The following is a 72,089-nucleotide window of genomic DNA, read 5'->3' as shown; positions in this document are numbered from 1 at the left end:
AGGACATCATGGTGCCGCTAGTACCGCACGAAAGGTATTTGATTCAGGATTTTATTGGCCAACCATTTACAAGGATGCACAAAATCTTGTAAAGACATGTGACGCTTGCCAAAGATCAGGTAATATTTCTTCCAAAAACGAAATGCCTCAAAACGGCATTCTCGTTTGTGAAATTTTTGATGTGTAGGGACTCGACTTTATGGGACCTTTCCCACCGTCAAAAGGAAACAAATATATACTTGTGGCAGTCGATTACTTGTCTAAATGGGCGGAGACCGAAGCTCTTCCAATAAACGATGGAAGAGTAGTGGTAAAATTTCTGAAAAAATTATTCTCTCGTTTTGGAACACCAAAAGCTTTGATAAGTGATAGAGGTACCCATTTTTGCAATCATCAACTCGAAAAAATATTAACAAGGTATGGGGTCTATCACTGGGTCTCAACAGCGTATCACCCTCAAACAAATGGGCAAGCCGAAGTGACTAACCGAGGTTTAAAACGAATACTTGAAAAAAAACCGTAGGTTTAAATAAAAAGGAATGGGCTGACAAATTAGACGATGCTTTATGGGCCTTTCGAACTGCTTATAAAACCACTATAGGCACAACCCCATATAAGCTCGTCTATGGAAAAAGCTGTCACTTGTCGGTAGAAATAGCTCACAGAGCCTACTGGGCAATAAAAAATGTAAACTTAGACTTAGAAACTGCAGGTAAAAATCGATTCTGTCAAATGAATGAATTAGACGAATTAAGGAACTACGCATATTCTAACTCCGAAATTTATAAGGAAAGAATGAAAAATTTACATGATAAATATATTAAGTCTAATGAATTTCGGGTAGGAGATCAAGTTCTGTTTTTTAATTCACGACTTCAATTATTTCCGGGTAAACTAAAATCTAGGTGGTCAGGACCTTTTTCCAATACCCATGTTTTTCCTCACGGTGCAGTAGAAATAAAAGCTCGAAATGGTATACCATTTAAAGTCAATGGCCAACGGCTAAAACTCTATAGGGGATCTATTGAGGATGAAGAGGAGGAGATCTCACTTCAAACGGTTGACGAATGAAAAGCATCCACATCATACCCGACATGTTACAAACAAGCGAGTATACATCAAAAACCGGTAAGTCTTCTAACCATTTTTCGGAAAAAAGGGGCATGCACACGAGCACAAAAAAAAATTAAAAAACTTTTGCTCGGCACGAGGCCGTGTCCGCTGGACACGGGGCCATGTCGAGGCAACTGTCGGGATAAAACCCTCTTTTCATAACAGTTACCTCATTCCACACGCCCTGTTTTGCCGAAAACGCTCTGGTTCAAGGCGATTTTCCGCAGATTTTCGACGTCACCTCCACGTTTAACAACATCAAGGTATGATTCTATCATCATTAGTAGTTAGATTAGTTACTTGCATGTAGTTAAACATCAAAAATTTGGGGAAAAATCTAGGGTTCTTCAAGTTCATCCGGATCGAACTTCAAATTTTTGATGTAATCTGTTTGTATTAGTTTAGATTCGTGTTATGGAAAGTAAATACACTTGTATTGTTGATAGATTTGTCCGATTTCTCACTAAAACCTCAAATCCTTGTTTTTGAACCGAAAAAGATGAAATTGGAAGGGTAAACGGGGTGTTTTGGGAAAAACGACACTTAGGGTTTCATTTTCGGGGGAAACCGCAACTACTTGGCTAAAAATTTTCAGATTTTCGGGACCGGGGCGAAAAATGAAGTTTTTGGGTTACAGACGTCTGGACACGGGGCCGTGTCCAGCCCACTGTTTGCAGTTTCTTTAGAAATCTCATTGTTTCGTGCTAATTTTTGGTGTATTCTTTCAGATGGCAAAGTTCATAAGGTTCAATGCAAGTGAGCTCGATGCTAGGGCAAGATACGAAATACTTCAAACAAGACCCGAGGAGTACCCCAGGCGAGCATGCACGGACCTGTTAACCATGGTGAACCAGCTAGACCGATGCAACAACATCGTTACGGGACCACTAGCAGTTGCACTGAACACTCGGCTTCGTTCGGTGCATCAATGCACCATGGAGTTCTACAGTACTTTCACCTTCACTTCAAGGTGTGACCCATTCGACAATGAAGGGGTTGCATTTTGATGTGGCGGGACAAAGTACTCGATCTCTATGGCACAGTTTGGAGCTATAATAGGACTGTACGGGGAAGAGGAATCGGGAAACGAGGAAAATACCGGGGGATTACGAGACTTGGATGAAAATGAACGTCAAGCCGCATGGGCTCAAATCGGTGAAGGAATCTACAACCCTAGCAGCACCAAGAGTACTAAGTTGAGGGACCCGCTCTACCGCTACATTCACAGGCTCCTCACCTACTCCCTTAACCAACGTCACGACAGTAGTGGCGTTGTAGGGTTGAAAGATTTGGTTGTCCTTCACTGTATCCACAACCAGAAGCCTCTCGATGTTCCATATCTCCTGTTACGAAACATGCATCTCAACCGCCTTGCTCGGCTCCGACACCTATCTTCTTCGGAGGGTGGGTGTACCGTCTTTTCAAGCATTTCACGCGAATTCCGAGGTCCTTTGAAAGAAGCCCATGGTCGGGACGAGTTGACTACCACATTTGCCGAGCCATGAACTTACTTTATGAGGCGGAAGACGGGACGGTGAGCTTCCAAAGGACGCAAGGCTATGCATGGAACCCGCAGGAGGCCTTAGTTCTACATGCACCACCTCCCCACTACCAGTATCAACCCCATGGTGATCCGGGTCAATCCTCCTCACAAGGAGGCGGTTTTCCTAACTTTCAAAGCTTACATGATCTTTTGCAGGAAAACCTCATGTGTACCAGGAACACCTACAACCTCGCTAACAACACATACCACCGGGTTGGAGCTGTTGAACGCAACATCAATGATATACAAGACGATATCAGCAGCATTCGGGAGTATATGGCGGCGCATGGGGATGGAGGTGATGATAGCGATGAAGACATGGAGTAGGGGGTTTGAAGGAGCAAGAGCGGGTTGATGGCGAGCCCACAGGTTTAAGTCCCTTTATCTATCGAACAGTTTGTGGCCTGCGTGCCAAGTGTTGAACAATTTACTTTCCTTGACTACTTTTATTTCCCGTTTTATTTTTCTTTATGCTTGAGATAATTAACTATGGTAATGTAGGATGTTTGTGTTGCTTGGTGTGGTATTAAGTGATGAAACAGGTACAAACCAAGGCTTGGAGTGCTAAGCCTTAGCACTTAAAGGGCCAAGATGGAAAAAACCGGGAGAAGAAACCTGTTTTTCAGGCTTACAGACTGTCCACATGGGGACGTGTCCAGCCAACACGCCCCCGTGCTCACCTCCCAGACCTGCTGTTTGGTTACTGTCCTGCAGATTTTTTTTGTCAGACACGGGGTCGTGCCTAACCACCACGCCCCCATGTTCACCTTCTGTAAGTTTTCGTTACTGGCAGCTCACCACGGGGTCGTGTCCAGCGGACATGGGGCCGTGTCCAGACTGCCAGTAACATAAATTTTTGCTTTAAACACCATATTACACATTTGATCAACCTAAAAATTTATTTTTGGGACACATTGAGGACAATGTGTAAATTAAGTGTGGGGGGGATGCTAAAATCTTGAAATTTTGCAAGTCCTAATAACAAGCCTTACACAAAACTCTATTGGAACCGCTAAACACCCCAAATTTTTTTTCAAAAAAATTTTTCATATTTTTTTTTTACTTGTCTAAAGTTTAAGTTAGGAATCCTAAGATTAATAAGGTTATATTTTTACAAATTTACAACCGAGAGCGTCGTGATAATAATAACCGACATAAGAAAATTATGAAACGGCATGACAAGCTTAGTTAAAATTTGATTATATATACTTGATCACATAAAAACCCATTCCCACAAAAAGTAAGTTTTGAGCCTTTATTGAGCATACAAATTTACATCTTTAGACTAAATGCTCATTTTTCGTTTCTTGTGTGAATAGCCGCTTGGTTCTTACGACTCTAGAACTTGCCACGACGATTCATTCCCGGTCCTTACCAACTTAAACCCAAGTAAGTAAATGATGGAGGCATTAGGACTAACCATTTTTCTTTCTACACCATTATTTTTCATTTTTTTACCACCTACCCAAAAATCCCCCTAGTTAACCCCTTTGAGCCTAAACCTTTCATTTCTTTACCCTAAAACCTTTTTACCCACCAAAAACCCTTTTTATTTTTCACCCTTTATTTTAGTAACAAGCTCGGTTTTTCGTGTGACGAAAAAAAAATATGATGAAGTTAGAAATAAACAAACAAAGCTCTTAAAATAAAAAGCTTGTTTGGAAAAATACTTCAAAATAAAAAGTCACTAAAACAAAGTGTTTTATGAAAACCGACGCTTTTTATGTTTTTCGCCCTTTTCTACTAACCCATTCACCCACCTTTAGCCCAAGCCTATACCCAAAAAGTCCTCTTGATATTTACAAAGGTAACAAGTTAAAAAGGAGGATGATTGATTGTTTGGCAAGCTTATGGTAGGAATAAGTTCCATGCCGCTCTCGAGTGATTCACTAAAAATACACCTTCGGCCGAGTGTGAGTGATTTCTCCCGTGAGGTATGTGAACTTGTATATAAATGGAATTTTAAAAAGGCATGTTATGCCTAAATAAGTAATTTATCCTATGAAATGTTCTAAATAAATCATAACGAATAGGATTGTAAATAAATAAAAATAAAACCCAAAAAAATCTTGGATTCTCAACACTCTATGACAAGCCAAAACCTTCTCTTCTACCCATTCTATTTGGGAGTGTAAGCCACATATTAAAGAGTTTTGCTTGAGAACAAGCAAAAGTTCAAGTGTGGGGGTATTTGATGTGTGTAAAATGCAACATATAAATTACATCAAATGAGGCATAAAACTAACCCTTTTTACGTACTAATGTTGGAAAAAGAGTGTTTTTGTCTTCCTTTTGTATTTTCAGGATTAAATGAGCTCAAATTCACAAAAGAAGCAAAAAGACAGCTAAATCTAACATAAATACAAGAAAAGGAACACAAGTGGATTGCCCGACCCCTCAACGGCATCTTCCCAAGCAAAATAGAGAAGGCAGAAGACTGAACACGCCCCGTGCTCAGCCAGCACGGGGCCGTGCCCAAGAAGCAGCAGAAAAGACAAACCTATAGAAGCTTCTATTTCCCACCACGGGGCCGTGTCCAGTGAGCACGGGGGCGTGGCGAAAGTATAGCAGGCGCATTAATTGTAATTGCGAATTACAGTTAATGAAGAGAGAGAGTGTCAGACGGGCACGGGGGCGTGTCCAGCGGACACGGGGCCGTGCCCAGCCTTCTGTTCAGCCTATAAATAGGAGTGCTTGGCTTCATTTCAACTCATCCCTTGGCACACCACCTCTCTCACACTTCATCCACCACCCACCACCATCACAACACCATCATCCACCACCATCATCCATTGTCCATCATAGAGTGTGTGAGTCGTCTCGGGATCCAAGATTGATCGTAAGAGTTCTTGACAATCAAGGCCATGTTTGCCTAAGTCTCTTACATCACTTGGTGAAGACAAGTGTTTAGTATAATACTTTTTATTTTTAATCTTTTGCACTTTTTATTTGGTTTTGTATTAATGACTTTAATAACTAGTTACATATGTTGAAGGTGATCTTTCCTTATCGTTTGTCCGTGGTGTCTTGGCATTATTTTACTGTCTATATAAAATAAAAGATTTTCACCATTCATATCTCCACGGTCTATATGGAGGTATGTTGGCTACCTGGTCGGGGGTTAAGGGAACGGTTTGGTAAGGGTCTTGCCCTTGTTCAGCGTTTAGAGGTCCTGCAAGGGACCTGGGTCAAATTTAGTAGGATCTCCTTCAATACCTATAGGTATTGGATGGCGGGGATCCAAACTCTTTGACCCCCTCATAAGTTAACTACTATTAATACTATAACCCGGCTATTTAGGACTGTATCCCTGCTGACTCAGACTACTTAGTCGAGGGTAACGTCACCGCCAAAAGCGGGGCCTACCATAATTTGCATTAATAACTTAATTCATTATCTTCCAATAATCCAACCCTTTAGGATTGTATCCTTGCTGACTCAAACTACTGGATTGAGGGTAACGTCGCCTTCAAAAGAGAGGCCTACTACAATAACTAAGATAATCTCTTAAACAAGTGCAAAAGTGCGAAAATAATCAAAGGTTATACTAATACACGAGTCAGATCCAAGTGATTCATCTTGTCTATCTGTTTTTATTTTTATTTTATTTTTCAGCATTTAGTTAGTTTTTATTTTCTTAGTTTAAAAATCTTTTCTAACTTTTTGATTTGATTAGACGTTGAGGATAAACCGGTACTAAAAGCTCTTGTGTCCTTGGACGACCTCGGTATCTTACCAACACTATAATACGTCAACGATGGGTGCACTTGCCCATATGTGTGTTTAGTGTTAGTAAATATCGTGTTTTATAAATTTAAAACTTGGCTAAAAGTGTAAAAAGGGCTTAAAATATACATCTAAAATATACTACACTTCGCACGCATCACATCACATGCGAAAACAAACAGTATAACATGCGATATATTCAACACCACCTCTTCAATGTCTACACATGCGATATTACAAGTTCAGGAAGTCATATAACATGCGAAAATTAGTAAAAAACATGTTTGTCTTGAAACACTTACCTGTTTGTCTTGAAAGTTGCATCAAACGATATCACATCCCCAAACTCCATATAGTTAAGCTTGCATAAACCATCAGCCCAGAACAAACCAGTTAACCGTTTGTCATCATCAACAGAATATTCAAACGAATAATCAGCTAAATACTGTTTTTTGTCCGCCATCCTATTAATCACCATGTCAGCGTCATATTCTCCTATATAGCTGTTAATTCGCTTCCTAAAATTTTTGCAATCATCAACCATGGCACCAACGTTCTCGAAACCACCATAACGTTTCCTCATTATATGGAAAGCTTTGACAGGACCAAGGTTTAAAGTGCCTAATTCCCATACCATCTCCTCCTGGACATCTGACAATTTTCTGTAAGCTGGCAGCATGTGAATATCATCTTGACATTCAAACTTATGATTATGCCCATCAACAAATCTCTTTACTGTATATAATCTACCATCCACAGTGCAAATCATAAGTTGAGCTTTGCATCCAGTTCTAATAGTCCCCATGTTCCTTGTTTTGAATTGCTTTTTTGACTTCGAATAACGATCATCAATATACAGTGGCTTATGTCCCTCTTTAGAACAAACAAAATACTTAGTTTTGATTATACCACCACTGTGTACTTCACCACCTTTCCGAATAGAAAAACCAGCTAACTTAGCATATGATTGGTAAAACGCATATGCTTGTTCAGTAGAGATAAATTGCATTCCAACCACAGGTGTAGCTGATGCTTGAACCTCCGGAGTGTAAACCCTTTCATCTACATGAATCAAATTAGAAAAACAAAAAAAAACATGCGAATTATCGGACTAGTTGCATGCGATATATTAATAACAGCATAATTTCATCGTAAAGAACAACAACACATGCGAAATGTATGAACAAAAACATGCGAAATTGATGATTTTGATTAATCTGTTTTATATATGCGATTTATTATACCATAACATGCGAAAATACGTAAAGAAAATAAACATCAAATGCGAATTGAAAGACTCATAACATGCGAATTTGTACATGTTGCTTTTATGTCATAAATATACTCAACATTCAAACTTCAAAAACAGCTACAACAATGTAAAATCAGTGCTACGATTAAACAAAAAACAAGTATACGAACAATTTAGAGATCTGAATTAACATAATTACCATTAGAACACTCGTTTACAGTACTTGTACTTGCAATTGGATTTGGATTTGCAGGTCGCGGATTTAAAACATCCTCAATCGAAACTCTCTGATATGCAGATAATTGAGCATGATCACCAATCGGTCGACTTTCTTCAAAATCAACATCTGCTCGTCCAGTGCTACTCTGTGGATCCATTGAAAAAAAAACAATTGAATGAAACCCTAACACAGAAGACCGAAAACTGCAATTCGAGAATTATGAAAAATTTGAAACTGATTCGAATGATAATTACCAGGATATTAGTGTAACGAACTTCTCGCTCGCTGATTGAATGAAGAGACGAATTTGCCCTCAGATGATTGAATTAATTGTCTGATTTAACCTTATTTAAGAAAAAACGAATCAGGACACGTGTATGGCTAATATTATCGCGTATGTAATGTACAATTAGGTAATTTGTACCCTACACTTTACCTATATATATATATATATATATATATATATATATATATATATATATATATATATATATATATATATATTGAGTTAAATGCCATTTTAGTCCCTGTGGTTTGGATCATTTTGCCAGTTTAGTCCAAAGGTTTCATTTTTCGCATGTGGGTCCAAAAAGGTTTCACCGTTACCATTTTAGTCCACTGGGTTAATTTCATCAATTTTTTATGTTAACGAGAAGGGCAATTCGGTCATTTTATATGTAATTCTGTTAACTAGAAGGTCAATTCATCCATATACAATGACCGAATTACCCTTCTCGTTTACATAAAAAAATTGATGAAGTTAACCCAGTGGACTAAAATGGCAATGGTGAAACCTTTTTGGATCCACAGGCGAAAAATGAAACATTTGGACTAAACTGGTAGAATGACTCAAACCACATGGACTAAAATGGCATTTAACTCATATATTTTTTATAAATGTAATTTTAAACTTATCATTGTTTTATTTTTTATAATTATTTATTTTAGTATTTAGAGTAAAATGACCAAAATACCCTTATGGGGCGTGCACTTGGTTAGATTTAACCATGAAAAATAACTGAGTTACGGCTAAAGGACATAACGTGCAAGAGTTTGCAAACATCGAGTACGTTTTTTGTACTTTTTGAAGACAAGTACGCACTTTGCAATCTGGTGTTAACATAAAGGACGAGTTTTGTAATTTACTCATTAAACAAAAAAAAATATACACAAAAAAAAATATACACAAAAAAAATATAAATTATACTAAAAATATAGATTACACAAAATAAAATTACCTTCACGATCCCTATTTAAGCATTGATTATGTGTTCTACGTTCGGACATAGTTTCTTCTTCCTCTAAAATAATTTGTGCAGTTTCTATTACCGCATTATAAAAAGGCATTGATATCGTCGGAAGAAGTTGGTGACGTGACGCCATGGGTTGTGATATGTAATTTAGGAGTTGGAGATTTTATAGAGTTGAGAGATGTAGAGAGTTGAGAGAATAAGAGAGTGATTTTGTAAATAAAAAAAAAATAGTGGGTTTTGGTTGTTCAAATAGTTGTAAAACAGGAATTTTTTTAAATCGACCGTTTTTAAACGGTAAAATAATTCATGGAATTTTGGAATGGTGGAGCGTTGTCTGCGTGGGAATATTCACGCTCACCACACATGGATTTACAAGGGGGCAGTGTACCATACTCACCACGACACATGTGACCTTCCATAATCCCATCAATGCACTCACACCCCCTTGGCCTAATGCTTTACATGTATGACAGGTATGTATATAACAAGTTATATTTTCATTAGCAAAATAACTAAAGACTCGTAAATTTGTGAGTTGCTGACTTCAGTTGACGTTGACCAATAGTTGTTTTATGATAGGGTAATAAATAGTCAGCAATTGCTGACTTCATTAGTTTATTGGGTTCCACTATATAACCGTTTCCAAATATGATGATGGCTTTACAACATGGTAAATGTTCTTAACGTTTGATTATTCAAGAACCAAGATTATTCATTGAGACTATTTCAGCACATGAACATTAGAATAATATCTATCATTCATGAATGATATCTATATCTATATCTATATATATATATAAATGAGATGTGATTTGGGCTAGGTGGCATTGGATTTGGGACATTTTTGCTGATGTGGCAACTTATATTTTTGAGTTTAGGAGGGAATTCTCAAATGCCTTCATCATTCACGATTTTAACAAAAAAGTGGCGGGATCCGGCTGTGATTCGGGTCACCCAATATTAAAAAACGGATCCTATATATCATCTTTACCAGACCACCATATCTCATAACCTCACTTTTCACAAACCCTACATACCATTTCCTAAATCTGCTTCTTCGTTTTTCAGAGATTCATCGTCCTTAGGTATGTTATTATGCCATTCCTTCTTTGTTTTCGTATTGTTAATCTAATACATCTTTGATTTTTTTCGATTTCATCAACTATCTTACATATTCAGATGAGATTCATAAGGACGACAATGTTTTGATGCTTTCTTCATCTTCATGTAAATGCTATTTGTTTCATGTTTCCAGATTTGAAGAGATCGATTTGTTTGCTGTTTAATAATGATTTACGATGTGTTTTGTCATATCTAGGGTTTGCTTGTGGTCTTTCGTATCCGTCAAAACCCTAATCGACCGGAGAAATCGTCAAAAGTTCTTCACAATATGGTTAGTTTCTTCTCTCAGTTTTGTTATTCAATCATCTTTCATCCACATTCAATTTTACAAACCCTAAAGCTCATCTACGGTTTCATCTGTAATTAGATCTTATACTGTTTATTTATGTTATTAGATTTTATAGGAACTTTTTTTTTTTGTTCAAAACCCATTCGGCAGATCTTAATCATTTTCGTTGTTATTTGTTTGTAGATCGTTCCACATAATTTGCAGGTATGTAATTATATTAGATTGTTATTTATTGTAAATGTTTAATGTGAATTTTTGATGATTTTTATGTTTTTTTTTTTTGTTGATCGAACCTGTTATATGTAAGTTTAATCAACAATCTATAAAAAAATTGTTCTTCATCTCCTTCTCCGCAGATGCTTATTGTCTGATTTTTCTTTTTTTTTTTTTTTTCGTTGTTTGTTGATGATGATTTTGCATTATCCGATTCCAATCATATGAAATGATATTTTGTTGATGTTTTGATTTTGTTCTCATGTTACTCATATTTTTATTTACAGTCTTTTAGTTTGTTGTTGATGATGATATGTTTTGATTGTGTCCGATGTTTTTTGATTGTGTTGATGAAGATTTACAGTGGTCTGATATTTTTTTCATCCGGTATAATGTTTTTGTCTTCGGAATATTGATTTTGTTTCTAAAAAATAAATATTTTTTATTTTTTTTAAACCGTTTCTTTTTATTTTTGGATTTGGAAATTTCTCAATTTATTAAATTATCTTTAAAGCTTATTGATTGTTGATTTAGGAATATTGATTGTTTTTCTATAAATACTTTACCGTTTTATTTTTTTAAAAACCTTCATATATATTTTTCAGATATGCATCCCTTGCACAACAGTCCTTCATTTTTAAAGCTTATTGATGAAGATGACCCGATATTTTTGGTACGTTTATGTGTATTCTAATTACTAATCATATTTTAAGTAAACTGATATTTATCTTTTTTTTATTTTGTTTTAAACTTATAGCAAATAAATGGTGATTTATATTTAGTATGATAATTTATGGCATTGGATGTTAGTGATATAATTTTCAGAATTCAAATTTTAAATTTGAAATTTTGAGGTTTCTATTTTAAATTTTAAATTTAAAATTTTGAGCAATTTTAAATTTCGTTAGTGATTTATTTTTAGTATGATAATTTTGCGGAATTAAGGTTTCTGTTTCTATAAATAAATGGTGTTACGTTTTTTGAAACCTCAAATTTAAAATTTTAAGGTTTCTATTTATATTTCCGGAATTTAAATTTTAAATTTAAAATTTTGAGCAATTTTAAATTTCGTTAGTGATTTATTTTTAGTATGATGATTTTTCGGAATTAGGGTTTATATTTCTATTTCCGGAATTCAAATTTTAAATTTAAAATTTTGAGCAATTTTAAATTTCGTTAATGTTTTTTTTTTTTTTTTTTTGAAACCTCAAATTTAAATTTTAGTGATTTATTTTTAGTATGATAATTTTTCCGGAATTAAGGTTTCTATTTAAATTTTAAATTTAAAAGTTTTCCATTAATGTGTTTCATTTTAAATTTCGAATCTGTAAATTGAATTTAAATTTGAAAGGTTAGACTTTCCTAATAAGTTTTATTGATTTACGGGATTGGATTTTAGTGATTTGATTTTCAGATTTTAAATTTTAAATTTTGAAGTCAATCATTATTTTAAATTTAAATTTTGAAGTAAACCATTATTGTGTTTGATTTTAAATTTTGTATGCTTTGAAATCTTGATGTTTTTTTATGAGATGCTTTGACTATATTATTTGTAATTTTAGGGATGCTTCGAGTCTTTGACTATTGTTTTTGTACTCGAGTTGCATATCTCACAAACTTTTTGTGTTTTGTAATTTTAGGTGAAGAGCTTCTTTCAGACTCCTTCCCCTACAAGGAACTATTGAATGGGTTCCTATGAGAAGTTGAAGAAAAGGTATATCTTGCACTGTTTTGTGAGTTATAATTTTTTGTATTTTAGTTATAATTTTTGTATTAAATTAGTTTTTATTTCTTTAAAGATGTCTTTAATTTCTTTTTAAATATGTTTTTGTTTCTATAAATAGATTAGTGTTGTTAAAGATGATTTTTGTATTCGAAATTATGATTCGGTTTTTGTAAATAGACTTTGTTTCTATAAATAGATTACCGTTATATTTTTTTTTAAATAATGGTTACTTCCTTTGCAGTTATGGATAATGAAAACAACGCTCCTTCGTTATTAAAGTCGATTGAGGACTATGATCCTATATTTTTCGAATTGTTCGTCGACCAAAAACAGGTTAGTTCAGTTTTGTTGGTGTTGTTTGTTTTTTGATATGTATAGTCTTTCTTTTTATTTTTGTCTTTAGGTGTTAATTTGAAATTTTATGTGATTATCTTTTGAAGTTCTTATGGTTTGTTTTGTGAGTTATAATTTTTTGTATTTAGTTATGATTTTTGTACTTAGCTAATTGTTAATTCTTTAAAGATGTCTTTAATTTCTTTTTAAAGTTGTTTTTGTTTCTATAAATAGATTAGTGTTGTTAAAGATGATTTTTGTATTCGAAATTATGATTCGGTTTATGTAAATAGACTTTGTTTCTATAAATAGATTACCATTATATTTTTTTTTAAAAACAGTGGTTACTTCCATTGCAGTTATGGATCATGAAAACAACGCTCCTTCGTTGTTAAAGTTGATTGGGGACTATGATCCTATATTTTTGGTATGTTTCTTAAGTTTTCAGTTTTGTGCACACAATAAGTTATTGCAACTTATATGTTTTTTTTTGTTTCGATTGATAGGAAATACCATATGATTTTGCAACCTTAGTGTAGGGAGAACAACTTTCATATGTCAATGTCTTAAAATTATTGATGATGATTTATCCTGAGTCATTGAGTTATAATTTTTGTATTTAGTTAGTTGTTAATTCTTTAAAGATGCCTTTGATTTCAATTTTAAAGTTGTTTTTGTTTCTATAAACAGATTACTGTTGTTAAAGATTATTATTGTATTCGGAATTATGATTCGGTTTCTGTAAATAGACTTTGTTTCTATAGATATATTACCATTATATATTTTTTTAAAACAATGGTTACTTCCTTTGCAGTTATGGATCCTAAAAACAACTCTCATTCGTTGTTAAAGTTGATTGAGGAATATGATCCTATATTTTTGGTATGTTTCCTTAGTGATTTGATTTTTAAATTTTAAATTTTGAAATCAATCATTATTTTAAATTTAAATTTGAAAGTTTTCCATTAATGTGTTTGATTTTAAATTTCGAATCTGTAAATTGAATTTAAATTTGAAAGGTTAGACTTTCCTAATAAGTTTGCTTGATTTACGGGATTGGATATTAGTGATTTGATTTTCAGATTTCAAATTTAAATTTTGAAGTAAACCATTATTGTGTTTGATTTTAAATTTTGAATGCTTTGAAATCCTAATGTTTTTTATGAGATACTTTGACTATATTATTTGTAATTTTAGGGATGTGCTTTTATTTTGATTCATTAGGTGTTTATTTTGGATGGTCCAGAGTTTTTGGCTGCAACTATGTTGGACAGAGATATGTTTGCTATTGCTGTAAATTGGTACCATGTCGGTTGGTTTTGCTTGGTAAGGTTAGACTTTCCTAATAAGTTTGCTTGATTTACGGGATTAGATATTAGTGATTTGATTTTCAGATTTTAAATTTTAAATTTTGAAGTTAATCATTATTCTAAATTTAAATTTTGAAATAAACCATTATTGTGTTTGATTTTAAATTTTCAATTTCGAAGTCAATTATTATGTTAAATTTAAATTTGAAAGTTTGCCATTAATGTGTTTGATTTTAAATTTCGAATCTGTAAATTGAATTTAAATTTGAAAAGTTAGTCTTTCCTAATAAGTTTGCTTGATTTACGGGATTGGATATTAGTATACTTTGTTTATTGGGTTTTAACTAATAATTTGATTGACTCGGTTGTTAGATTTGTGACGATGCGTCGGACAAACAACATTGGGAAAATATACAGCCTTGAGCCTTGGTAAGTTAACACATTAGTTAAGGTTATGATGTTTTTTCATGGCACCGACACATTATTGAGTAGTAGCGCATTAGGTTAGTGATATTAAAATTTGTGCCTTGAGAAATTTTGTATATTGATTGATGTTTGAAATTGATTGTGAGGTCTTTGATTGTGCATTGTATTGCTGATTGATGTATGAGATTTTGTTGATTGACATAAGGTATTAGATAAGATGTGTTTGAAGTTGTGAAGATGAATAAGTGAGACATGTGTAGCAGATATTAGTGATTTTCAGATTTTAAATTTTAAATTTTGAAGTCAACCATTATTTTAAATTTAAATTTTGAAGTAATGGCAATCTGAATCTGATTTTTTTCGTGATTAATATCCGCTTGAGTAACCCAATCTGAGTCTGATTTTTTTTCGTTAATGATTCTGGTAAACTTTCCCGATTTGGGTTTTCTGCAAGGCTAATCATCTAAATTAATTTGTTATATTTATGGTTTACCATTGCATAAGTTAGTATAATTTGTTGACAAAGTTTTGTTTTGTGGGATAGTAGTCATAAATTGAGTAATATTCAAGGTTTATGTGTTTTTATTTTGATTCATTAAATAAGATGTGTTTGAGTAATATTCAAGGTTTATGTATATATGAGATTTTGTTGATTAGCATAAGGTGTTAGATAAGATGTGTTTGAAGTTGTGAAGATGAATAAGTGAGACATGTGTAGCAGATATTAGTGAGTGCACAACACATTAGTTAGGGTTTTAAATTATTACTACAGGTTAGTGATGTTAGAGATTGTGTTTTGAGAAATGTGTAGATTGAATTATGTTTGTGTTTGATTGTGACACCTTTGATTGTGCATGAAATTGCTGGTTATATGAGATTTTGTTGATTGTAGACAAATAAGTTTGAACAATTAGATTCACATTTAAGTATAAAAAATGAGAGGTTGTTATAATCTGAATTATATTCTGAACGAAAAAACTGAAAGGAAAAGGAAAAAAGAATAATTTAACACAGAGAAAACAGGATAGAGAGAGAGAGTTGCCACATTTTTAAAACCAAAAAATATAAGGTAACCATGCTTCTAAAATCTACTATACTTTTTAATAATATTTTATGGAAAATGGACTATATTGGGTAGGTAGTCAAACATGGTTTTTAGGGTCAAAACGGCTGTGTTGGGTTGACTTGGGACACTTTTATGAAAAACTTGATGTTTCTGACCTTAATAAACCATTTTTGTAGATGACCAATGTATATCTCTATTTGAGGAATTCTCCAAAGATCCAGAGCCGATTGTTTCATAGAGCTGTGAAGTTGCGTTAAACATACTGGATTTTGAACGATCCGACAAACCATTCGAGGTACTTGGAAGATTAACTCTCTTATCTGGGTGGTTGTTACAGGTTTAGGATGTTAAATGATTTTGGATGTACTCTGCGATGTCGATGATGCAGAGATGTTGGTGAAGCTCAGGTTAACAACTTCATGTGTATATTTTAATGAATAAAGTTTGTGTTGTTTATATTTTCTAATTTAAACTTTTAATTAACTTCTAAATTTAATTAAATGAGTTTGTTTTGCAGGTTCGAACAACTTCATGTGTATATTTTATTATAAAAAATAAAAGTTTTTTTTTGTTTCATGGGTCGTTCAGAGAGGCAAGTTTCTGCCTCCAGTTCTTGCCCGAAGTTTCTGACCTTACTCGCAACCCATTGACTACAACTTTCAATTCAAAACAATTATAAAAAAATTACGTTTGAAAACATGTATTTTTATTTTATTTAATGACATAACTCGATTAATATAAAGTAAATTTTTCTACCCGCGAAGTTCGCGGGTGATAACCTAGTACCTCTACATATCAAAACATAATTATAAACCATGCAAAAGTATAAATAAAAGATGTTAATATTACGTAAATGATATATCTACATATCAAAACATAATTATAAAGTTTATTGTTGCTTTAAAAAACTATTTTTCAATAACCCTTGCACTAATTATGCATATTTCTATCCATGTTTTTTTGTCAAACATTGTGGACAACGGTTTAGTCTTCATGGCACCAAGCCATGAATCCGTTTCAGAATACGATGTCGCTTCGTTCTCTTCACCACGTGCAGATTTTTACATCGCAAGTTTAAATAAAAACGGCAGGTTGTATCATTAGAGTTTTGAAGGTTCAAGTTAGCCTTCTTTTGAAAGTTGGCTCGCGATGCTTGCTTTCAACATCCGCACCGCTTCTTGCACACCATCCTGAAAGTAGCACATAGTTAAATGGAAGTGTTTGACTATTAGTCAAATGATTAAATTAAAATACCCTAACAAATAACAAAGTAGAGAAATCTTGTGAACCAAAATCAATGCTAACATATTTCATTTCAGTCAGTTGATATATCTTTATTTTACGAGAGAAAGCATTACCTCTGAAGCCAATCGTCGAGAAATCTGTAAGGCGTTTGATTTGACTTGAGAAGATAAAGCGTAACTAATCGCTGTAGTTAGAGCACCCGCAGCTTCCTTTATTGTAATCTCGTCATCTTCGTCTGGGAGCAATTGATGTCTCTTGAGGGGTTCTGGTGAAACTCCAAGCCAGAACATCCTCTCTGCCCAATAAAATTGATCCAGCATAAACGGGCACAATACCTGCGTATTTCATTAATCATTTGTAACAAAATAAAAATAAAAAGTGTAGGTCCCTCGGAGGTTGAGGTTAAACCTATTCCTTGTTATGTTTAACACACTAGCAAGTGCGGAATCCAAGCTAGAGTGCAAACCGTAGTTTAGATGAAAGCAAAGATTACAAAGAGAAAGAGTAGACAAGCAATATATCAAAGTTTTCTCTTGTATTTCAGTGGACACGGTTACAGCCCTTGACCAAACTGAAATGCTCTCTTACAAGACCTTGGGTTCACTCACAATGCTCTCACAATATCTTTCTAAGTGTCTTCTATGAAATGAACCCCAACATGGTATATATATACCATAACAGATAACATGCACGAAGGATGATGAGTTCTGGTCGAAGGATCATCTATCGACCAGAATGTCCATCGAAAGACTCCGAAGGATCCATACATACCTCGAAGGATGATATATCCTTCGAGGTCCATATGTGTCCATCGAATGATGTCTTTCGAGGTCATCGAAGGATACAATCCATCCTTCGATGACATCCTTCGAAGCATACAATATCTTACACATAATGTTGACTGTTTGGCCAAGTCAAACCAGGAGGATGGTTGACTTGGTCAAACATTTAGTCAAACACTTAAACAAATACAACAAAAGACGTAAACACGACAGACAAAAGACATCATTTTATACATTACAAAATACAGACAAAGTACAGACACAAGTGCACCAACAAACTCCCCCTTGGCTGTAGCTTTGTCTCGGTCTTCGTGTCTTAAGTCTCTGACGTCCTTTCCACTGTCAAATGATGTGATGACCATGCACTTCCTGCGTTGACCAGCAGATTGAAGCAGTACAGGGCCATCTTTTGAAACTTCATAGCTTGATCTCGATCCCGAACCAGGTAGTTTATCTCATGATCCTTCAGAACAATAATATCCGATCTGGACATGTTAGTAATCCACATCGGATCTATTATTCTAAAGTTCTCCTGATTATCTCTGAATAGGATCACAGCTTCACCAGTATCCGCGTCATAAACCCAGCAGCGGAAGTTTCCAAGAAAGTCGGTCTTCATCTTTAGCAATGGTATCTTCTTCATCACTTTGGGAGGATCATACACTAACCGATAGCGAGCGGTGTTTGTTTCTGGATCAAGTGTAAACCTGATCTGCTCGTATCTGGGAAACTGTGGCTTGTACAGAGGATCCTTCCAACCCCTTCTCCTTTCCAACCTGATTTTCTTAGCAAAGAGATCCACCATCTTTTCTTCGTCTCGATTGATAACATCTAGTTGAGCTAGCACTGCAACATCATAGTACGGAAGTGAGAGAATACTGAGGAGAGTTCTGAAATGCTGAAGACCAGTTTCTCTTTTCACGACCATGCAGTGAAGTTCCTTGACGAACATCCAACTAATAATGCGACCCCGAGCCCGATTCTTCTCCAGCCTCATATAGTTAACCTGGTCCAACGGAGCGAGCGGAGGAGGATTCCTAGCAAGGAAATCCGCTCGCCATTCATTCACTGTTTTCTCACGGTTTTCTTGAGCTGTTGGTGAATCAGATGAAAGATTGGCGAACTCTGCAGTCTTTTCAGCCACAAAATCATCATCCAGAGCATTCACCTCCGCATTGTCCTTTCCAACATATACAGGACGTTCAGGATCAGAACTGATGAAGATTTCTTCAATTGTAGAGAAATCAGTTTGATCCTGTTCCAACGGAGTAGCATCAATCATACTCACAGCAACTTCATCCAAGTCAGTCAAGATCAGTATTTGTTCATCAGACATTTCAGAAATAAACTCTCCCTCTTCTAGCAATTCACCCGTGACAGGATAATACTTCTGAGAACCTGAGGATTCAAGGAAATCTGCAAATGTTTCTGGTTCCAGACTAATCTGTTCAGGCCCTGTAGACGTTTCCAGTGTTTCTGTCTGTTCTGATGGGCCAGTGGTAGCTGTTGGAGGAGCAGAAGGAGTGTCTTGAGGTGTACCAGATCCACCTGCAGCACTGGATGCGGTTGCACCGGAACCTGAGGCAGTTGTTTGATCTGGATTAGCTGCATCATCATCTTTATCATCCTCACGCCTTGAGGGAACTATCCCTAAGGTACTGCACCTCTCACTCCATAATGTACCAACCTTGGAATGAATCTTGTTGAAGTTTGCATACATGGGTTTGAAGGCTTCCATTAGTCTATCATCACGACTACTGACCTTTTCCCTTAACGCTTTTGCCTGAGTCTCCAAGTTAGTACTATGCCTTTTCATAATTTCGACCTCCCTATCTCTTTCCTTGTTTGCCTGTTTTAACCTTTCAATTTCCTCGGCCTGTTCCTTGATCTTGATATTCTGAGCTTCAACAATTGAACACAGCTGGTTGTGTGCCATTACATCTTGTTTTCGCTGGACACGATATTCTTCAATTGTTCTTGTGTGTCGACCAACTATAGAACCCAATTCACTGACTTGTTCAATCAGGAATTGTATCTTGTCAGCTTCAGAAAATCCAGATAAGGTTTCTGCCAGAGTTGGCCGCGAAGGCTCAGGTCTTGAAGAACCAGACTAACCAGCCTGACCCGAAGCGCCTGTAGGACCAGTAATAGTGAGAGGGGGTCGAGCATGTGTACCTGAGGTGGGAGTTGCAGGCGGCTGTTGATCAACAGTCACCGTGCGCGTCCCAGAGGACCTCTGAGGAGAAGACATTAGCTCCAGCGTCTCTTTTTCAGTCAATTGATCACCAGAGGGAGGAAACTGCTGCTCAGGAGCAGATGAAGGCTGAACAGAAACTGGAATAGAGGAATCACCAGCAGCTTTCTTTGATGAACGAACATTCTGCCTTTTTGCCTTCCTCTTCTTAAGAAAACCCGGAGAAGTAAGCGTATAATCTTCATCTTGGTCAGATTCTCCAGTACTACCCGTCTTCTTTATACGCACAAACCGGGGGTTCCCGCGTTTATCAAAGACTTTCTTCATCCCTGGAGGAGGAGGATTATCATCCTCAGACGATGAACCACCATCACCCGAACCTCCTTCCTCATCAGAAGATGAGCTGCTTTCATCAACTAGCTTTCTTGGCTGATCTACTTTGCCTTTACCCTTGTCAGTCGCAACAGTACCAGACTGACCAGCATCACCACCTTCTCCACCTGTACTACCACCTGTTTCAACAACCACAGTACCACCATCACCACTTGCACCAATACTAGCATCAGGATCTACAAACAATCCCTGAACGTCTTCTGCAGCAACATTGACATCAACCTCAACACGTGTTGCAGCACTAGAACTGCCAGCTGACTTCCTTGTTGCTTTGATTCCATGTTTAGCCCCGAGCTGCGTATCAGCCAAAGCGATTAACCTTGGCTCTTCATTATCAGAATCGCTCGCGTCTCGACGCCATTTGTTGTGCTGCGGTGCCTCGTAGTTAGGAATATCCAGATGACCAATAAGTTTCCTAATTGGGTCCGATTCCTTATAGGCGGCCATAGACTTGAATATCAGCAGAGTACGCTCATTCATTGGATTAACAGGAAGAACATCTGCCTCGGCTTTAGCAAGATCAGGAATCTGATCATCTATCATCATCTGCAGAAACCTGGGATATAACCAGAATTTGGTGGATGTTCGCTGTGTTGCAGACGGAAGTGGCCTTCGAGCGTTTTCCTTCAGATTGTCGAAGATATACCGAGATATGTTGAACGGCTTGTTCAGAATCAGCGCCGTAAACAATCCAGTCAAATCGATCGGTGACAGATCATACCCAGAACGCTTGTTGCTTAGGCAATGAATAAGAATATGCAACAGGAACTTGTATCGAAGCGGCATATACTTCTTGTTGATCTGATTGGCAAGAACGTCGTCGCTGTATTGCAGCCTCATCAGTAACCCCCGCTGACATTGTAAATCTATAGAAGTAGGATCTTCCGGTTGATCTCCAAGCCGTAGACGTTCTCTGATAGTGTTTTCTGTTATAACCACGGGTTTTTCAGCAACTGTTGCCCTGATCACTTCCTTATTCTCCACCGTTTCAATCACAGCTGAACTCCAAAACGCCTTGATGTGCGACTGATAGGCAACGTGCTGTGTTGTGATAGCATAATTGATGCGCGCCCTATGAAGATACTCCATGATTCCAGTAAACTCCGGACTGATACTCCCTTCCGGTTGTAAATATGCAGCCATGTTATGTCTAGATTCAGACATAGATTCAAGCTCCGATTTCACCTTCTTTGTTGGCTTTGCCCGTTCCTTTTTCGCTACTTTTGGTGCCATTTCTGTTCATCAAACATAGACACGTAATAAGAAAAAGTCAAACATTCAACAATGGAATTCCACACTTAGAAAATTTTCAATTTCTTGAAAAATTCTAAGTGTTGAACTCTTCGAAGGATCCGAATATCCATCGAAGGATTGAATCATGGCACGAAGGATGGCAATCTGTTCGAAGGATGTTAGTCATCTCGAAAGATGTCACTTTTCTTGAAGGATGACAACCTTATCGAAGGATCATCTTTCGAATAATCAAGAATTTTGAAAGATGTCTTGATCATTCGAAGGATTGATCAATCGAAGGATGATCCTTCGAGATATCTAACATCTTTCGAGACTCAACTCGAAGGATGTTGTTCAGCACATCTATCGAGGTGATGAGTCATCATCCTTCGCTTTTATCTCCGGCATCACTGTTCAACGGCGAGTTTTCCGGCGGTTATAGTTTAATTCCAGTGATGTTTCAAATGGTTTTTCAGGTGTGTTTTATGACAAACAAGAATAACATCAACCCATTTAAACTATTACCATTATCAATTTGACCCAAAACCGGACATGAACACACACACATGCTATTGATTTTGACCATAAACCCACTCCATTACTCTGTTTTACCCAACCCAAAACTTGACATCAAGATTCCAATCAACCATGTTTCATCTGACTAACACCGATGATCAACAAACCTAACACTAATCGTTTTCCAATACATTGAATATAAAAACCATTTTATTCAAGATTTCAAGAACTGAAAATATGAACAATAAGCATGATTAAAATGAAGTTTTTATAAAGTTCTTGTTTGTGTTAATGTTTGTTATGAACATATGATCATCCTACCGTGTTTGAAAAAGAATCCTGATCTTAACAAGTTTTAGAGAAATTTCGGCAGAGGTTCGAGAAGATGAGAGGGTTTTGAGAGATGGTATTTTGAAACTGATAAGTGCAAATGAAGAAGAAACCCTTTTTATACCCTGACCTCGAAAGTCCAACTGCCTCGAAGGACCCAAAACCATTCGAAAGATATAAAGGTGTCTCGAAGGATGATCTTGGGCTCGAAGGATCCCTATTTGGCTCGAAGGATCCAGATATTTGAAAGATCTGGATCGAAAGATACCAGATATTATGGAATCCTTCGAAAGATATCTTTCGACCTAAACAATCTTTCAAAGGATCTGGTCAACTCGAAAGATCAATTGGTCAAAACTTTCGTTGACCAGAACATCTTTCGACTGAGACAGTTGACTTTCATTGACTTTCTTGACCATCTGATCTTTCGAGGGCCATTGCTTCCTCGAAGGATCAGATTTCCACCAACACTTTGGATTTTTTTGGGAATTTCAATTTAAACCCTTCAAATTTTGGAGGTTTTCAGAAATGACCATTTTGAAAAGTTGTCCGTTATGAAGTTCTGCAAAGGTTAGTTTTATGAAGTATCTCGGCTTGTCAGGTATCGGATCGAGCACCAACATCAGTTAATCAAAAATAATATTAAATTGAAAATCTTTTTGGATTTTGATGTTTGATAAAATGAAAGGCAACAATTTAATATCCTTTGAATGTTATCAAACGACATCACCGCTAATGTGGTGCTGATATGCACCAAACGACAAAACTGTTTAAAATAAAGCAGTAAATAAATATGTACAACACAACAATATTTTTGCGAGTTTCTGGCGAAGAGAATCATATCAGCTTGCGGTCTTTTGTCAAAACACATTTCCTTTTAAAATTCTTTTACAGAAGTTGATAAGTATTCTACCACAATTACCGATATTGTTATCCATTTAAACTCAACAATCAAGTGTAATCATAATACAATGAGATACGTTTAAGGTATGATTTATACTTACCGACCGGTGTTCATCCACTCACGACACATTCCCGTATCAAGGTATGCACGAGAGTTCATCATACTGGGGAGTATACCATTTATCATCCGTTTTTAACGTATATATTTACAATGTGAACAAGTCACTTATTTGAGTTTGAAAACAAGCCCTATGTGATAGAATCACTTATTGATGAGGAACTTGATTTTCGATGCATGAGGGCACAGGAGCAAGTCCGTGAACAGGTCAGTACTTCCGTACAGCAGAGAGACGAACTTGACTCCCGGATAAATGTGATATTTTATCACTTATTTTGTATGGACATGTGATTGTTTATCACTTATTGAGGTCGAATGCAGTATGAAATATGTACACGTATGTATGGTATCATGGAAGAACTTAGACTTTGTCTTTTATAGAAACAACCATGATACCCAGATGATAAACAGCATAAACCCCGAATATCTCAGAACCTCGGCAATCTATCAAACGAAATTTCGGTACCAAGACCATATGCCAATGAGCGGTTCCCACGCGGTTTTCAGTCTGTTATGTTTATATCTCCTGTATATTTTAAAATGATCGTGAGTCTACCGGTACATCATTAGTAGAGCTACTTATCATTTTCCTTTCTTTTGATTTCTAGAAACATATTTCAACCGACCTCTGATGTAATATCACTTTCCCTTATATTACCAAGAAACTCATTTTTGTTTTTCTATTGTTTTTGTGTTTTTCTGAATTTTCTCCCCCTTAAATGCAGAAAGTAAATAAATTAAAGACATATTTTTGTATTTTTGTGGTTTTTCAATGTTTTTGTATTTTTCTTGAAACTTTCTCCCCCTAAAATTCAAAAATAAAGTAAAGTAAAAATATTTTTGGATTTTTGGTTTTTAGAAAAATATTTACAAAAACGATTTCCTGATGTCGGTTACTCTTGCTTCACCTTAATGCCGTTTACCAAAAGTAAATAATCAAATCTTGATTTATCAAATGCTTTGGTAAAAAGGTCGGCACGTTGGTGGTCGGTATGAATATGAACCACATCGATAAGTCTCTTTTCAAAACAATCACGTATGAAGTGATATTTAATATCGATGTGCTTCGTTTTCGAGTGCTGTACAGGATTTCTAGTGATCTGTAAAGCAGTTTCATTATCAACATAAATAGGAGTAGTTAGGAATTCAAAACCGTAGTCCCGCATCTGTTGTTGGATCCATAGAACCTGGGAGCAGCAACTAGATGCAGCAATGTATTCTGCTTCACATGTAGACGTAGCCACACATGTCTGCTTCTTGCATTGCCAAGTGACTAGGCGATTGCCTAAGAACTGACATCCTGCTGTAGTTGATTTTCCATCTTTCTTGCAGCCGCCGAAATCAGAATCACTGAAAGCTTTGAGATCGAAGTTATCATCCTTAGGGTACCATAACCCGGTGTCAGGGTAACTCTTCAGATAACGAAAAATCCTTTTGACAGCAGCATAGTGAGAGACCTTCGGATTCGCTTGATACCTAGCGAGAAGACAAGTTGGATACATAATGTCGGGTCTTGATGCGGTGAGATACATTAAGGATCCAATCATAGCACGATAAAGTGAAGAATCCACAGCATCTCCTTCTTCATCCGGAGTAATCCCGTGATTCTGCGGAAGAGGAGTAGAAATTGGCTTCGAATCGGACATCTGGAACCGGCTCAAGATGTCTCCGACGTACTTGGTTTGATGGATAAAAATTCCAGATTCGGACTGATTAACTTGCAGACCCAAGAAGAACGTCATTTCACCCATCGCACTCATCTCGAATCGATCTTGCATCACCTTTTCAAATTCCTTGCACAGCTTATCATCGGTAGAACCAAAGATAATGTCATCGACATACACTTGTACCAACAGAAGATCTTCACCTTTTTCTTTGATGAAGAGGGTACAGTCGATCAAACCCCGTCTAAAACCATTGCTCAGTAGGTAGGTAGACAGTGTCTCATACCAGGCCCGAGGTGCTTGATGAAGACCATATAATGCCTTGTTAAGTAGTAAAACCCTGTCAGGATGTAATGGATCTTCAAACCCCGGTGGTTGCTCGACATATACTTCCTCTTCGACTACTCCGTGTAGAAAAGCACTTTTAACATCCATCTGGTACACCTTGAATTTCTTGAAGGATGCGTAGGCTAGAAAGATTCTAATAGCCTCCAGACGAGCAACAGGTGCATACACTTCATTGTAATCAATACCTTCAATCTGACAGAAGCCTTGAACCACTAACCTTGCTTTGTTTCGTACAACAATCCCACGGTCGTCCTTTTTGCACTTAAACACCCAGCGAGTTCCGATCTTTTTGTAGTTGTCGGGCCTATCAACCAATTTCCATACACCCAACTTCTCGAACTGCTAAAGTTCTTCTTGCATGGCTTCCACCCAGGAATCATCTTTCAATGCCTCCTTCCAAGATCTAGGCTCTTCTTGGCTAACATAGCAGGCGAAAGACCAATCATTTTGTTGTCCCGATTCTCGTATCTCAGCATACAAGCCAGCATTTTCGTTATTTCTGATTTGATTCCTTGTCCTTACACCACTGAGAACATCACCTATAATATTCTGCTGAGGATGAATGTTATGAATTCGGGTTTCAGAAACTGGAGGAATTTCAACATTTAACCTCAAGTTATTGATATTTAAATTCCCGATATCATTCTGAAGCTGGTGAGTTGTAGAAGATGATGCATTTTCTTCTTGGATAATTGGCGCAGACACTGGATCCGTTGCTTCTGAAGTACCTTGAACCGGACGCAGTGCTTCACCATCATTTGCATCAACATACTCCTCATCTTCCGATTACAAATTGTAATCGACAGCATCATTAAACACCTCATTTGAAACGAGATTGTTGACAGACGAAGAAGCTTGTGAGTCAACAATGATTGGACGAGCTAACAGAGAGCCAGTCGCATTCTCGCTTTCAGACAACATTTGAGCAATTGCATTGTCATCATCAAATGTCGGCAGATTAAATGAGTCGAAAAGACCATCATAATCGAACATCCATGGATCTCCAGAAGGCTTCGGAGGATTAGAATATCTTTGAACTCTTACTTCACCCCATTCTTCAATCCTTTTGGTAGTCAGGTTCCATACTCGCAGATTAGGAGTAGCATACCCAAGGAAGTAACCTTCGATAGCTTTGGCACCAAACTTCCCGTCAGGCTCAATCATGGTACATGGTGCACCAAAAGGTTCTAGATATTCCAAGTCAGGAGTCTTCTTGTGTAGGAGTTCGAAGCACGTTTTTCCATGTCTTTTCACTGTGAGAACCCTGTTTAACGTGTAGCAAGCCGAGGCAACAGCTTCAGTCCAGAATCGAACTGGAAGCTGAGACTCAACCAACATGGTTCTTGCAGTCTCAATTAAGGTTCTGTTCTTTCTTTCAGCGACTCCGTTTTGTTGTGGCGTGTACCGAGAGCTGTATTCATGAAGGATTCCTTTTGCAGTGCAAAACTCATCCATAACCCTGTTTTTGAACTCGGTACCGTTGTCGCTTCGAATTCGCCTCACCTTTAGATTATACAGATTTTCCAACAAGGTGATCAAATTCTTCAGAATTTCTGGAGTCTCGCTCTTGTGGACCATGAAGTCAACCCATGAAAATCTTGAATAGTCATCAGTAACTACCAAGCAGAAAACTTCTCCGTGCACACTCTTGTGTTTGACTGGGCCGAAAAGGTCCATATGTAAACGCTCGAGTGGCATGTTGACAGTGTTAACCTTCTTCAATGGATGAGATTTCTTGGTCTGCTTCCCTTTCTGACACGGCACACAGACATCTTGAAGTTGAAAGTTCTTCACATTGACACCTCTCACCAAATTGTTTTTGACAATGTGATTCATTTTTCTGAGGTGAATATGACACATCCGTCTGTGCCAAGAGATCGTCTCCTTTTCAGTGGCTTTTGAAATAAAGCAAGTAACTTGTTTTGACTGAGTTATTGCTTAGTTCATATCAAGGACATACAAATCATTAACTCTTGGTGCTGATAAGAGAATCCATTCAGCGGGAATCTTGAATCCTGGCTTTAGCACATAACAACCGGCATCATCAAAATGCACGGTGAACTTCTTGTCGCAGATTTGAGAAACACTCAGGAGATTGTGATCCAACTGTTGCACATAATTGATTTTGTCGAAACTCACAATTCCATTTGAGATCATTCCCTCGCCGGTGATATACCCTCCTTTGTCTCCAGCAAACGCAACATATCCTCCTCTTATACTTCGTACATCGAAAAGAAGACGATAGTCGCCCGTCATGTGCCTGGAAGCCCCACTATCAACAATCCAAAGACTATTAATAGTTCCTCCTGGAGCCGCCTGCACATGCAACTAAAATATCAGTTTGAGAGGGGGACCCAAGCCTTTGTGGACTTGGGTCGTCCTTGATCATCAAGGAATGTGATCTCAATCACTTGATGATTAGGAAATAAAACCTCTGGTGCTCCCCCTGACTTAGTTACCTGTTTTTGTTTCCAAGCTTGTTGTCCTTTACCAGTATTTGGATTAATTGTTTTTACATTTACTGATTTTACAGTTGTGGATTTAGCTTGTACAGGTTTTTCTTCTTTGACCTCTGATTTTAAGGCCTTCTCAATTACCTTTTGGTTCTTTTGTTTTAACTTCTTTTCCCTTTCTTTCAAGACACGTGGGTCTTGTTTCGGGGAAACCGGTTGTTTTTGGTAATTGGTTTCTTGTGGAGCACTCGTTTTTCCTTTCAACTTTTGCAGGTATGGGCAGTATCTTACAATGTGCCCAACTGTGCCACATTCAAAACACATTCTCCGCTCTACAAACCTCGGAGAAACATGTTGATGACCAGACGGAGAACCAGACACTGAACTTTGTGATCTAGATGTGCTTGGACCTAAGTCACATCCATTGGTGTGTTGGGTATAATTGTTCTGATCATTTCGTTTTAAGATTCTAACTTGTTTTACAAAATCAATGTTAGATTTATTTTGAAATGTTTCAAGTTTGTCAGTACCCTTTGATCCAACAAAGTTCACTTTCTGTTCTCTTTTCTTAGCTGGAGCTCTTTTGTTTTGCACCTTTTGAACCTTAGGTTGCTCAACCTTAGATTGTTGAATTTTAGGTTGTGCAGCCTTAGGTTGAGGAGCCTTAGACTGCTCAACTTTGGGTTGTTGAACCTTTGGTTGTTCAGTCTTAGGCTGCTGAATTTTTGGTGCTTGAGCATTCTTGTTTTGAGCCTTCTTTCCCTGTACCTGGCCCTTACCCTTTCCTGAATTGACTTGTTGTTTTCGCTCAACTGGTAGTTTTTGGTTTCCGTATTGTTTTCTAATTTGTTCACACGGAATTGGATCACATTGAGTGACTGTCACTTTTTTACTTTTGTTTCCCAAAAACTTATCAGTACATCCTTCAAAAATTTGCTCAATTAAATCTTGATTTACATTTTTAATTGGAAAATCTTTGTCAGAGTAGATTTTGCTATCTCCTTTGAGCGTATACAACAAGTTATTCCCTTCAGAGCCAACTACAAGGGATTCCATTGCTTTTGACATTCCAGTCTTACTCGGTTTCACTGGTGGATCACACAGAATGTGATTCTCGATAGGAATATCTGTTGTAACCGAGTTAGACTGTTGTTTCACAATTTCTTCAGATTCATCATCCGAAGAATCAGCATCCTCAATAATGGGAGGACTCTGTTCCTTAACACATGATGAATCTGTCACATTCTCAGATTCTGATTGACTCGAGGATGATGTACCAGTTGTGAACCCGAGGCCTGCTGCAAAGTCATCTAGACCGAGTGGCACAGTAGGTTCAAAACGGGGCATATCCTCGTCATTAGGCAACTTGGAGTAATTGTGATTCATCGGGGGAGGGCATGATTTGTAACCAATACATTTTGCATCCCCCTTTTTCCTTTAAACATCAATAATGTGATCCAAAACATAGCGGGAATTGGAATAGCTTTCCAATTTCTGCTTGATTGTTTCACATTCGCATCGAGTTGTAGCTAACTCTACCATTTGTTTTTCAATTGTGTCAATTAAATTATTATTTGCATGTTGTTTTCTCAAAACAGCCTTTTGTAGTTCAGAAACATCATGTTTTAATGACGCAATTGTTGCTTTAAACTCCTTTTCATTTCTGGTTAAAAACAAGTTAGCCTCAGTTGCTTTAGACAGATCAACAATCAATTCTTGATTGTGTTTGTGTGTGATTTCAAACAGACTTTCCTTTTCTGCATATTCTAAACATTTAGCACATTCAACAGCAGCAGAAATAGAGTCAGGTTTAGAATCACATACCTGAGAGGTTTGTCCTTCAACATGAGCCATGAAGGCTGTATGAAAAGAAAAAGATCCATCTTCAGAGAAAAATTGAGAAAGCTTCTCGGAAGTTCCAGCAGCTTTCTGGCAAAAAATAGATCTTCTTTTGCATAATGCTTCAGCGTCAGCCAAGAGCTCATCAACCTCCAAGTCTAAAGCCTCACTTGATAAATCACCAGCATCAAGTGATTCCCCATCCAAACTTCCACTATAACCCGAGCTATCTTCATCTTCTGAAGATTCACCAGCAGACACGGGTTCTTCAACCTTTTCAACCACCTTAGCATAACATGATGTTCCACCATTTCCTCCTTCACCAAGCTGAAGATTCCAGTTGCAAATCTCATCAGCTTGAACAACTAATCCTCTGTGGGGATTAGAGTTTGTGGATCCAGATGTATTTCCTCCCACGGGAACTATTTATCTGTCAGAATTGTTCTGTTGCTGCTGAGGCTGTCTCTGATTCCTGAAAGGATTCTGATTGCCTTGCTTAGGTGGCTTCTGACATTCCCGTTTGAAGTGACCCTTTTCACCACAGTTGAAGCAGGTGACAGCATGCTTATCAAAACCATACTTGGTGTTGTTGTTGCTTTCCAAGTTGGTTCTCCCCGTTCTCTCCATAAATTCCTTTGCTCTTCGAATGGCACTAGCAAGAGCCCATTTTATATCCATCATCTCAAATTCTTCTTTATCAACTTGCTGGTAATCTTCGTTGGTTAGATTGATATTTCCAATCTGACCTGCAACCAACCCACAGTAAGCACTAACCAAGGTGTTCAACATCTCCATATGCTCCTTGGCTATCTCGACACTGACTTTTGAAAAGTTTGAAGTGTCCAATCTGACAGTGTTCGGATTGGAAGTAGCTTGAAAGCTTGAAGAACTTCCATAAAATCCTTGCTGTTGTGGTTGTTGCTGTTGAGCTCTGTTTGGATCCAAGAAAGGCGGTGGTGTGAATTGTTGAGCTGTCTGTTGTTGTTGTTGTTGAGACGAAGAATCTGGTCTTGAATACATCATCGTGTATGCTGAAGGATCAAACTGATTCGTTGAGGAAGGTCCGGTGTTAGAGATGAAAGCTGTTTGAAGCTTAGCATGCTGAGAGGCTGGCTTTTCTCCACTAATTCCACCTGCAATCCCAAAATACATCTCTGGATTCTGAGGAGTTATTGTTCTTTTTGCCTTTAGCTTTTCTTCTACATCTTTGTTCTCCAATTTCTGAATTAGCTCATAAACGGTGATTGTGTCCAGAACACCGTTTTCTTTGAGAATCTCAAGATAACCGCTCCATTTTGCTGGTAACCCATCAGCAAATCTTTTCACCATTTCTTGTGGAGTGGCAGTGACTCTGAAGGCAAACATTTCACTCAGCAGATGATGGAATCTTGTAGATAATTCAGCCAAACCCTCGTTCTCCATACACGTGAAACCTTCAAACTCTTTCTTCAGCAGCTCTTGCTTGATCTTCCTTGATTGAGCGTTTCCTTCACACCGTAATGTGAGCATATCCCACAAGCTTTTAGTAGTTGTACAGTAAACGAACTGGTGGTATATGTCTCTGTGAAGAGCTTGCGTGAGAATCATGAATGCTTTCTTTTCCAACTCAAATTTCTTCTTATTATCATCAGACATTGTGCTGTAAGTTTCTGGATTCGATCCTGCAACTTCCAACTCGTTTTCAAATGGAGTAAAGAAACACATCCATAAATCTTGACCTTGCCCCTGAACATAAGTTCTCAACCTTTCTTTCCACCATCCCCAATCATTGATGTGATTAAGCTTTGGCGGTTTTGTGCTTGTATCAGTTTCACTGTCGTTCTGCATCATTGCTTGAATGATGTTGCTTTGATTTGTGACCAATGCCCATTGATTTGCAGTTATCATTGCAGCTTGAGGTGGGGCAATAGCCTGCATCCATGCAGTTTTGTTGAACTCTGGCGCAGATTGCGTGGCTGATGATTGCGTAGATGATGACTGTGGAGTCAAAGTTGTTGTAGTCCACGCAGATGGATCCCATTGACCGTTTGTTCCCATTTTATATTTAATATATTAGGTGAAAATTGATTTTAAAAAAATTAATTTTCACAAACTATGTTAAAACTTTGAAGGATAACAAACTGCCGAAGGATCAAGGATCGAAAGACCTGAAATATCACAAATTGTTAAGCTTAAACAGATAAGACTCGAAAGATAACACTAGCCGAAAGATAACACTTGTTCGAAGGATCAACAGTGTTCAAAAGATCACTGTTGAGTTTCGAACAGTAACTTCGAAAGATTCTCCTACACGAAGGATCCTTATCTTTCGAAATGTAACAGTAGCTCGAATGATGTATCTTTCGAAAAGATTCCTTGGCTCGAAAGATTACTCACTGACTTCGAAAGATGTTCGAAGGATGGGTATCTATCGAACCTCCTTGATCGAAAGATGATCTTTCGAGTTCGAAAGGTAACTTTCGACGAGTCTGACACACTGACAAAAGTTGACAGATTTGTGAAAAGGTGATGTGGTTGGTGAACCAACTTTCGGCAGAAGGGATGTTCTGCACCAACTTTTCACCAACTTCAGATTTGACTTTGAAAAGTTGCCCAAAAAAGAAAGCTTCTTATCCACAGCCAAGCACCGGAGTTTAGCCGGAAGTTTGGCCGGAATTTAGCAAACCTTTTTCAAACAAGATTTTAAGTTACCCAAACCTTCCCGTAACACACCCGGTTAATTTAGAACACGTTTTTATGGTTAGAAAGTCAAGAAACACACTAAAAACAGGTGCTAAACCAAGTGAGTTTTTGTCCAAAACACTTCCAAAGTCTTGCACAAACCCGGTTTTAACAAGGAAAAGAGCCACGGCTCTGATACCACTTGTAGGTCCCTCGGAGGTTGAGGTTAAACCTATTCCTTGTTATGTTTAACACACTAGCAAGTGCGGAATCCAAGCTAGAGTGCAAACCGTAGTTTAGATGAAAGCAAAGATTACAAAGAGAAAGAGTAGACAAGCAATATATCAAAGTTTTCTCTTGTATTTCAGTGGACACGGTTACAGCCCTTGACCAAACTGAAATGCTCTCTTACAAGACCTTGGGTTCACTGACAATGCTCTCACAATATCTTTCTAAGTGTCTTCTATGAAATGAACCCCAACATGGTATATATATGCCATAACAGATAACATGCACGAAGGATGATGAGTTCTGGTCGAAGGATCATCTATCGACCAGAATGTCCATCGAAAGACTCCGAAGGATCCATACATACCTCGAAGGATGATATATCATTCGAGGTCCATATGTGTCCATCGAATGATGTCTTTCGAGGTCATCGAAGGATACAATCCATCCTTCGATGACATCCTTCGAAGCATACAATATCTTACACATAATGTTGACTGTTTGGCCAAGTCAAACCAGGAGGATGGTTGACTTGGTCAAACATTTAGTCAAACACTTAAACAAATACAACAAAAGACGTAAATACGACAGACAAAAGACATCGTTTTATACATTACAAAATACAGACAAAGTACAGACACAAGTGCACCAACAAAAAGTAGACAAACATTGGAACATAAGGGCGTGTTGAAGCAAACCTGTGGTATTCCCGCATGCAATGCAGCTGCAGTGGATCCACTAGTGGACCCGAATTATAAGCCAAACAGCATATTAGTACAAAAATTGTGAATGTATGACACGACAGGAACTTAACAGTCTAACACGCAATTCATGAGTTTGGGTATAGTCTAAACAGGTTTGGGTCGACCCACGCACATATCTAACTAAGCGGGTCGACATGATTGTTTTAATAATTTAGAATATAAAGAAAGAAATGAGCATCAGCCTTTATAGTTTAAACTTTAAACATAAAATAAAAATTTTAGTTTCATAGTATAGTAAAATGCCATTTTCGTCCTTGAGGTTTGGTCAGTTTTGCGACTTTCATCCAAAGGTGTTTTTTCGCATCTGGATCCAAAAGGTTTGAAATCTTGCCATTTTCATCCAGCTCATAACTCCATGCATTTTTCTTCATGAAGTCAGGGGTATTTTCAACTTTTTATTAACTTAAAGGGCAATTCGGTCTTTTGAATACTTGTACATTATGCTAAATGCCTGTATATAAAGTGAAAAAGACCGAATTGCCCTTTAAGTTAACAAAAAAAAGAGAAATACCCCTGACTTAACAGAGAAAAATGGATGGAGTTAACAAGCCGGATGAAAATGGCAAGATTTCAAACCTTTTGGATACAGATGCGGAAAAACAAACCTTTGGACGAAAGTCGCAAAATTGGCCGAACCTCAGGGACGAAAATGGCATTTTACTCTTTAGAGTATTAATATGAAAAAAAAGGTAAAACAGATCGTGTTCATGTCAACCAACGAATACACATGTCACGTTCGGGTCCATGTATATGACACATTTTTATGGATAGTGTTGTGTTCGCGTTTGTGTCAAATTTGCAGGTGTGACCCATCAACACGACCTATTTAACATCCCTAGATAGAAGGAAAAAAGGTTGTAATCCATTTTTCTAAAGACTAATACAACTATAGAACTTATCGCAGTTGAGAGAGAAACCTAGCCGGAAGCTTACCTACCACCATGATGAATAGCGGCAGCACACTTCGGAAACAGCCACTTGTACGGTACAGAACTAATTACAGAACGAAAAAGGAATCAGTCCAGTATTAAAATTTCCTGTTTCTGAATACTTGAAAACGAAAATCTAAGTAGACAACAAACACAAAAATGCTTACCCTGAGAAACAGAAAAGCCGGCCACTAAAAAGGGAAACTCCGTCCTTGACGAGTTCTGATTTTTCTGAATGTGGTGATGTTTCTGCAGCAAGCAATCGTGTCGCATCATCCAAAGGTCCATATCCAGATGAGAAAAGGATAAAACGGTAATTTGTTGTCTTTAGAACACTTTGAAGGACATGAAGAAGCAACTGAGGTTTTCTCATAAAGCCCATGCTGCCCGAAAAAGGGTATTGTGTTTCAGAATAGAAAGTCAGTTAACAGGTTGGGTTGACCCATAAACACCTTTTGTCCTTTTTAATCAATAACGGAAGCATTGATTATGATTATATTAGTTGTTATTATGTAAATTCAAAAAACTTGCCTTCCTATAGAACTCAAACCAATGAAAACAGGCGGTAGTGATTCTGGAGCATATAAAAAGTGTTGCAACTCAGTGTGAGCTGAACACATTTCAGCTTTCATATTTAATTTCTGTGAAGAGGTCAAGACTGTAATTTCTGCACATTTTTTGCACGAGAACTGCCACTCCATAGGAAGACTCCAGAAGCCACAAACATGAACATTTGAAGGCCAATAACCTAAAGCAAAGAAAAGCAGAACGCATAAACGTTAAATGATATGTTGCATTCTGTAACTACAAGAAACACCTAGCAAAAAATTAAGAGAAAAATGCCTGGATAGTCCCTGTGGTTTGCCCATTTTTCACCTTTAGTCCCTAACTTTCTAAAATTACAGCTATAGTCCCCAACTTTTGCAATTTCGTTCCCGGATAGTCCCTGATGCGGATGAAGGTTAGTTTTTGATGTTAAGTGGATGTGAAATTACAAAATTACCCTTAGTATTAAAAATCACAATAAAATATTAAAAAAATCTAATTTATTATTTTAAAAAAAAAATACTAATAGACCCACCTTTTTCCTATCCCTACCCCACCCACCCCCTCTCCCCTTTCTCTCCGCCTCTTTCTTTGTCTGAACCAATCAAACCACCACCACAATCTAACCACCACCACCATACCTCAAATCCATTTATGTACAGCAACCGTCACAACACAACAATTGAACTATAGTGACATCAGCAAATTCAATTTGTATGCAAAGCTGATGTCAACATTTTGTTTTATCCTTCTAATGGATCAACTACTTTTCGTACGTACAGTCATACACAGTTGGGTGCGTGAGTGTTGTGAGGTCTCATGGTTGGTTAGCCGCCAACCGCCTGACCCGCTGTCGGAGCAACAACCTATGGCAGATCCCAACCAAACACAGGATTACAACCTATAGCACACAGATCAAACAGCCGCCTCACACCTAATGTCCCTGCGAAAACGTAAATGGGTCACCGTGCTGTGTTCCTGAGTTGATTGTTGGTTTCGATCTATAAACCTTTGCTTTGCTTGATATCGATATTGTTTTATCCATAAAAGTCGTGCCTTATTTTCGTTGCCTATTTTAGTTTAGGGGTGGAGTTAATCTATGGATGTGGTGGTATGGTGGTGGTGGTGGTTTGATTGTTGCAGACAAAGAAAAAGGAAGAGAGAAAGGGGAGAGGGGGTGGGTGTGGGGTAGGGATAGGAAAAAGATGGGGTCCACTTTTTTAATAGTAAGGGTAATTTTGTAATTTCACATCCACTTAACATCAAAAACTAACCTTCATCTGTATCAGGGACTATCCGGGAACGAAATTGAAAAAGTTGAGGACTATAGCTGTAATTTTAAAAAGTTAGGGACTAAAGATGAAAAATGGGCAAAACACAGGGACTATCCGGGCATTTTTCTCAAAAACTAATTTAGAGTATTACCGTACCAGGACATTCTACAATTTCTTTGCTGAAACCATACCTGTAATGATATCATGATATGAATAATATTAGAATAAATACATGTGTTGTATTTTTCATAGAAATTAAGCATGAAGAGATAACATGTAAAGTAGCATTATTGATTATACCCATTTATTCTTTTCCGAAGTTGAAATTGTAGAATATATGGTACCATGGCTTTGATCTTACAGTAGCAAAGGAGATGAAGGCCTACTGTGCCACACGGGATCACTTGTGACTGGATCCTAGATGCATGAAGAGACAAGATGATTGTAATCAACGCGGAACACCCTGATTAAAAAAGAAAAAGAAAAAGGCAACATATGTTGCATAGGTCAAAGGATAAAGCCAGGTTGGGTTGGGTTGACCAAAACACCTCTTGTTCTTTTTTAAAAAATTACTGCCTTGGTTATGATCAAGAAACCAAGTTATTGCATTTACAGGTCAAAACGGGTTCGGATTGAAACGGACCAGTACTAATACTTTTTTGCCACCGCTAGAGAAAGCCATTTCCATTTCCGTTTTTTAACTTGGTTTAAATTGCAACTCGCTCACGTACGAACAGGTACTTTGTATCAAGATATAAACCAGCTACAGTCGAACTGGACTGTTCGAGAAACTAACGGCAGCTGAATTATCACAGTAAATCTTCAATAAAGAAAATCAACAGAAGCAAGGGCATACCGTGAAAGGCAAGGGACTCAGCTTTAATTCGGTAGCTCTCCATGTTCCCCAATCATCAGTAAAAAGAGGCCACATCCAATGGATAACATCTTTCCATGAAATCTTGTTTAATTCAAATTCAAATACCATACATCTGTCAGTGAATTCTTTCATATCAGCTATAAAAGAGAGCATGAGAGGACATGAATCTTGATTAAGGGAAAAAAATTAAATTCCATGTGAACATATACTACACAAGTGGTTAAAAAATTTACACGTGCACATCCGAGATTTAATTACTTACTACACTGAGTAGATTAATTCCTGTCATTTGTTATCGTTGGTAATTTTTGTAATAAACTTGGTTAAACAAAATATGTAATAAAATGAACCCTAAAATGATATTGGAGCTTTACCTTGTCACTTGAGGCTGCTTGAAGATAATTGTACAAAAGTGGAAGTTCTTCACTAAATTTACGTTCAAAGGATGAAGGAGCACTGCACATGGTATAATATGAGTTGCTTTATCCAAGATAAAAGAAAACAGATGATAAAACAAAGATGTAAACACTAACTTTGCAAACAATTCAGCTTTATTAACCAATAAGAAGTTGCATGATATTATATGGATAAACAAAGTCAACTGTACCTATAAGGAACAACATAAGGAGCTGCTACCACACAGCGAACATTAAAAAGCTCTGCCAGGCTCCAACCTTCCTACACAATAAAGATATGCAACAATTTTACTTATAAATATGCCATAAATTCATTTTTGTACAGGCCACTTTGACTTTTAGGTGTCAGGTGGACATTAGTACATTACCAATGCAAAAAAGTTTATTATGACTAGATCGCCCTCCATGCTTGGGACGTCACCAAAGATGTTTTCGAATAGGGCAACACATTCTTGTCGATGCTCTCTTGTATATTTTCTTTTCTCTTGATGAAAGGAGAACTGCACACAACCTGGAAAGTCCAAACAGACACAAAGACCTGGTCAAAGTCAAACAACAGAGCTGCTGTCTTTTTGCAACAGAGAAAGCATACTGTAAAAACGGTAAACGAGTGCAGTGACAAGTGACAACAAAAGGTTTCGTTACGTAAACCTGAATTATTGTTATATTCACTGGGCGAAAGAGCAGGAGGAGACGAAACGGAGAAACATGAAACTTTATTTCTGCTTAGATGCTCCCTTATGTCCTGCCGAGAACAAACGAATCAAATCATGTGATTTTTTACTCGTAAAAAAACTACAAGTGCATAGCATGCATGTCACGTTATGTTAACTAAGCTAGTTTTTTTACCTGCCGCGCGTTGCGGCGGTGTTGTACGCGACATGATAAATTACAAACTACAATCAACCTGACTCGTTTTCGAACTAAATTTTCGATGAAATGTAGAGTAATCCGAATTCATACGTTGAATGAAAATGTATTATATTTGACCTGACTTGTTTCCAAACAAAATTTACGTCGAAACGTAGACCAACTCAAAATGTACATAAAATAAACACGTGCAATGGCATCATACGTGGCACGATAAAGTATAGACTACAATCAACCCGACTCGTTTCCAAAATAAATTTACGTCGAAACGTATAGCAACTCAAATTTACATCGTCGAATGAAAACGTATTATATTTCACCTGATTTGTTTCCGAACAAAATTTACGTCAAAAACATAGTCCAACTCAGAATGTACATAAAAATAAAACATTTTATAATTGACCCGACTCGTTTCAAAAAAAAAATTACATTAAAGCGTAGAGGAACTCGAATTTATACCGACGTGTACATAGAAAATAAAAACGTAAGAAATTAGTTTTATGGTAAAGTTGAAACTTTAGAAACTTGAGGGGGTCAAAGTGACATTTACAAAGTTAGAGGGTTACTTTTGACATGATACAAAGTTAAAGGGTTACTTTAGAGACTTGGGGGTAGAATGGGTCGGTGGCTTTGAGCCACCGACCTTTGACTTTAAGGTTATATAAATCTGCTTCCATAAATGTCTTAACTTCTATTTTGCCAGTTATATGATAAGTTCAGCTTTCTACAGTTGGAAACGTGAAACTATTATCAAACTAATATTGTTTCCTTGTTACGTAAGGAAAATTTTTCTCAGAAAGTATTGAACAAACCTCATGTGCAGAATGCGTTATAAATACCACTTGATATTGCAGCTGGTCACAAGCAAAAGCTGTGGCAATTGCCTGCAGATAAATTTTAAGACGTATTATATAATTAACATAAAAATGTAAATGTAATGAGTGAAACTGATTAATATAAAATAAACTGAAATTAAGATAGTACGTCATTAGTAATCATATAGCAAGTCACGATTTCACATGCAAGCTCTCCTTTGTTGAAGATATATTATGCAGATTTTAAATAGTCCAATTTAATATTTGGAACCAAATGAAAAACGAAACGATCTTATTTTTGAACTGAAGAAGTATATTACCGCTATCGGATACACATCGCCTTTTGTCCCAAAGGCCATGAAAACAGCCTTAGGCTGCCTTCGTACAGAAGCCATCCTTTGCGCCTTCACGCCTTCCAGATGATGAACGTAGCTGATAAAAAAACGATTATCAGGTCAGTAGCAATTCATAAAATTACATAATGCATCAGCCATCATGTAAATTTCCAATATTAAATTATATTATTAGACTTTTTTCTAATATATATCAGTTATTATGAACAAAGCATTCTCAAAAACTGTAATGACACTTGCGCTTCTGTTTAGTTATGTGCTAGCAAGAGGTGCTAGATTGAAAGCTTGCACGATTCGATCTACATAACCTGCAAATGAAATTACAGATTGAAAGTGCAATGTTTTGTAAACATTCACATTTGAAACACAAAAATCAATGTAAATTATAAAAATCGATACTGACGTTTCCACAGTTGACAATACCTGTATACCGAAAGCACATGTTGACTGTTCCATTATAATGAGGTTGAACTTTTGTAATTGGGAAAATGTACTTATATTTCTGATTTTAAGCTTTAATTCTTTTTTTTCTAACAATCTCGTCGAATGTGTTCTTATATTATTGTTAAGTAAAAATTGCAACACATTAAGAAAACGAAAACGGAAAACATAAGTGTTGCCAAACAAGATTTGTTAAACAAATTCAAAAAAGAAGAAAAAATAAATATAAGTCAAACTCAATTGATCATTAATGGAAAAAGCTTAATTCCAGCCTAGAGAGTTTCTACTAATTTAATATTAAATCCTTCTAAGGAAGATAAGTAAATTTTAGAAAGATGATAATAAGGTTTAATTCAAAAAAAAAACTTTAATGCAGAAATGGCCTTTATTTCACTTTTTAAAAAAGTGATTATAAATGAGTAAATGCATGAGTATATCTGTATATGATATATATTACAAACCAAATTAATGTATTCCAAAATACATTAATGGATATTTTCATAATATGTAATCCTATTTTGTCATTAAGAGTTGTACCTATAGTTTTATTTGTGCTTGACCATTTCCAGAGCCAAAAGAGAACCATTATCAAGAAAGGAGAGCAGGAGCCCAAAGGTAAGCCTATCACAAATTGAAAGTTTAATTTTTAACCCGTTGTTCGTTTTGTGTTTATTTCAGTTGCTTCAGTTTTCCTCGATACTGTTGTTTAGGTAACTCGGTAAAAGTTTCCCAACGGGTCAGATATCATGGTGAAAGAAGGACCTTGCTGTCATTGTGGAATTGAAAGTAAGCAGTTAAATTTCGTTTTATGATATTTATCTTCTTATTTAATTTTCTAGTACTCATTTAGTGAATTGTGCTAAAATGGTTACACAATAATATATATAATTCGATTGCTCTTTTGGGGAATACGTTTATGTCTAGCCAGATACCGTATATAATTATTTATATATGTGTGTCTACTGTCTAGCCAGATTCTTATCTGCATATAGCATGACGGTATAACTTCAATGACACAAAAATCTTGGTCAATTGAAATTAAACCTATCTCTAACATTTCAAATTTTGGGTCATGAATGTTTGGTCTATAACTTAAATTGATTATTGGCATCTATCCATTATGTACGATGAAAAGCTAAACTTATGTTTAACCATTATTTAACTCTATGTCGAATTAGATCCCCTTTATTTTTCATATATCATACTCAATGTGTAACACAATCACCATGATGTTTGGGTGAGGCAAATCTTTGATATTCAAATATTACAAAATAGTTCAATGTTTTGTTTAAAATATAAACATTAAGAATTTCCTTTATTAGCTTAATTTTCTTTATTTTTTAGAACAGTACTAAACTACAGATATTTGTCCACCACGGGGATTGAACCCCTACTGAAGAGGTTATACTGTTTATAGGTTTTATATAAAGAAATTAGCTATTGGTATGAAACTGTTTATATAGCTATTAGCTAAAACTGGTTTTCGTAGAAGAAATCGGATACTGCTTAATATTTGAAAGTGAAACTCTTAAGTCTTCCAAATAACAAAGATGGATGAATAAGCATCCTTAAAGATCTCATCCTACCCCTACAAGTTTATAACCGCTTTTGATAGACAAATGGTTATTATGCCTTTAGGTTTCCTCTTTATTCATCTACTCTTCTGTATGCCATATTTCTAAATAAAGACAATGCCTGATTCCGTGTCTGTCTATATACGTACTGAAACTTAGATTAACTGGTGTATTGAAATAACAAACTAGCAACAAAACATGTTCATCGGCTTCTACATAATTGACGTATAACAATCGTAGAAATGAGACATAAGCACTAACGGATTACAATGTCGAGCAGGCACTCCGTTATGGAGAAACGGACCGCCTTCAAAGCCAGTGTTGTGCAATGCATGTGGCTCCAGATGGAGAACAAGAGGAACACTAAGTGACTATGTTCCAAAGCATGCAATGCAGCAGTACACACAACTGAATGGACTACCGGCAGCAACCGGAGACTCCGGTTCTAGAAACCTAAGCTCTCTTGATGAGCCAAACACAGCTGGTAATAAATATCAACACTTCTATTCACAAATTACAACTGTTTGTTGATAAAAACGATGAATTTTGCACTAATTGAAGATCAAAATCAGAATAACTAGCTAGGATTAAACCTAACTAACATTTTGGCAGATCTAACACTAAATATTTCGAATTTGTGCCCGAGATGAACAATATACAGTAATAGTAGTTGAGTAATTTGAGATACCTGTGCGATTATCTCCTTCAAATCTGTCGAAATCACGTTCTGCTTGAAATAGCAATCGTCAGTTTCAGAGTATTTTTTGAAAAGATTGCTGTGCCTAATGTTGTATATAGTTGGAAGTTTGGAGGGGCATGTTTTGATAGGGTAGAAACTAGGAGGGTCAAATTTTGGAACTTTAATATTTGTGTGATTGTTGATTATGATTTGTAGGGTTGTTATTTAAAAAAAAAAAAAAAAAAAAGAGTAAACTGTCATTTTGGTCCATGTGGTTTGGTCACTTTTGCCACTTTAGTCTAAAACTCAAACATTTTGCATCTGGATCCCTATGGTTTCAGTTTTATTGCCATTTTGGTCCAAAAATGAAATCAGGTCATATTTGTCTTATAAAATCCAGCTATTTTGTCCCCTTTTCTCAGGAGCAAAATGGTCATTTCTTTTTTATAAATAAATACCAGATTTTAAAAGATAAATATGACCTGATTTCCCCCTGAGGAAAATGACAAAATTGCAGGATTTTATAAGACAAATATGACCTGATTTCATTTTTGGACCAAAATGGCAATAAAACTGAAACCACAGGGACCCAGATGCAAAAGGTTTGAATTTTGGACTAAAGTGGCAAAAATGACCAAACCACAGGGACCAAAATGGCAGTTTACTAAAAAAAATAGTATTTTAATTTGTGCGTTGTTGCGGTATCAATATAGTACTAGCATTTGGTATAGTTGTAAGGCTACAAGGTGTGGTATAAGTCCCCTAGGGACTTTATCACGCTACATCAGCGGCACATCAACGTCACATCACAAATACATCACGTCACATCACAAATACATCACAAATGAGCCTTTAAAGTCTCTTCCTTTAACTTGCATGCAATGGTTTAAAACCCACATCATTATTACCTAATTATTATTTTTTATTTATATATTTTATTTTTTTAATTTATATGCCAATTTTATTTAAAACAAAATAAAAAAACATAATTTCATTAAAATAAATAAAACATTACAAAGTCCTTAAAAACCGGGAATCGGTGGGGTGATCGGATGAAGGGAAGTTGGGGTGCTAGGTGGCATCGGATAATACCCAAGTTCACCCGTTCGCGGGTCTCTTCGGTAACGGTCTTCTTGTTCGTTGTTGAGATTGTTTGCTAAAGTTTGCCAAAACGAATGGTTGGGATCCCACGTGTTTTGGTTGTTGGTAAACATTGTGTGAATATGAAAAAAAATTTAAAGATTTTAGAAGGAAGAAAAGGAGGAGATGAAAATTAGAGAAACGGGGTAAGGGATTTGTAGGTAAAATACAAAATCTAAACTTAACTTTTTATTTTAAATGACCGTTGCCCAACGGTCTTGTTGACCAAATGCCTCGATCAAGCCATTTTCTGGCTGTTAGCGTGCTGGCGGACAAGGGATAGCTCCCCCTTGGTAACGTGCAGGGGGTGATGGAGGGCGCCAAGGGGCGCTATTTTTGTTGAGTTGGCGGGATGGCGTGAGGCCACACCCCCTGGCCTAAAGGAATGAAAAAAGGATAACTTTATTGAAGTTTCAGGGAGTGTATGTATGATAACTTTAATATTTTACCCTCATGTTTTACGAGGATATTAGGATTGACACGCGGTGCAGCTGTCAAAGAAGAAAAAACTTTATTAAAATTAGCGGTACAAAAGTAAATTGATTAAACAAAAAGGACCAAAAACAAATAAAATGCCACATGGTAGCATGTGAGTGGCTAGAATAAATAATGAGAGTGAGTGGGTTGTTTTTATCGTGTATTTATATGTGTGTGTATAATGTATGTATTAATAAGTAGGTTAGAAACCTTGGAAATGAAGATTTAGATATATTATAAAACGATATTTGTGATATGATATAATTTAAATTAACTTTTTTAAATTTATTTACTATATCTATTAAAAGTTAAGCGGTTTTGTCTTTCGTACCCAATCATAGGATGGCACATAATAGCATCTCTCTCTCTTTTTTTTTAACCATTGGGTGTCAGCCCAATGGCCACCAGCCCGTATTCTAACCCGGAGATGGCGGGTTCGAGTCTTGCTCGTTCCCAATGCCCCTACGGTAGCGGATTTACCCCCAGACTCAGGCTTGTTGGGTGGCGGTCTGCGAGGTGGGATCACCTCGGCGGTTGAGAGGACCATGGAATATCCCCCCCCCCCCCCCGCATCTCTTTTTTTTTCTTTTCTTTTTTAAGTCTTTTTTTTTTACTTTTACATTCTTAACTTTACTATTATACATGTTTAGTCCCTCTGCTTGAATAAAGTTTTCTACTTATTAGTTAGCTTTGCTTATATATATGTTTAGTCCATCTAATTGTATTTGTTTTGGTATTGTTTTAGTGTTTTTTTTTCTTGCTAACATGACGAACCAAACTAACTCACACCGCAACATGCGGGGTAAAATGATTAGTTAAAAATAGAATACGAAATGGTGAAATAAGATAAACGTGAAAAAGATTTTTAGGTTCATGGACATTCGATGTGAAAAAGTTATTCTTTATTAGGAATATATGTGTTTTGAAATTAGTATTTTTGTTAAGATTTTATAATTTAGCTAGTCATTCTATGATTCTAACTTTACTAACGTGTTTTTCATGGGTTCGTAGGAGCAACTGAGCCAAATTTTGGAAATGTTCCTAGGCGTAGAAGATCCAACCTTGAGCAAATTGTTTTATCGCCAATGGAGCGACTTCACAAGCAATTATACGACATTGTGCATGAGGATCCGGAAGAGTTTATGAAAGAGGAGGTGGTTGGAGATGTGCTTATTAACAAAGTAGATAACATGATGTCCACTCAACCAGAGACTGCTCTTGGGGCGATGCTTCTTAACTCACCACCTAAAGATCCTGAACACAGTGAGTCAGTGTCATCTTCGAGCATCAAAACAGCATGTGCATCTACTTCAACAGAAAATGGTGGTAATGGTGGTGACTCGACTTCACCTGAAAATGGTGCCAATGGTGGTGAACAAGGAGAGTCATCATTTACATGAGAGGGTACATTTCTCTTCTTACCCAAAAAATAAGTTTCAACAATCTTAATTTTTCACCTTTAGACCTTTTTTACTGTCTTGGTTTATTGATATGCGACTTAAATTATCGTGGTAGAAACATAAAGAATTAGTCCATTCCAAAACACTTGCATGTATCATCATGGTTTAAGCATGTGTTCAAACCATTGTTTTGAATGTGTCCTAAAAGTTAACCTTTTTTAGAGAATGTTGGTTTTCACATTTGTTCTATGTTGGCTATATTATGTTGGCTACATGATATAAGAATGTAGCTTTCTTTGTTTTATATGAAATCTCTTTTGTCAAAAAAAGAGTCAGTTTACTCAAAATGATACAAAATGTGGTTTATAACAACCCTCCTAACATCCCTTAACTTAACCCTAAACATCCTAAAATATACCGCGTATACGAGAAACGAGCTTAAAATACCTTAATATTTTTAAAAATCAAATAAAAGTCGATACCCGAAGCCCTCGCGGGCCGCGACCCATTGCTCAGGGTCTGTCGCGGGGCGCGAGCCCCTTTGTTTTACAGACGGCATTGCTCCACGTGTCCGGTTACCCGACGAGCCTACCCCTTGACTCACCTAAGCTACGCCCTAGTCAACCTTTGTCGCGGGCCGCGAAAGAAAAGAAGGGGGCTTCGTGGGCCGCGAGTCACCCCTCGGCCAGCCTATAAAAGAGGCTTCAGGCCTCATTTGATCGTCGTTCATTTCTGAAATTCTCTCTCAAACTTCTGATAGTTTAAATACTCAGGATATTATACCCCTCTAAAGCGAAGCTCTGCCTCGTTGTAAGTATTATAACTCCCGATCACATATCAGTTACCCTACCCGATTGATTTAGGGCTTCGTAACGCATGTCAAGGCTCTGCCTGACTCAGTCATTGGAGTTCTGTCTCGTGTTACACCCGATTGATCTAGGACTCCGTAATGCATGTCGAGGCTCTGCCTAACTCAATCATTGGAGTTCTATCTCGAGTTGGACGTTTAATGTGATTTGGGTTATCTTACTAACACGTGTGCATTGTTTAACTTTAATAGATAATAACCAGGATAATCACAGGAAGCTATAATAGTATCACTTAAATCAGCAAAGTGAGTCATTCTCTTTTTGTAAACCTTTTTGTGAATACATCTTATTTATATGAGTCAAATATTTTACAAAACCCTAAATAATTATCACGGCACTTACAGTGATTAAGTTTTTGTAATTCTACAATTATCATCAGTATGTGGGGTTTTGTATACATTACTTGACACTCGTTACTATTGCGAAGAGTAGCATGACCGCAAGCACGGGGGACAAAAGGTTGCCCAGTAGCAATACTGTATTGAATAATTGGATAGATATAAACATTGTAAACCTTAATACTGTAAAGTCATCAAGATTGTTTTAATTAAACTGGGATGCACTCGCCAGTATTTCTTGCTGATAAAACCTTTTTAAAACGCGTTTCAGGTAACTAATGTGAAGCTAATAGAAGCCAACTGGAGAGCACTGAAGGCTTAAAGTTGTGGCTATAAAAGTTACCAAATAAGAAACAGAGTTTAAGTTTTCAATAATTTGGGTTTATCCCTACACTTGTATTATCAAATGAAACTTGGATTTTATCCTATTTATTATTATAAAAGTTTAGTGTTTAACTCTGATAAAAATATTTCCTAACTACGGTCCTGATGTATGAATTCCGCTGCCAAATAAATAAACACCGATACCATCTGACTTGTAATGCCCTGCGTCCCTGAACTTTTAGCTTTTGTCAATTTTAGTCCTTTTACTATGTGAAACTTGACTCTTTGATACTTGAATCTCGAAACTCTGATGATACTTGAAACTTTGTGAATCTTAATACTACGATACTTGATTCTTAATGATTCTTGATTCTTGATATTAAATTCGAGATACTTGCTTCTTGATGCTTGATTCTTGATACTAAATTCTAAATACTCGATTTTTGATACTTGACTCTTGACACTTGATTCTTGATACTTGAGCCTTGATACTTGATACTTAACACTAGATACTTGATACTTTGAAACTAGATTCTTGACACTTGATTCTTGACTCCTGACTCTTGAGACTCGTGAAACTTGAGACTTGGTTAAACGAGAGACTAGAGACATGACACTTATGTAAACTTGGAAACTGTGGTGTAACTAAGTAATCTTGTACAATAATACGCAACGCAACGCTTAATCTAGCTCGCAAAACGAACCAAAGACGGAAAAGTTGCAAAACGGATTGGACAGTCCGAATGGACATCCGATCGGATGACCATCCGATCGAAGGGCCATTCGACCGAACAGCCATCCGATCCAGCTCCTTGCACCGCCTTACTCACACTCTGGCACTATAAATAGGACCTGTCACATCATTCTTCACTGATGTGACAGTCCCCTCCGATCCAGGTGCACGCACTTCACTTTTCTTCCATTTTCCGGCGATTCTTGTAAGTTTTCCCTTAGATTCTTGTACAACCTTGATCATTACACTATTCTTTACATGATTCTCCATCGAAATCACACTTTTCACCATGAAATCACTAAGTTTCGAGCTCTTGAAGGTGACGTCATCATGGCGGTTTGTACAACCGACTGTGTGATGTCATTTCCGTCAAGTGTTAGCTCAGATCTAAGGGATTTCTATGTGTTTTATCTTGAATCTTTATTGAATCGGCACATTTTCAGCTAAACTCATGTTATTCTTCAAACTTTCTTAACTTTTTACCTAAGATGGTGAAATCCGGACCCAAACAGACTGTAGACTTGATGATTAGTCTGGAGTCGGCTTGGAAATGGATTATCACCGGAGAAGATGACCGGATTACGGGTCAGGCAAGAAACTCAGCCAAGAACAGCCGTCTGATCGAACGGGGTGATTCCCATCCGATCAGGCGAGCTAAACTTTGGTGAGCTTCCGTTGTCTCGATACGTTACCATGTCGTCTCAGTCAAACTCAAACTTAGAAATTTACAACGTTTCAAGAGACGAGGATACCAAGGACGAACGACCATCTGATCGGACGGCCGTCCGATCGGATGACCGTCCGACCAGGTGGGCTAGCTCAGCAAACTTCAACACTTAAACTATTTGAATGAGACCTTTGAACTTTGAAACTTACACTCAAATAGTCATTCGACCGGACGGTCATCCGATCGGATGACCATCCGATCGAACGACTTGTATTTATGCTACAATGAAAACTTCAAAAGTTAAACATTTTTAGAAACTCACTTTTAGATCGAATGACCATTCGATCGAATGGCCATCCGTCCGGATGACCATCCGATTGGATGGTGGTCCGTTTGAACCTAATAAGTCATCCGACCGGATGACCATCCGATCGGGGGGGCTGATTCGACACTTTGCACGATTCTCGTTATTCTGTCCGACGCTTATTTATGGAACTATAATCAGGCTAATTTCCGAGCTCCCTTTAATCTAAGTAGTAGGTGTCGATACTTAGCAGCCGCTGTGAGTATACTTGATCCCTTTTCGTTTTAAACTATTGGGATGCAACATGTATTCTATAAACTTAATACTTGAAACTTGTTTGAAATCATACTCTATACTCTGTAAATGTGAAACTTGATACTTTTCGGATTCTTGATTCTTGATACTTTATGCTATGTGAACGTTTAATCCTTATGTGTAGTTCCGCCTTAACAATAGTAGCGCAATAGGAGAATGCACCTCCCCATTTCTCGGGGGTATTGTTAGGAGGATTCTATTTGCTTTCCTTGATTCTTGGGAAAGTGGTAAATGCATTGGGACACTTGGGCTATCACTTGGACTTCGTACACTGTCACACCCTGACTTTTGCGGAAGCGTGGTTATTTTGGTGTGACTACTTAATACCATAGCAACAACCACAACAATGCTATATGATAAAAATACGAGATGTTCATCCATTAATTAAAGTGAGAAAATACCACAACACCATTGTTTGAAAACATCGACACTTAAAATAAGTTACAAACCATGACATGTTTAACTGAGTTCACAAAGACTCAACAAAAGTACGTAAATAAAAACCCGAGTTTAGAATTATGTATCCCGTCCAGGAAAGGGATACACCTCCTAAACTCAACAACCCCGGATGACATCTTTATTTCACTACGCAGCTTGACACATGCATACTCCGCCAGATCCACTAATTCCCTAAAATACATGTAGTTTGAAAAATCAACAAAAGTTGAGCGAGTTCATGTGTAAGTGAGTATGTGTAAACCTTTGTAAACAATGTATGTATGTCCCGGTATGATTGCAAATAAGGAAAAGATCACCAATGGTTTGCAAGGCCACTGATATGTGTGACGGTGTAGGAAGACTCAAACCTAGCAAAGTTGTACCGGGCTCCCGACTGGAAGACATAGTCACCACAATGGGCCACCCTGGCCACAGGGGTGTGGGCTCGCTACACCCAAATAGATCTATCACTCATGCCCCTCGGTCCTGATACGGGGATTAATGGTCCCAAGTATCCGCCTACCCTATCACATGATCTATGGTTCTTTCCTAGGCTAATCACACCAATAGTATTGTAAGTATCCCTTTGTAACATGTATTTCACCCCCGAAGTAAGTAAACAAAACAGTTTAAAGAAAAGGGGGACATGAACTCACAGTAGTGCGTCTCGTACCAGTAACTCAAGCTTTGCCAGCTACACGACAACCTACAACGTACTAATGTCTATTAGATGAACGGGCCGTGCCTTGGCTTAGAGTTTAATGTTTTGAGTTGCGTTTTCTTATGTCTCTGAATGTTATTCCAAGTTATAATTATTTGTTAAAATAATAATTATTTTAACTTTAAATTATATTAAATTTTGGAATAATTGTGTAAACAATATTCTTGTATTAATACTTCACAAGTATTTTAATTTCCGTATTTCCTTCCCAAGGATAGGGATATTCATACACGTATATTATAGTTCCAAAATAATATATTTTTAAGTCCCACATAGAAAATATATATAACTTATTTGTCCAAAAATAACGTATTCCAAAATATATATATTTTTCCCAAAAATAATATATTTTCACTTCTTTAGTTTCCAAAATAAAGATTTATTCCGTGAGATTTCTGGTATTATTTTGGAGTTGTAATTTTCATGGTAACTTGTAAGTTATATTATTTTACCCTAAAATAATATAACTATTCCATATGGTAAACAAATATTCACACAAGTGTTTTAGTATAAATTATACAAGTTTCATATGATGACTATCATCATACTACCAAGAAATCACCAATCAATCATCAACATAACCAAGACAATATCATTCTAGTAATATTTCATTATGTTTCATTCATTTTTCATATTATGTAAAGCTTTATGTTCAAGACTTATGTGCATGATCTTTAGTGTTCAAGTTATTTCATCATAATGTAAGCTTTAACCACTAAAAATATGAAGTAAACAAGGGTTAACAAGAAGCTTACAACTAGCTTAAAGATAGGGAAGTTCACAAGTGAAAATGTGGAGGATAATAGCAAACGTAGGTGGTCCTTCAAGTTCCGTGAGCACCGAGCCTCGTTAATCACCTTGTAGTGCACTTGGAATACTTGAATGAAAATCGAAAATGGGTGGGGATGTATGGGTATGTTCGGCCGTAGCTATGGGGACGAAGAAGAAAGAATTTTGTGGTGATTTAAGTGAATGAAATAATGGTTATTTATAAACTTAAAACTCTTTTAACCAAAGGTTAATATGTCTAGTGAAGTACAAACCAAATCAACTCAATTCCAAGGAATATCATTAGGAAGATACGGAAGATTTATAAAAATCTTATGGTGGGGTCCCTAGGGGACGGTTACAAAAGGGGGGGGGGTAAAATGTATCTTGATGGTAAGTAATTTAGTTAGTGGAAGGTTATGTGGTAAAAGTCTAGTGTTTAGTGTATTACATGTATTATGCAGTGTGTTATAGTGCTCGGGGACCATAACTAGCTCGGAAAAATAAAAACAATGTTTTTAATAATATTTTTGTGTTCCAGGTAATGTCCGGTTGTTCGGTTAGATACCGTTCCGTTAAAGTGCTAAGTTATTCCGTATAGTGTCTTTTATGTAACTTTTTGTGACACTTTTAATTCCCGGCACTTAGGAAAGCATACAGGACCCTTTTGCCATATTTTTGCATGTTACTAGCATGTAAAAAAATGCTGAATTTTGTTAATAAATGCAGAATTCTACACTTAGAGTGGGTTTTAGGCACTTTCCGGCACCTAAACTATCACCTAGTGATGCAGTTTTATGGTCCTTACTTCCCTACACTCCCTACTAGTGTAGTACCTTGTCTCTGGCTCATACTGGGCCTCAAAACATTGTCTGTCTATGTGCTGGCATTGTCAGCATGTTTCTTTATTATCCGCTCACTGTGCTAACTGTGCTTTGTGCATCAAGTATGTCACTAAAGTTTGTTTGTAATAAATGGTGTGACCATATGAAATGTGATGCACATGTATGTATGATACAGAAATCAGAAAGCAGTTTAAATCATCAGTTGTATTTAAGCACAGTCATTAAGCACAAATTTAATATTAATTAATTGTACGGATACCTGTAATTGTGAGGGTTGTCACATTCTCCCCCTGTTAAGAAAATTTCATCCCGAAATTTTAGTTCTGCTACTAGATGCAGGGGTCTTGGGGAATAAATGTGGGTACTTTTCCTTCATGCGATCCTCACGCTCCCACGTGAATTCTGGGCCATGTTGTCACACCCCCAAAATCCACCTGCGGATAACTCCCGCTTCGAGGGCGTGACTGACCAGGATCCAGCCACTAATTATACTGACTAATTAAGTTGATAATAAAAAGTAATACTTACTAACCATGAGATTAGCAAATATCAAGTTCAGAGTTTAAGGTTTCAAGTTCAAACAGTAATAAGTAGCGGAAGCATAAATAACAGTTTTAAACAACGTTCATAAGGTAAGTCATGATAAATGCCCAACACACGGGCAGACGACCACTACACATCCCAAGTAGCTGCTCCAGTCACTGGCCACCTGCAAAGCATGCAGTAAGGGAGTCAACAATAATGCTGAGTGAGTTCACTAGTTGTCCAGTTTTAATTACCAAAAACTCGTTTCACCAGTTAATTTATCCGTTTATACATGCCATGGGGAGCTACCCCAAAAGTTAGCGACTAAACTGTTTTTCCAATACCGAACACTAGGTAACCGTTTGCGTTTCCGCAGGATGCCCCGATGTCAATGTTCTATCATCATTGACTGATGCCTGAGTATATTAGTTCACGACCGATCCCATACCATGGCACGGTGTGAGGCTGGTAAAACCTAAATAGCGCTATCAACTAATAACCCGTTCGCCTGGCCCCGGCGACTAATCGGTATTATGTAGTAGGGACTTGAGTGATAGAGTTGCGTTTAGTGCCGTTGGTTGCATTCCGTATAAACAGTAATTAACTAAAAGGCTTCCCAATGACAAGGGAAGGGAAAAGTAAGTTTGTTCCCAATAACTAGGGAAGGAATATAAATGGTATCCCCTTTACAAGGGGATAGGGTTGCTTTAGTCTCGTGTCCCAAACCACCGGGACGCATGCTTTTAAGTTGTGAACTCACCTTGGGTTGCTCGGTAGATATTTTTACCCGGTCAAGTATGTTGGTCACCACGTCCTAACATGGTTACCAAATATGGGTCAAGTCGGGTACTAGTAACACATAGTGAACACGTATGGCAAATACATATAGCAAACACGTATAACATACGAACAAACAAACAGTTGGGTCATTGGGTCAGCCCTAACATATAACCAACAGTGACAAACATGCAGTCCAGTCAACAGTAAGCCCAACAGTCAAAAGCCCAATGACCCTAAAACAGTCCAGTCGAGACAAGAGTGACTCGCAACCGAGGTTGCGACTCGCAACTGAGGTCTCGGTCCGTCACGTTTTGATTACGAGTCGCAACCAGAGGTTACGACTCGCAACCAGCAGTTCCGACTCAGTAGCAGTGGTTACGACTCGCAACCGGATTCGATACGCGTTGATTACGACTCGCAACCGGGAGGTCTCGACAAATCCTGCTGTGGTCTCGAGTCGCAACCAAAGGTTCCGACTCGCAACCGCGATTATGTGCACAGAAATCCTTCTAGAACCTGCAAACAGTACTGGCCAATAGAATTGCAATTTCATGAAATCAGATTGTACTATGCCACTAAAACATGTTTTCTTGTCTAACCCTTGTCTAAAATGGATCAAACACACATATTTTTGAATATACAAACCATCTTCAAACTGTTCATCATTTACACGAACAATAATCAAACAATATTCATCACCACAATCATCCTTTATAACCCAAAACCATGCACAAAACCATCTAACCAACCCTTATCAACAACCGAATAACAAAACTATTTAACCAACGAAAATATAACCAGCCGGATAACGCACAATTCATGAACATTCAACCTTAAATCATGCATAAATCCTTTAATTAAATCCTTACAACTAGCAACGATTTAAATCAAACTCCCATATCTAACCGGATAATCATAGCAAACAACACATACATGATTATGATCTTTAGGTCCTAAATGCATCAATCGGATAACATAACAAGAGGCTACAAGCATCATTTAGTAACAAGCAAAGCAAAACAACTTGTAGAAATATTCATGCTAACCGGTTGGAAGTAGTGGTCCAAGAATTCGATAAACTAAGCTCCGAAAGATGACCTTGAGCTTGAATCCGCGAGCCTTGATGCTATGGTTGGACCCGAGAGAGATGAGATGGTGAGGAAGTGATCTTGGTTGCTAGAATTCTTAGGGTTTTTAGTGAGAGAGATGAGAGGAGAGTATGAGAGTGTTGTGAGAGGAGTGTTGTAAAAATGGTTAAGGGATGGGAGGGTTGGTTTATATAGTGTAACAAGTGGGTTAGGGTGTGTGTGTGTGTGTCGGTTATAAGAGGGTGGGCTAAGGAGTGTTGCAAGGTCCAAACTGGCCCAATTCACTGCTCACTCGAGACTAAGCGGTCTCGAGTCGGGTCTCGAGTGTATTCAAGGTTCCGGCTCATCTCACTTATATACATACACGCCTACATATATATATATATACGTACACATAACACGATATAACAGATAATTCATCGTTTTCATTTAATAAAATACGTACACGAAACGTTACATCGAAAGGTTATCCGGGAAAATCCGAAGTGTCACATTATCCCCAAGTTTTAAGAACTTTCGTCCCGAAAGTTAAGGCAACCACTGTCAAGCTAGCGTAAGTGAAAGCGTTTCCACGGGGTGTCACATCATCCCCCCGTTAGTTTGGAATTTCGTCCCGAAATTCGGTTGTAGCTTCAGTGCTGGGGTTTTCGTTAGGGAACAACTGGGGATACTTGTGCTTCATCTGGTCTTCCCGCTCCCAGGTATACTCTGGGCCACGTCGCGAGTTCCAACGGACTCGTACGAGAGGTATCTGGCTACGTTTGAGGGTTTTGATCACTCGATCCGTGATCTCGATTGGTTCCTCAGTAAAGTGTAGCTGTTCATCAATAGTTAGTTCCTTGAAAGGAATCACAAGCGTTTCATCCGACAAACACTTCTTCAGGTTAGATACGTGGAAAACGTTGTGTACCGCACTCAGTTCTTCAGGCAGGTTCAATCTATAAGCAACCTTACCGATCTTCTCGGTAATTTCAAATGGTCCGATATAACGCGGATTAAGCTTGCCCCGTTTACCAAAGCGAACCACACCCTTCCAGGGTGAGACTTTAAGTAGAACCCGGTCACCGACCTGGAATTCCAATGGTTTCCTACGCTTATCAGCGTAGCTCTTCTGACGGTCACGAGCTGCCGCCATGCGTTGTCTGATCTGGGCAATCTTTTCCGTTGTATCTACCACCATCTCTGGGCCCGTGATTTGACTATCACCGATTTTCGCCCAGCAAAGAGGTGACCGGCATTTACGACCGTACAATGCCTCAAAAGGTGCTGCCTGAATACTAGTGTGGTAACTGTTGTTGTAGGAGAACTCTACTAGCGGTAGATGCTTCTCCCAGTTCTTGCCAAAATCGATCACACACGCTCTAAGCATGTCTTCTAGAGTTTGGATGGTGCGTTCGGACTGTCCATCCGTTTGCGGGTGATATGCGGTGCTCATGTCCAAGCGTGAGCCAAAGGATTTGTGCATAGGTTGCCACAATTCCGAAGTAAAACGAGCGTCGCGGTCGGAAATAATTGAGGTTGGCACTCCGTGCCTCGAAACTACTTCCTTTAAGTAAATCTCCGCCAAGGTAGAAAACTTGTCTGTTTCCTTAATAGCCAGAAAGTGCGCGGACTTGGTCAATCGATCTACTATTACCCAAATAGCATCATTTCCGCGTTGAGACCTAGGTAGCCCTGTAACAAAATCCATGGAAATCTGCTCCCATTTCCATTTCGGGATTTCTGGTTGTTGGAGTAGACCTGCTGGCTTCTGGTATTCCGTCTTGACTCTTGCGCAAGTCAAACATTTGCTGACGTATGCTGCTATGTGGGCCTTCATACCAGGCCACCAATACGTAGTCTTCAAGTCGTGGTACATCTTGTCCGAACCAGGATGTACTGAGTAGCGGGACTTGTGGGCTTCATCCATCACGAGTTCACGTAAATCTCCATAGAGTGGAACCCAAATGCGCCCTGTTACATAGTAAGCACCATCTTCTTTCTGTTCTAGTTGCTGTCTCGATCCTCGCAGGGACTCAGCCCTGATGTTTTCCGGCTTCAATGCTTCGACTTGAGCATTTCGGATCTGGGTAGGGAGGTTAGACTGGATGGTAAGTTGCAATGCTCGCACGCGCTTTGGTACGGTGTCCTTTCGGCTGAGGGCGTCTGCCACGACATTGGCCTTGCCCGGATGGTATTTGATGGCGCATTCGTAGTCATTCAAGAGTTCGACCCATCGACGTTGCCGCATGTTTAATTCCTTTTGCCTAAAGATATGCTCGAGACTCCTGTGATCGGTGTAAATAGTGCACTTGGTACCGTACAGGTAATGTCTCCATATCTTAAGAGCAAAAACCACTGCTCCCAGTTCCAAGTCGTGCGTAGTGTAGTTTCTTTCATGCGTCTTGAGTTGTCGTGAGGCGTAGGCAATAACTTTCTCGCGTTGCATTAACACGCAACCGAGCCCATGGATAGACGCATCGCAGTAAACTACGAAGTCGTCAGTGCCTTCAGGCAACGAGAGAATAGGGGCGCTACAGAGGTTATCCTTAAGCCTCTGAAAAGCAGATTCCTGTGCTTCATTCCACTTGTAGGCGATGCCTTTCTGAGTAAGAGTCGTGAGGGGTTGGGCAATCTTTGAGAATCCCTGAATGAATCTGCGGTAGTAACCTGCCAATCCCAAGAATTGGCGAACTTCAGTGGGAGTCTTAGGTGTAGGCCAGTTCTTTATCGATTCGATCTTGGCTGGGTCAACATGAATTCCGTTCTTATTAACTACATGGCCGAGGAAATGGACCTCTCGAAGCCAGAAGTTACATTTAGAGAATTTGGCATACAGCTGCTCGTTGCGAAGGAGTTCCAGAATAAGGCGTAGGTGTTGTTCATGCTCCTCTTGACTTTTCGAATAAATCAGGATGTCGTCGATAAACACAATCACGAATTTATCGAGGTAAGGCTTACATACGCGGTTCATAAGATCCATGAACACTGCCGGTGCGTTGGTCATTCCAAAAGGCATAACGAGGAACTCGTAATGACCATAACGAGTCCTGAATGCAGTCTTAGAGATGTCTTCATTACGAACTCTCAGCTGATGATAGCCTGATCGCAGGTCAATCTTAGAATAGTAGCTCGATCCTTGCAGCTGATCGAACAGATCGTCGATGCGCGGGAGAGGGTAACGATTCTTGATGGTAACCTTGTTCAGCTCACGATAGTCGATGCACATTCGGAATGTGCCATCCTTCTTCTTGACAAAGAGTACTGGGGCTCCCCAGGGTGATGAACTAGGACGGATAAATCCTTTATCCAATAGTTCCTGTAGTTGCGTAGAGAGTTCCTTCAGTTCTGCAGGGGCTAAACGGTACGGTGCACGAGCTATGGGTGCTGCTCTAGGAGCTAGCTCGATTTGAAATTCGACCTGACGGTGGGGAGGGAGTCCAGGTAATTCCTCAGGGAATACCTCGGGATAATCACGTACTACAGGAAAATCTTCAATCCTCTTTTCCTTTTCGTGGGTGTTGGTGACGAGTGCTAGGATAGCGGTGTGCCCTTTCTGCAAACACTTCTGGGCTTTTAAAAGCGAGATAATGCCTGTGACTTCTCCACCTTTGTTGCCTTTGACGATGAGGGGTTGACCAGAACGGCGAGGTATACGAACTGCCTTCTCTTGACAGAGGATCTCAACGCGATGTTTGGATAACCAATCCATACCAATGACGACGTCGAAGCTTCCAAGTTTGACGGGGAAAAGATCGATACTAAACGTGTGGCCAGACAACTCTAGTGTGCAGTCGTGGATCATGTGCGTGGCCTCGATGTTCTTACCATTAGCTATCTCGACGATGTGCTTAGTACTTAGTAGTGCAGGCAGGTGTTTAAGTTTCTTACTAATGCGAAGGGATAGGCACCGGAATCAAATAACACAGAAACATAACGATCATCAAGTAGGAACTTACCCGCCACGATGTTGGGGTCGTTCCTTGCTTCTCCAGCTCCAATCACGAAGGCTCTTCCCCTTGCATTCCCAACATTGTTGTTTTGCTCATTGTTCCCAGCTCCCTGATTGTTGTTGCGGTTCTGATTCAGTTCAGGGCAATCCTTTCGCATGTGCCCTGTTGCCCCGCATTTAAAACATGCTCGGTTGTTTCCCTGCTGCTGTTGCTGTTGAGGTTGTTGCTGATTCTGCCTTGCTGGGAACTGACTTCTGCAATCCTTGGCTTCGTGCCCCATCTTGTGGCACCGCTGACACTGGCCCTTGTTACATGCCCCATTGTGGTGCCTGTTGCACTTAGGGTAGCTTCCCCGGTAGCCACCCTATTGCTGAGTGCCTTTGTTGTTGTCAGTTTTCCTTTGCTGGGCTGGGGCCTGAGTAGAGTTAGCATCCTTGCCCTGATTTCCATCCCACTTTCGTTTACCATCACTAGAAGTTCCTTCCGCAGCACTGATCCTTTTGGGCAACCTGCCCTCTTCCACAGCCTGGTTAGTGAGTTTGTGGGCAAGACGGACCACAGGCTGTATGGCAGTGAGGTTAGCTGAGGTTACATGGCTCCTGATTTCCGGGACTAAACCCTTGATGTACAATTCGATCCTTCGGTACATGGGTCGGGACATGTTCTGACAAAGAGCAGCATAGTCGTTGGACAGCTTGGTGTAGGTCTCAATCTCTGACCCAACCATCTTGAGTTCATAGTACTCGTCCTCGAGTTTGTGGATGTCATCCCTGTGACAGTACTCTTCCTTGATCATATCCTTGAAATCCTCCCACGCAGTAGCGTTAGCAGTCTCCAAACCAAGCATTTGAATTTGCGCCTTCCACCATGAAAGCGCGCTTCCCTCAAGAGTACCAGTAGCAAACTTCACCCAATTAGCAGGGGGACACTCGCAGACAGCGAAGACAGCTTCGACCTTCTCGATCCAGTGCAGGAGACCTATGGCACCCTCAGTGCCACTGAACGGAAGAGGCTTGCAATCCATGAAGGTCTTGAAGGTACAGACACGGGGTTGCACAGGCGCAGGCTGACCTGTTGTGAGGAGTGAAGCGAAATAGGTTTAGAGGCGAAAAGACGATGTGGCGGTAGGATCTAAACATCCTAAAACAACGAGCTTACCTATAGGGTGAGCTGCGAAAGCTGCAGCCACTGTGTTGAGCAGGTTAGTGAACTGAGCCTGTGTCATGTTGACGTTTCCTCGTCCGCGTCCACTCATTGTCTTCATAACCAGAAAACATAGTATGAGTGTGGTGTCGTAACATAGCGAGAATAAGATAGAGGAGGGGAGGCGTATCTATCTAATCAGGCAAACTAGTACGTATAGTAAAGCAGAAAGCATAAGGCAATTATGCAAGTAAATATGGGTCCGAGCTATGAGGTCAGATAAGTCGAGCCTTGCACTTGGAGTGTAGTGTCGTCACGAGTCACGGGTTATAGTCTGGTTTTTCTCAAAAAGATTTTTTTCCCTTTTTTTTTTAAAACCAAGTTCACTATAACCAATGGCTCTGATACCAATCTGTCACACCCCCAAAATCCACCTGCGGATAACTCCCGCTTCGAGGGCGTGACTGACCAGGATCCAGCCACCAATTATACTGACTAATTAAGTTGATAATAAAAAGTAATACTTACTAACCATGAGATTAGCAAATATCAAGTTCAGAGTTTAAGGTTTCAAGTTCAAACAGTAATAAGTAGCGGAAGCATAAATAACAGTTTTAAACAACGTTCATAAGGTAAGTCATGATAAATGCCCAACACACGGGCAGACGACCACTACACATCCCAAGTAGCTGCTCCAGTCACTGGCCACCTGCAAAGCATGCAGTAAGGGAGTCAACAATAATGCTGAGTGAGTTCACTAGTTGTCCAGTTTTAATTACCAAAAACTCGTTTCACCAGTTAATTTATCCGTTTATACATGCCATGGGGAGCTACCCCAAAAGTTAGCGACTAAACTGTTTTTCCAATACCGAACACTAGGTAACCGTTTGCGTTTCCGCAGGATGCCCCGATGTCAATGTTCTATCATCATTGACTGATGCCTGAGTACATTAGTTCACGACCGATCCCATACCATGGCACGGTGTGAGGCTGGTAAAACCTAAATAGCGCTATCAACTAATAACCCGTTCGCCTGGCCCCGGCGACTAATCGGTATTATGTAGTAGGGACTTGAGTGATAGAGTTGCGTTTAGTGCCGTTGGTTGCATTCCGTATAAACAGTAATTAACTAAAAGGCTTCCCAATGACAAGGGAAGGGAAAAGTAAGTTTGTTCCCAATAACTAGGGAAGGAATATAAATGGTATCCCCTTTACAAGGGGATAGGGTTGCTTTAGTCTCGTGTCCCAAACCACCGGGACACATGCTTTTAAGTTGTGAACTCACCTTGGGTTGCTCGGTAGATATTTTTACCCGGTCAAGTATGTTGGTCACCACGTCCTAACATGGTTACCAAATATGGGTCAAGTCGGGTACTAGTAACACATAGTGAACACGTATGGCAAATACATATAGCAAACACGTATAACATACGAACAAACAAACAGTTGGGTCATTGGGTCAGCCCTAACATATAACCAACAGTGACAAACATGCAGTCCAGTCAACAGTAAGCCCAACAGTCAAAAGCCCAATGACCCTAAAACAGTCCAGTCGAGACAAGAGTGACTCGCAACCGAGGTTGCGACTCGCAACTGAGGTCTCGGTCCGTCACGTTTTGATTACGAGTCGCAACCAGAGGTTACGACTCGCAACCAGCAGTTCCGACTCAGTAGCAGTGGTTACGACTCGCAACCGGATTCGATACGCGTTGATTACGACTCGCAACCGGGAGGTCTCGACAAATCCTGCTGTGGTCTCGAGTCGCAACCAAAGGTTCCGACTCGCAACCGCGATTACGTGCACAGAAATCCTTCTAGAACCTGCAAACAGTACTGGCCAATAGAATTGCAATTTCATGAAATCAGATTGTACTATGCCACTAAAACATGTTTTCTTGTCTAACCCTTGTCTAAAATGGATCAAACACACATATTTTTGAATATACAAACCATCTTCAAACTGTTCATCATTTACACGAACAATAATCAAACAATATTCATCACCACAATCATCCTTTATAACCCAAAACCATGCACAAAACCATCTAACCAACCCTTATCAACAACCGAATAACAAAACTATTTAACCAACGAAAATATAACCAGCCGGATAACGCACAATTCATGAACATTCAACCTTAAATCATGCATAAATCCTTTAATTAAATCCTTACAACTAGCAACGATTTAAATCAAACTCCCATATCTAACCGGATAATCATAGCAAACAACACATACATGATTATGATCTTTAGGTCCTAAATGCATCAATCGGATAACATAACAAGAGGCTACAAGCATCATTTAGTAACAAGCAAAGCAAAACAACTTGTAGAAATATTCATGCTAACCGGTTGGAAGTAGTGGTCCAAGAATTCGATAAACTAAGCTCCGAAAGATGACCTTGAGCTTGAATCCGCGAGCCTTGATGCTATGGTTGGACCCGAGAGAGATGAGATGGTGAGGAAGTGATCTTGGTTGCTAGAATTCTTAGGGTTTTTAGTGAGAGAGATGAGAGGAGAGTATGAGAGTGTTGTGAGAGGAGTGTTGTAAAAATGGTTAAGGGATGGGAGGGTTGGTTTATATAGTGTCACAAGTGGGTTAGGGTGTGTGTGTGTGTGTCGGTTATAAGAGGGTGGGCTAAGGAGTGTTGCAAGGTCCAAACCGGCCCAATTCACTGCTCACTCGAGACTAAGCGGTCTCGAGTCGGGTCTCGAGTGTATTCAAGGTTCCGGCTCATCTCACTTATATACATACACGCCTACATATATATATATATATATATATACGTACACATAACACGATATAACAGATAATTCATCGTTTTCATTTAATAAAATACGTACACGAAACGTTACATCGAAAGGTTATCCGGGAAAATCCGAAGTGTCACATTATCAACAAGTTTTAAGAACTTTCGTCCCGAAAGTTAAGGCAGCCACTGTCAAGCTAGCGTAAGTGAAAGCGTTTCCACGGGGTGTCACATCATCCCCCCGTTAGTTTGGAATTTCGTCCCGAAATTCGGTTGTAGCTTCAGTGCTAGGGTTTTCGTTAGGGAACAACTGGGGATACTTGTGCTTCATCTGGTCTTCCCGCTCCCAGGTATACTCTGGGCCACGTCGCGAGTTCCAACGGACTCGTACGAGAGGTATCTGGCTACGTTTGAGGGTTTTGATCACTCGATCCGTGATCTCGATTGGTTCCTCAGTAAAGTGTAGCTGTTCATCAATAGTTAGTTCCTTGAAAGGAATCACAAGCGTTTCATCCGACAAACACTTCTTCAGGTTAGATACGTGGAAAACGTTGTGTACCGCACTCAGTTCTTCAGGCAGGTTCAATCTATAAGCAACCTTACCGATCTTCTCGGTAATTTCAAATGGTCCGATATAACGCGGATTAAGCTTGCCCCGTTTACCAAAGCGAACCACACCCTTCCAGGGTGAGACTTTAAGTAGAACCCGGTCACCGACCTGGAATTCCAATGGTTTCCTACGCTTATCAGCGTAGCTCTTCTGACGGTCACGAGCTGCCGCCATGCGTTGTCTGATCTGGGCAATCTTTTCCGTTGTATCTACCACCATCTCTGGGCCCGTGATTTGACTATCACCGATTTCCGCCCAGCAAAGAGGTGACCGGCATTTACGACCGTACAATGCCTCAAAAGGTGCTGCCTGAATACTAGTGTGGTAACTGTTGTTGTAGGAGAACTCTACTAGCGGTAGATGCTTCTCCCAGTTCTTGCCAAAATCGATCACACACGCTCTAAGCATGTCTTCTAGAGTTTGGATGGTGCGTTCGGACTGTCCATCCGTTTGCGGGTGATATGCGGTGCTCATGTCCAAGCGTGAGCCAAAGGATTTGTGCATAGCTTGCCACAATTCCGAAGTAAAACGAGCGTCGCGGTCGGAAATAATTGAGGTTGGCACTCCGTGCCTCGAAACTACTTCCTTTAAGTAAATCTCCGCCAAGGTAGAAAACTTGTCTGTTTCCTTAATAGCCAGAAAGTGCGCGGACTTGGTCAATCGATCTACTATTACCCAAATAGCATCATTTCCGCGTTGAGACCTAGGTAGCCCTGTAACAAAATCCATGGAAATCTGCTCCCATTTCCATTTCGGGATTTCTGGTTGTTGGAGTAGACCTGCTGGCTTCTGGTATTCCGTCTTGACTCTTGCGCAAGTCAAACATTTGCTGACGTATGCTGCTATGTGGGCCTTCATACCAGGCCACCAATACGTAGTCTTCAAGTCGTGGTACATCTTGTCCGAACCAGGATGTACTGAGTAGCGGGACTTGTGGGCTTCATCCATCACGAGTTCACGTAAATCTCCATAGAGTGGAACCCAAATGCGCCCTGTTACATAGTAAGCACCATCTTCTTTCTGTTCTAGTTGCTGTCTCGATCCTCGCAGGGACTCAGCCCTGATGTTTTCCGGCTTCAATGCTTCGACTTGAGCATTTCGGATCTGGGTAGGGAGGTTAGACTGGATGGTAAGTTGCAATGCTCGCACGCGCTTTGGTACGGTGTCCTTTCGGCTGAGGGCGTCTGCCACGACATTGGCCTTGCCCGGATGGTATTTGATGGCGCATTCGTAGTCATTCAAGAGTTCGACCCATCGACGTTGCCGCATGTTTAATTCCTTTTGCCTAAAGATATGCTCGAGACTCCTGTGATCGGTGTAAATAGTGCACTTGGTACCGTACAGGTAATGTCTCCATATCTTAAGAGCAAAAACCACTGCTCCCAGTTCCAAGTCGTGCGTAGTGTAGTTTCTTTCATGCGTCTTGAGTTGTCGTGAGGCGTAGGCAATAACTTTCTCGCGTTGCATTAACACGCAACCGAGCCCATGGATAGACGCATCGCAGTAAACTACGAAGTCGTCAGTGCCTTCAGGCAACGAGAGAATAGGGGCGCTACAGAGGTTATCCTTAAGCCTCTGAAAAGCAGATTCCTGTGCTTCATTCCACTTGTAGGCGATGCCTTTCTGAGTAAGAGTCGTGAGGGGTTGGGCAATCTTTGAGAATCCCTGAATGAATCTGCGGTAGTAACCTGCCAATCCCAAGAATTGGCGAACTTCAGTGGGAGTCTTAGGTGTAGGCCAGTTCTTTATCGATTCGATCTTGGCTGGGTCAACATGAATTCCGTTCTTATTAACTACATGGCCGAGGAAATGGACCTCTCGAAGCCAGAAGTCACATTTAGAGAATTTGGCGTACAGCTGCTCGTTGCGAAGGAGTTCCAGAATAAGGCGTAGGTGTTGTTCATGCTCCTCTTGACTTTTCGAATAAATCAGGATGTCGTCGATAAACACAATCACGAATTTATCGAGGTAAGGCTTACATACGCGGTTCATAAGATCCATGAACACTGCCGGTGCGTTGGTCATTCCAAAAGGCATAACGAGGAACTCGTAATGACCATAACGAGTCCTGAATGCAGTCTTAGAGATGTCTTCATTACGAACTCTCAGCTGATGATAGCCTGATCGCAGGTCAATCTTAGAATAGTAGCTCGATCCTTGCAGCTGATCGAACAGATCGTCGATGCGCGGGAGAGGGTAACGATTCTTGATGGTAACCTTGTTCAGCTCACGATAGTCGATGCACATTCGGAATGTGCCATCCTTCTTCTTGACAAAGAGTACTGGGGCTCCCCAGGGTGATGAACTAGGACGGATAAATCCTTTATCCAATAGTTCCTGTAATTGCGTAGAGAGTTCCTTCAGTTCTGCAGGGGCTAAACGGTACGGTGCACGAGCTATGGGTGCTGCTCTAGGAGCTAGCTCGATTTGAAATTCGACCTGACGGTGGGGAGGGAGTCCAGGTAATTCCTCAGGGAATACCTCGGGATAATCACGTACTACAGGAAAATCTTCAATCCTCTTTTCCTTTTCGTGGGTGTTGGTGACGAGTGCTAGGATAGCGGTGTGCCCTTTCTGCAAACACTTCTGGGCTTTTAAAAGCGAGATAATGCCTGTGACTTCTCCACCTTTGTTGCCTTTGACGATGAGGGGTTGACCAGAACGGCGAGGTATACGAACTGCCTTCTCTTGACAGAGGATCTCAGCGCGATGTTTGGATAACCAATCCATACCAATGACGACGTCGAAGCTTCCAAGTTTGACGGGGAAAAGATCGATACTAAACGTGTGGCCAGACAACTCTAGTGTGCAGTCGTGGATCATGTGCGTGGCCTCGATGTTCTTACCATTAGCTATCTCGACGATGTGCTTAGTACTTAGTAGTGCAGGCAGGTGTTTAAGTTTCTTACTAATGCGAAGGGATACATAACTGGCATCGGCACCGGAATCAAATAACACAGAAACATAACGATCATCAAGTAGGAACTTACCCGCCACGACGTTGGGGTCGTTCCTTGCTTCTCCAGCTCCAATCACGAAGGCTCTTCCCCTTGCATTCCCAACATTGTTGTTTTGCTCATTGTTCCCAGCTCCCTGATTGTTGTTGCGGTTCTGATTCAGTTCAGGGCAATCCTTTCGCATGTGCCCTGTTGCCCCGCATTTAAAACATGCTCGGTTGTTTCCCTGCTGCTGTTGAGGTTGTTGCTGATTCTGCCTTGCTGGGAACTGACTTCTGCAATCCTTGGCTTCGTGCCCCATCTTGTGGCACCGCTGACACTGGCCCTTGTTACATGCCCCATTGTGGTGCCTGTTGCACTTAGGGTAGCTTCCCCGGTAGCCACCCTGTTGCTGAGTGCCTTTGTTGTTGTCAGTTTTCCTTTGCTGGGCTGGGGCCTGAGTAGAGTTAGCATCCTTGCCCTGATTTCCATCCCACTTTCGTTTACCATCACTAGAAGTTCCTTCCGCAGCACTGATCCTTTTGGGCAACCTGCCCTCTTCCACAGCCTGGTTAGTGAGTTTGTGGGCAAGACGGACCACAGGCTGTATGGCAGTGAGGTTAGCTGAGGTTACATGGCTCCTGATTTCCGGGACTAAACCCTTGATGTACAATTCGATCCTTCGGTACATGGGTCGGGACATGTTCTGACAAAGAGCAGCATAGTCGTTGGACAGCTTGGTGTAGGTCTCAATCTCTGACCCAACCATCTTGAGTTCATAGTACTCGTCCTCGAGTTTGTGGATGTCATCCCTGTGACAGTACTCTTCCTTGATCATATCCTTGAAATCCTCCCACGCAGTAGCGTTAGCAGTCTCCAAACCAAGCATTTGAATTTGCGCCTTCCACCATGAAAGCGCGCTTCCCTCAAGAGTACCAGTAGCAAACTTCACCCAATTAGCAGGGGGACACTCGCAGACAGCGAAGACAGCTTCGACCTTCTCGATCCAGTGCAGGAGACCTATGGCACCCTCAGTGCCACTGAACGGAAGAGGCTTGCAATCCATGAAGGTCTTGAAGGTACAGACACGGGGTTGCACAGGCGCAGGCTGACCTGTTGTGAGGAGTGAAGCGAAATAGGTTTAGAGGCGAAAAGACGATGTGGCGGTAGGATCTAAACATCCTAAAACAACGAGCTTACCTATAGGGTGAGCTGCGAAAGCTGCAGCCACTGTGTTGAGCAGGTTAGTGAACTGAGCCTGTGTCATGTTGACGTTTCCTCGTCCGCGTCCACTCATTGTCTTCATAACCAGAAAACATAGTATGAGTGTGGTGTCGTAACATAGCGAGAATAAGATAGAGGAGGGGAGGCGTATCTATCTAATCAGGCAAACTAGTACGTATAGTAAAGCAGAAAGCATAAGGCAATTAAGCAAGTAAATATGGGTCCGAGCTATGAGGTCAGATAAGTCGAGCCTTGCACTTGGAGTGTAGTGTCGTCACGAGTCACGGGTTATAGTCTGGTTTTTCTCAAAAAGATTTTTTTCCCTTTTTTTTTTTAAAACCAAGTTCACTATAACCAATGGCTCTGATACCAATCTGTCACACCCCCAAAATCCACCTGCGGATAACTCCCGCTTCGAGGGCGTGACTGACCAGGATCCAGCCACCAATTATACTGACTAATTAAGTTGATAATAAAAAGTAATACTTACTAACCATGAGATTAGCAAATATCAAGTTCAGAGTTTAAGGTTTCAAGTTCAAACAGTAATAAGTAGCGGAAGCATAAATAACAGTTTTAAACAACGTTCATAAGGTAAGTCATGATAAATGCCCAACACACGGGCAGACGACCACTACACATCCCAAGTAGCTGCTCCAGTCACTGGCCACCTGCAAAGCATGCAGTAAGGGAGTCAACAATAATGCTGAGTGAGTTCACTAGTTGTCCAGTTTTAATTACCAAAAACTCGTTTCACCAGTTAATTTATCCGTTTATACATGCCATGGGGAGCTACCCCAAAAGTTAGCGACTAAACTGTTTTTCCAATACCGAACACTAGGTAACCGTTTGCGTTTCCGCAGGATGCCCCGATGTCAATGTTCTATCATCATTGACTGATGCCTGAGTACATTAGTTAACGACCGATCCCATACCATGGCACGATGTGAGGCTGGTAAAACCTAAATAGCGCTATCAACTAATAACCCGTTCGCCTGGCCCCGGCGACTAATCGGTATTATGTAGTAGGGACTTGAGTGATAGAGTTGCGTTTAGTGCCGTTGGTTGCATTCCGTATAAACAGTAATTAACTAAAAGGCTTCCCAATGACAAGGGAAGGGAAAAGTAAGTTTGTTCCCAATAACTAGGGAAGGAATATAAATGGTATCCCCTTTACAAGGGGATAGGGTTGCTTTAGTCTCGTGTCCCAAACCACCGGGACGCATGCTTTTAAGTTGTGAACTCACCTTGGGTTGCTCGGTAGATATTTTTACCCGGTCAAGTATGTTGGTCACCACGTCCTAACATGGTTACCAAATATGGGTCAAGTCGGGTACTAGTAACACATAGTGAACACGTATGGCAAATACATATAGCAAACACGTATAACATACGAACAAACAAACAGTTGGGTCATTGGGTCAGCCCTAACATATAACCAACAGTGACAAACATGCAGTCCAGTCAACAGTAAGCCCAACAGTCAAAAGCCCAATGACCCTAAAACAGTCCAGTCGAGACAAGAGTGACTCGCAACCGAGGTTGCGACTCGCAACTGAGGTCTCGGTCCGTCACGTTTTGATTACGAGTCGCAACCAGAGGTTACGACTCGCAACCAGCAGTTCCGACTCAGTAGCAGTGGTTACGACTCGCAACCGGATTCGATACGCGTTGATTACGACTCGCAACCGGGAGGTCTCGACAAATCCTGCTGTGGTCTCGAGTCGCAACCAAAGGTTCCGACTCGCAACCGCGATTACGTGCACAGAAATCCTTCTAGAACCTGCAAACAGTACTGGCCAATAGAATTGCAATTTCATGAAATCAGATTGTACTATGCCACTAAAACATGTTTTCTTGTCTAACCCTTGTCTAAAATGGATCAAACACACATATTTTTGAATATACAAACCATCTTCAAACTGTTCATCATTTACACGAACAATAATCAAACAATATTCATCACCACAATCATCCTTTATAACCCAAAACCATGCACAAAACCATCTAACCAACCCTTATCAACAACCGAATAACAAAACTATTTAACCAACGAAAATATAACCAGCCGGATAACGCACAATTCATGAACATTCAACCTTAAATCATGCATAAATCCTTTAATTAAATCCTTACAACTAGCAACGATTTAAATCAAACTCCCATATCTAACCGGATAATCATAGCAAACAACACATACATGATTATGATCTTTAGGTCCTAAATGCATCAATCGGATAACATAACAAGAGGCTACAAGCATCATTTAGTAACAAGCAAAGCAAAACAACTTGTAGAAATATTCATGCTAACCGGTTGGAAGTAGTGGTCCAAGAATTCGATAAACTAAGCTCCGAAAGATGACCTTGAGCTTGAATCCGCGAGCCTTGATGCTATGGTTGGACCCGAGAGAGATGAGATGGTGAGGAAGTGATCTTGGTTGCTAGAATTCTTAGGGTTTTTAGTGAGAGAGATGAGAGGAGAGTATGAGAGTGTTGTGAGAGGAGTGTTGTAAAAATGGTTAAGGGATGGGAGGGTTGGTTTATATAGTGTCACAAGTGGGTTAGGGTGTGTGTGTGTGTGTGTCGGTTATAAGAGGGTGGGCTAAGGAGTGTTGCAAGGTCCAAACCGGCCCAATTCACTGCTCACTCGAGACTAAGCGGTCTCGAGTCGGGTCTCGAGTGTATTCAAGGTTCCGGCTCATCTCACTTATATACATACACGCCTACATATATATATATATATATATACGTACACATAACATGATATAACAGATAATTCATTGTTTTCATTTAATAAAATACGTACACGAAACGTTACATCGAAAGGTTATCCGGGAAAATCCGAAGTGTCACATTATCCCCAAGTTTTAAGAACTTTCGTCCCGAAAGTTAAGGCAGCCACTGTCAAGCTAGCGTAAGTGAAAGCGTTTCCACGGGGTGTCACACATGTCGTGCATTCCATCGAACCTTGACGAGTTTGACACTACTCCGGCGTGTTTTGATAATCTTCCAATCAGTAACCTCAACGGGTTCTTCAGTAAAGTGGAGTGTGTCGTCAATATGAACTTCGTCGGCAGGAATGACCACTGTCTCTTGTGTTGGACTCTTTTTTAGATTGGATACATGAAATGTATCATGAATGCCATTAAGTTCAGCAGGTAAATCCAACTTGTATGCTACTAGACCAATCCTTTTCAGGATTTTGTATGGACCAATGTATCTGGGGTTCAACTTCCCACGCTTCCCAAAGCGTGCCACACCCTTCCAGGGTGAAAACTTCAATAAAACCATATCTCCCACCTCAAATTCCAGAGGTTTCCTTCTTCGGTCCGCATAACTCTTTTGACGATCACGAGCCGCTTTAATGTGCTCTCGGATCTGGAAAATCTTGTCAGTCGTTTCCTGGACCAATTTCGGGCCAACAAGCTGTCTATCACCCGCGTCATCCCAGCATAACGGTGATCGACACTTGCGTCCATAGAGAGCTTCGAACGGTGCGGCCTGAATGCTTGCATGATAACTGTTATTGTATGGAAATTCAACCAATGGTAGGTGAGTGTCCCAACTTCCACCTAAATCCATTACGCAAACTTGCAACATGTCTTCCAACGTTTGAATCGTTCATTCGCTTTGTCCGTCTGTTTGCGGGTGAAATGCAGTACTCAGATTCAACTGAGAACAAAAAGCTTCTTGAAAGGATTGCCAAATCCTTGACACGAATCTTCCATCTCTATCAGAGATAATTGAGAGAGGCACTCCATGTCGTGCAACAATCTCTCTCAGGTATAGTTCAGCAAGCTTACTCGTGTTGTCTTTTTCCTTGATTGGCAGAAAGTGTGCAGATTTCGTTAAACGGTCTACAATTACCCAAATCGTATCATGGCCCTTGGGCGTCCTTGGCAATTTCGTTATAAAGTCCATCGAAATTTGTTCCCATTTCCATTGGGGTATTTTAGGTTGTTGCAAGAGACCTGAAGGCTTCTGGTATTCAACCTTTACCTTGGCGCAAGTTAAACATTTGCCAACATATACCGCAACATCGCTTTTCATTCTTGGCCATCAATAAAAAACCTTTAGATCTTGGTACATTTTATCCGCTCCTGGATGGATCGAGTACCGAGATTTGTGAGCCTCATCAAAAATAACGTTTCTCAAACCACCAAACAAGGGAACCCAAATTTGTTTCATGAAGCACAACGTTCCTTCCCCGTTTGGTACCAACTGCTTCTCCATCCCATGGAGATATTCATTCTCAAGGTTCCTTTCTTTAAGAGCTTCTCGTTGCGCGGCACGAATGCGCATTGAGAGGTCCGTTTGTATAATCATTTCCAAAGCTCTAACCCTTATGGGCTTGATCCTTTCCTTCCGACTTAGGGCATCGACGACCACATTCACCTTCCCTGGGTGATACTTAATCTCGCAATCATAATCATTCAGTAGTTCAACCCAGCGTCTCTGTCTCATGTTAAGCACTTTCTGGTCAAATATATGCTGCAGGCTCTTGTGATCAGTATAGATTATGCATCGCGTGCCATATAAGTAATGTCGCCAAATCTTCAAAGCAAATACCACCGCGCCCAATTCCAAATCATGTGTGGTGTAATTTTTCTCGTGGACCTTCAACTGGCGAGAAGCATATGCTATAACCTTTTGTCATTGCATCAGCACGCAACCTAAGCCTTGACGCGAGGCGTCGCAATATACCACAAAGTCGTCCGTGCCTTCGGGTAGCGATAAGATCGGTGCGTCACAAAGCTTGTTCTTCAACAACTGAAATGCTTCTTCTTGTTTGTCTCCCCAATCAAACTCCTTGTCTTTCTGTGTAAGGGAGGTCAAAGGTTGAGCGATTTTCAAGAAATCCTCAATGAACCTGCGATAATAACCAGCCAAACCTAGAAACTGTCGAATCTCGGTTGGCGTCTTTGGAGTCTCCCAGTTCTTGATTGCCTCGATCTTTGTGGGATCCACATGAATTCCATTTCCATTAACTACATGACCAAGAAACTGGACTTCGCGTAACCAGAACTCGCACTTCGAGAACTTCGCGTACAACTTCTCTTTCTTAAGCAGTTCTAGAATAGCTCTTAAGTGTTGCTCATGTTCTTCTTTCGTCTTTGGTTAGATCAAAATGTCAACAATGAACACAATCACAAACTTATCGAGGTACGACTTACAAACTCTGTTCATCAAATCCATAAACACGGCTGGCGCGTTTGTCAACCCAAACAGCATAACCAGGAACTCGTAATGTCCATATCGAGTCCTAAAGGCCATCTTTGGAACACTTTCCTCTTGTATCCTTAACTGGTGGTAACCTGATCGTAGATCGATCTTTGAGTAAAAACTTGAACCTTGTAATTGATCGAATAGATCATCAATCCTTGGTAAAGGATATTTGTTCTTGATTGTCAACTTATTCAGCTCCCGGTAGTCAATACACATGCGAAAACTACCATCTTTCTTCTTAACGAACAAAACTGGAGCTCCCTAAGGCGAGAAGCTTGGTCTGATAAATCCTTTATCCAGTAGCTCCTGAAGTTGTGTTAACAGCTCTTGCATCTCTGAAGGTGCAAGTCGATAAGGTGCCTTAGCTACAGGCGCGGCGCCTGGAACTAAGTCAATATGAAACTCGACTTACCTTTGTGGCGGCAATCCTGGCAAGTCTTTTGGAAAGACTTCAGGATATTCCTTCACGACTAGAATGTCTTCTAGTTTTGGCTC

General features: G+C 39.3%; 2 protein-coding genes and 2 long non-coding RNA genes across 12 annotated transcripts; 3 read left to right on the top strand and 1 right to left on the bottom strand.

Moving 5' to 3' along the window:
• Positions 1-9,910: 9,910 nt before the first annotated feature.
• LOC118483743 lies at positions 9,911-12,744 on the top strand. 3 transcript variants are annotated; one of them, XR_004871307.1, is made up of 7 exons: positions 9,911-10,192; positions 10,287-10,334; positions 10,426-10,500; positions 10,702-10,722; positions 11,337-11,404; positions 12,372-12,445; positions 12,699-12,744. It is a non-coding gene; the product is annotated as an uncharacterized LOC118483743 (long non-coding RNA). The 3 variants fall into 3 exon arrangements; XR_004871306.1 differs by having other exon boundaries at positions 9,911-10,334; XR_004871305.1 differs by having other exon boundaries at positions 9,911-10,500.
• Positions 12,745-14,048: 1,304 nt separating this feature from the next.
• On the top strand, positions 14,049-16,289 carry LOC118483742. 2 transcript variants are annotated; one of them, XR_004871303.1, is made up of 4 exons: positions 14,072-14,121; positions 14,473-14,529; positions 15,769-15,999; positions 16,110-16,289. It is a non-coding gene; the product is annotated as an uncharacterized LOC118483742 (long non-coding RNA). The 2 variants fall into 2 exon arrangements; XR_004871304.1 differs by lacking the exon at positions 16,110-16,289 and having other exon boundaries at positions 14,049-14,116; positions 15,769-16,027.
• Positions 16,290-16,460: 171 nt separating this feature from the next.
• LOC110888325 (sterol 3-beta-glucosyltransferase UGT80B1) lies at positions 16,461-42,176 on the bottom strand. 6 transcript variants are annotated; one of them, XM_035979277.1, is made up of 17 exons: positions 42,047-42,150; positions 39,584-39,651; positions 39,311-39,422; positions 38,988-39,059; positions 37,957-38,050; positions 37,674-37,816; positions 37,497-37,567; positions 37,264-37,345; positions 36,869-36,970; positions 36,374-36,429; positions 36,169-36,203; positions 34,724-34,940; positions 34,360-34,575; positions 34,197-34,256; positions 33,198-33,237; positions 16,951-17,172; positions 16,461-16,782 (listed from the first exon to the last, which is right to left on the bottom strand). In XM_035979277.1, exons 3-17 carry the CDS (start codon positions 39,383-39,385, stop codon positions 16,714-16,716), a joined length of 1,554 nt encoding a protein of 517 aa, XP_035835170.1. In that variant the 5' UTR covers positions 39,386-39,422; positions 39,584-39,651; positions 42,047-42,150; the 3' UTR covers positions 16,461-16,713. The 6 variants fall into 6 exon arrangements, 5 of the variants coding, with proteins under 5 accessions (XP_035835170.1, XP_035835172.1, XP_035835171.1 ...); XM_035979279.1 differs by lacking the exon at positions 42,047-42,150 and adding an exon at positions 40,322-40,515; XR_004871302.1 differs by lacking the exon at positions 33,198-33,237 and having other exon boundaries at positions 42,047-42,151.
• Positions 40,273-45,054, top strand: LOC110888324 (GATA transcription factor 26-like). Its single transcript, XM_022135855.1, has 3 exons — positions 40,273-40,399; positions 41,639-41,842; positions 44,666-45,054. The coding sequence occupies exons 1-3, from the start codon at positions 40,273-40,275 to the stop codon at positions 45,052-45,054; spliced, it is 720 nt and encodes a 239-aa protein (XP_021991547.1).
• Positions 45,055-72,089: the final 27,035 nt, after the last annotated feature.

The sequence above is a fragment of the Helianthus annuus genome, chromosome 11, assembly GCF_002127325.2.
Source record: "Helianthus annuus cultivar XRQ/B chromosome 11, HanXRQr2.0-SUNRISE, whole genome shotgun sequence".
NCBI classification, from domain to species: domain Eukaryota; kingdom Viridiplantae; phylum Streptophyta; class Magnoliopsida; order Asterales; family Asteraceae; genus Helianthus; species Helianthus annuus.
The sequence above is the reverse complement of the archived record's forward strand: the minus strand, read 5'-3'. Positions and strand labels throughout refer to the sequence as shown.

Coding starts and splice junctions, on each gene's coding strand:
- LOC110888325 (XM_035979275.1), bottom strand. CDS start 21,439: ATGGCACCAAAAGTAGCGAAAAAGGAACGGGCAAAGCCAACAAAGAAG.
- LOC110888324 (XM_022135855.1), top strand. CDS start 40,273: ATGGATATTTTCATAATATGTAATCCTATTTTGTCATTAAGAGTTGTA. Junction 40,400..41,638: donor AGGAGAGCAGGAGCCCAAAG/GTAAGCCTATCA, acceptor AATGTCGAGCAG/GCACTCCGTTATGGAGAAAC. Junction 41,843..44,665: donor TGATGAGCCAAACACAGCTG/GTAATAAATATC, acceptor ATGGGTTCGTAG/GAGCAACTGAGCCAAATTTT.